Consider the following 65,340-nt stretch of genomic DNA (forward strand, 5'->3'; position numbering starts at 1 on the left):
TGAAACTGTGGAGGAGCTGTAACCGAGGGTCCTGGCCCACAAGCACATGACCCACACCGACCCGTCTCCAGAACGCCGGCCGGTGGGGACACCAAGGCTGGCCCTCCGAGAGCTGTCCGGGCGTGGGACGGCCCCCCAGGACTGTCGGTGGCTTGCGCTGAGTCATACATGTCCCAGCCTTTTCCTCTTGCCACCAGCTCCCTCCGCAGCACCAGCCGCTGGCACGGCCCCTCCTCACCCTCTCAATTCCCTTCACATCAGACTCAGCACGCCCCAGGGGCCGTCATTTTCCCTTGCACACTGCTCAGCCTCCTTCTCGGTCGGACATCCCCTCTGGTCCCTCTCCAGGCCCCCAGTCTGTCCCTGGAGCACACAGCTGCCCCCCTTCCCGGGGCCCACAGAGCGGGACAGAGGCGTGTCCTGCGCACAGCGCCCTCCCTCCTGGCGGGATCTTTGCAGAGTTGAAGAGACCAGGTGGCTCTCGGAGGCTAAAATACTGACTGTCTGGCATTTACAGAAAAGCCCCTGCGGCCACCGGCCTGCAGCACCACGGTGACGCTCAGTGGGCCTCCGTGAGCTCTTCCTCCTCTAATTCTTCCAACACATCCCACACGTGCCACCTGGGTGACTATGCTACCCACTGTCTACAAAATAAAGGTCAAACCTCTCCTCCGGCTCCTCATTAACTTCCAGCCCCTCCCGGGCACGCCGCGGCTTTCTGTTTCTGTCCAGTGGTCCTGCCCCCACCTGAGGCCTTCAGTGTGGGAGCTCCCAGCTGCGTCCGGCAGGGCTCCTCGGGGCGGCGTCAGCTCCCAGCCCAAGGGCCCCCTTCCCTCACTGCCCCAGATCCTCCCCCACAGCCTTGCTCGGATTCCGTCCTGAATCCCATATGTACCTCATAACGTGCACCTCTTATTTCTTTTGCTTCATTCTTTCCTGTCCTGGGAAGTCGGTTGACCATATCTCATCCCGCACAGCCTCCGGGTTTCCAGGTCTTGCATTTAACAAGCCAAGCTGAGGAGCCGCTGCCCCGGGGAACCTGGGCCCTGAGGGTGGGAGTCTGAGAACTCCCTTTTCACAAATGAGTCAACTAAGAAATCAGACGTGTGTCTGTTGGGGTGAGTTGGCTTTTGCTTCGGGAACACACAGCCCCCAAACGCACTGAAAAGAGCAAAGACGTGTTCTCGCTCGTCCATGTGGGCCTTACGTCACGGAGCCGTGGTCCCGCCGCCCCGGCTCAGAGCAGCCCCTGGAATTCACACGGAGAGAAGGAGAAAGCAGCCAGCGGGACACGGCACTCCCAGCTTCTGCTGAGATGGGCACGTCCCTTATATTCATATTTCATTGGCCAAAGCAAGTCACATGGCCAAGTGTGACGCCCAACGGACAGGGCAGCAGGCACATCTCCCCAGGAGGGGCAGACAATACTCCAAACAAGAACAAGGTCAGCCAAGGGCACCAAGTTCTCCGTCCAGAGTCGCTGGCCGGTGAGGGCAGCCCAGGTCCCAAGTGTCCACCTAAGAAACGTCCAAACCTGAGAGAACTTTTATGAGTTTATTTGAGCCAAACTGATGACAATTGCCAGGAAGCAAAAACTCAATAAATCCAGAAAATGGCAGTTTTGCATTTCGCTTTATACATTACAAAGAAAAGGTAGACGTAAGTGGGTTGCATGAAATCCATGGGGGACAGGTTAGGGAGGCGGGAGAAAGCAAAGCAGGGAAACTTCTGGGATTGGATGAAAAGTAAAATGATAGACACACACTCCTTTTACACAGGTGGGTGCAGGACAGACAACAGTCAACAAGTAACCCGGGTAACAGTGACAATGAGAGGATTTGCGGCCTCCGCAGAGCGGTGCTGTGCTTTGAGGGTCTGAGTAAAGGAGAACTGCTTTGTTTTGCAACGGCATGTTATCAAGTGTGTTATCATAGATGCAAAACGACAGCAGACAGGCACGGTTAGGGGGGAGATTGGCCTTGTCAGGGAAGATGCTGCCGTGGGACTGACCACCGGCAGGCAGGACTGCTTTTAGCTAGAAAGTTTTAATTTCGAACATCCTTTGTGGTTACGTTAGGTCTCCTGAGTTTGCAAGGCCGCACACGGCCTCCCTGAGCTCAACAGGTTAGCATGTGGCCCCTTTTGCCGTCCACCAAAGGAAGTCATTTGATCTGTGGTCTCATTTCTCAGGATGAGAAACGAGACCACAGATCTGGCCATCGAGGGATAAAGCAGGTGTGGAGGAGAGAGGGTGCCCTGACTGCTGACCCCGCCAAGAATAGGCGAGATCAGTGGCTTCTTTACATCAGGTCCTTTAGCAAATCCACGTTAGGGAGCCACATACTGTGGCCACAGGTGGAAGGCAGCCTAGTGAGGGCGCGGTGAGTGGGGGCTCTGGCGCACGGCCCCTCTCCAGGCACCACTCAGCGGGGAGGGAGACTTGGCTCATGTGTGTGTCCTTAACTCAATACATCTTCCCATTAATGGCAACATTATTTGAATTTGGTTCATATAAAACCTGTAGAATAAGATAGTTCCTAGTGGCTTTCTTGGATGAATAATCCAATAGTAATGAACTTTCTTTTAAAAGATTTCTATAAGCAAACTCCTCCCTGTTTTCTTCAAAGGGAAAAATAAGATACATTTATCTCCTTTTTTTAATTTTGTTTTATTGCTTAAAGTATTACAAAGAGTATTACATATGTCTCCTTTCCCCCCCGCCTTGACATTCCCCAGGCCTCCCCTACCCCCCAGTGTCTTATGTCCATTGGTTATGCTTATATGCATGCATACAAGTCCTTCGGTTGATCTCTTACCCCCCCTCCCGCCCCCCCAACCCTCCCCGGCCTTCCCACTGTGCATTTATCTCCTTGATCAAAATGAGAACTAACCTTGGAAACACTGCTGGGGTCTAAGTGGTGCCTCACAGCTCGGGGCGGACGAGGAGGCTCTCGGTTAGGGCCTGTCTGGGGTGGAGGCGGGAGACGGGGTCCAGGAGCCGAGAGGAAGGGAGGCCGTGAGGCAAGGGGGAGCAGGGAAATTTCTCCCACCTCCACACTTTCAGATTCCTGGCCATTTCTACAGAAAATTCAACCAACAGTGAATTCCCTTCTACTCTGTTCCAGGCCTGAAGCGAGGCCCAGGGAAGGAGGCAGACGTCCACCCTGGTTTCTCGGAGGCCACAGTCGACAAGGCACCGACACCGTGTCGCTCTCGCTCCAACGGCGTGGGAACAGAAAGCGACGCGTGAAGGTGCAGCAGACACGGCAGAGCTTGACCGGAGTCCGGAGTCCCCTTCCGTTTCTGTGAGCTTCCTGCCGCCTCCCAGCCCCCGCCCCTCACTGCCCGCCCCTTCCTTCAGCGACAGCGGAGGGTCTGCGCCGTCGGGGCCATCATCCACCACGGAGCCCTGGGCAGGCGGCCTCGGAGGAAATCCGCAGCTGGGGCTGTGGCCATCAGACCGCACCGCGCAGACATCGACTGCAGACGGAACAACCGACCGGAGACCTGGGAACCGTGGCCGTGGCTCCCCGACCACGGCTGAGAGTGAGGGTCTCAGGCGGGACACGCCCCTCTGCTGGTGGCAGCGCTCAGGGACCGTGGCCTGGACAGCGGCTGGGCCTCTCCCACTGCCTCCCCTCTGGCTGCATATGGGGTCGGACGTGCCTCTCGCCGGGGACTCCCCTGACCTGATCTGACGCCCCTACCCATCAAACACGACGTTTCCCCAGGGAAACCTCCAACGCTGAGCCCAGCCGGGCCTCTGCCCCTCAGAGGACCCAAGGGGCTCTCAGGGCTCCCGGCTGCCTCCTCCCCAGTCCCCGGCTGTCTCTCCTGGCCGCCGTCATTCATGTGACTCTTTCTGGGGAACCAGAGCAGACGTAGGAGGAGCCGGACTAGAGACAGGCCGCTGGTGTTGAGGTAAAATCAGTCTTTGCCTGTTGGCTTTAAGAGGCGAGAGGGGGCCCTGGCCGGCTTGGCTCAGTGGATGGAGCGTCAGCCTGCGGATTGCAGGGTCCCAGGTTCATTCTGACCAGGGGCACATGCCTGGGTTGTGGGCTTGATCCCCAGTGGGGGGCTTGCAGGAGGCAGCCAATCAATGATTCTCTCTCATCATTGATGTTTCTATCTCTCTCCTTCTCCCTTCCTCTCTGAAATCAATAAAGAAATATATTTTTTTTTAAAAGAGGGGAAGGCCTGCCAGTCATCACGCTTGCACCTGGGTGTGGGGACGTGCAGGCGGCGCCCCGCAGGTGCAGGGCAGGGCTGGGAGCCTGGAACCCGCACCTGGAGACGGTCCCGCTGCTCATGCGCAGGAACCGCCCATGGCTCCACGGTGCGGACACACAGAGCGTGACTGCCACAACCGCCAAGGCACCTTCCGGTCCCATCACAGGGAGTGAGCATGAGGCGGGCACAGAGGTGAGTGCGCAGAGGTGCGGGGCGAGGGTCGGGGGGGGGGGGGGGGGGCGCGGAGAGGCAGGTCGAGTCCGTTAGGAGGGACAGGAGGGTCTCACGGAAGCCGTGCCGTGAGAAGCCCTGAGGGAGAACACGGGTCTCAGGAAATACCACATGCTCCGATTGATCCCAGGGGCCCCTCGGAAAATCAAGTAGCAATGGAAACGCATTCTGATCATAAACACGCCCAACTGGCCACCCACAGCTGTGCCTACTAACCCCTCTTGTGGCTGCCGCGTGGGCTGAGGGCTCCCGGTCCCCACACCCCTCCCCGAATCTCCTGGCCTCTGACCGTGACCTTGGTGTGGAGCACTCAGGGCTGGCAGGGCCTCTGGAAGCCAAGAGCTGCCGCGCCAGGACCGACCTCTTTTCAAGGGGGGAGAGGGGGGGAAGGGGGGGAGGCTGGCGCCCACCTGTTTGAAAGCCTTGCCTGAGGCCCGAGAAACCCAAGGGCAGCCGGGATCGGTGCGGTGTCCCGGGGGAGCCAGCGGCTCCGTGGGGGAGGCCGAGCGGAGGAGCCCCTGGGTCTTGGGACCTGCACAGGCTTCCTCCCACCTGGTCTCAGCAGGTGCGACAGTGGGATTGACTGCAGGTCCCGAATCGGGGCCGGGACACTGGGTTGCTGGAGGCTGCACACCTTAATGCTCTGTCGCACCATTGAAGCCGGATTCAACTTTAGGAGGAAAAGTCAGGTTCCGTGGGGAGCACTTCTGTCAGAGGCTCTTTCTAAGCGCTTCCAGCGCAGGATGTGAAACCCCAGCCCGTCGGCGGGTCCTGCACACCGAGCCCCGCCGCACCCACAAATGGGAATGAACGCCCACCCTGTCCCTGCCCAGCCGCAGCCGCACAGCACCCTCACAGCACCCCGCCCCCCTCCCCGGGCAGAAAAGGGCTAACGCACTTGGAAAGACGGCATCAGGATGTGCGGAGATGGCTCCCTCCCCATTTCGGGTCATCAGGAAATGGGGCGCGATGATGGTGATGATGGTGAACCACGCTTCCCGCCGAGGGAAGGAAAGTGCAGGCAGAGCGTCGGTCAGGTGTGAGGGCAGCGGGACTGGGCTTGTGGCCCCAATGGGCCCAGAGGTAGGTTAGACGGGGGAGGGCGGGCAGGAGGGCGGGCGGGAGCCTTGCCTCAGGCCTGGTGCCACCCTCAGCTTCGGTCAGGCCTGAGGCGTGTCTGCCCAGCCTGGAGGCGGAGCCTGGGTCCAGTTTTATGTGTGTCATTTTTGCGCCTTGTCTTTCTGGCTGTCGCGCTGAGTGAGAGGGGGTTTCAGGAGGAAGTGTGGACGTGGGAGAAATTTCCCTGCTCCCACTTGCCTCATGGCCTCCCTTCCTCTCGGCTCCTGGACCCCGTCTCCCGCCTCCGCCCCAGAAGGCCCTAACCGAGAGCCTCCTCGTCCCCCTGAGCTGTGAGGCACCACTTAGACCCCAGCAGTGTTTCCTCCGTTTCCAAGGTTAGTTCTCGTTTTGGTCACGAGATAAACGTATCTTACTTTTCCCTTTGGAGAAAACAGGGAGGAGTTTGCTTCTAGAAATCTTTGAAAAGGAAGTTCGTTACTGTTGGATTATTCATCCAAGGAAGCAGCTGGGGACCATCTTGTTCTACAGGGAACCCTACTTTCCAGATCGAATTCCCTCTGAAACTAACTGGGAAAGGAAGGCGTGGCTCCTGCAGAGGCTCCTGTGGGACCCCCACGGCGTTGGCACCACGCGGGCCGGGCCTGGGCTGGGTCGGACAGGCCCTGTGTCCGCAGCTGCCAGCACCTGCTCCCACCGCTGCTCCAGGCAGCCTGGAGACCATTGCCAATAAGTAATCACTGGTATCGCCGGGCCCAGGTCTTCTGACTCCAGTCCAGTCCTCCAGGGACCGCAGCTGCTCCGAGACGTGGCCCCTCTGGAGCAGGCGGGAGCCACACAGAACGGCAGGGCCGCCGGTGGCTGTCAGCTTGTTCCACTTCCCAGGAAGCTGGTGGGAAACGCAGGTGGCTGGTGGTGATGGTGCTTCAACCCACTCAGAGATACCCAGCAGCAGCCCACAGCAGGTTTCTATGGCAACGCTCTTCTGGTGGCTTTAAACAAAAATATCTCAAGGGCAGAGTAATTAGGTAAGTAGGGCATCGAGTCTGCGTGGCTCCATATGCAGTCTTTTCCAGTGATTCCTGTTTGGTGTGTCTCAGGCTCACAGGCACAGCCGAATATAGCAATTCTCTCTTGGGGGAAAATGTGCGTGTCGTGTGTGTGTGTGCACGCGTGCGTGTGTGCAAATATGTGTGCATGTGTGTGGGTGCGCCTGTGGACATATATGTAGTGTGTGGTGTGTGCATGTCTGCACGTGTGTGGCATGTGCAGTGTTTGTAGGTGCATGTGTGTGGTATATGCATGTGCATGAGTCTGTGTGTGGTATGTGGTGTGTGGTGTGTGTTTGTGTTTATGTATGTGTGAGTGTGTACATGTGTATGTGGTGTGTGGGTGCAATGGAGGCACACACCTGCCCCCCAAACTCCGTTAGCAGATGCCCCACCTGGGAGGCTCCCCGAGTGCAGATGTGGCAGGTGAGGGGGGCGCTGCACCGTGTGCCGCCTCCCCCAGGCTTGTCAGAGCCCTGGGCACGTGGTGCTCATGCCTCGCCTTTCCCTCTTCAGTGGAATCAAATGCACTGAGTGCTGCTTGCTCATCGCCTCTGACTCAGTGTCGCTTCCCACGGCTTCCTCAAGGTCTTTCCCTCCTGTTTCTAACACCGGGCCCCTCCCGCCCACCCCGAATCTGCCCAGAGACAGCGGCCAGGGAGGACCACGTCCGGGGCCACCTGCTCCTGCCCCTCCCAGCACAGCAGAAAGGGTGACAGGAGCTCGTTTTCACGGAGAAGCCCCACGCCCAGCCTGCGTCAGGCACTGGATGCTTCCTCTGGTCCACCCCCCAGCCACCCAGAGGAGACGGGAGACACACGGAGGTTAACACGGATCCAGGCTCACTCGGCAGCAGCAGAGCCACGCCGGAGCTGGGAGGCCGGAGCCCGGCCCACGCTCTCTCCAAGCGCAAGACTGTGAAGCCAGGAGGGCGCCGGACTCAGGGCGGAGGGCACGCGTGGCCCTGCCCACTTCCGTCTCCTGCTGGCCCGTCACCACTGTCTCTGTCCACGTGGACCAGCGACTCTCCGCCAGGGTGGCTCTGCCCTCCACGGAACGGTGGGCAATGTCTGGAGCCTTTTAAGTGTTACAACGGGTGGAGGGGGGGCCCTACTAGCATCTGGTGGGTCTGCCCTTCACCCTGCCCAGCCTGTACGCTGATGGGAGGATCCAGCTGTCTTCTTTTAAATCAACAGTACAGGGACTGTAACAAATGTAAAAAGAATACCGTTCTTCTCCCTACTTTCTAAAATATTTTTATGGATTTCAGAGAGGAAGGGAGAGGGAGAGATAGACACATCAATGATGAGAGAGAATCTTTGACTGGCTGCCTCCTGGACGCCCCCCACTGGGGGTCGAGCCCACAACCTGGGTATGTGTCCTGACCAGGAATCGAACCATGACCTCCTGGGTTCGTAGGTCGACACTCAACCACCTAGCCACGCCAGCCAGGCCCTAACTTTATGTTTTGAAAAATATAGTATTTTCATTTAAAATGTTATTTATATTAATAGTAATGGGTTTTTCATTGTTATTTTTAAATATTTTTAAAGGTCTTTTTGTGTTAATTTCTAAAGTGATAAATATAAATTATCCCCACAAAACAAAAGCCCTTTGAGGCTTCTGATAATTTTTAAGACAATGAAGGGGTCCTGAGGCCACGCACCTGTGGCCACCCAGGGACACTGGCCTCCACAGGAGCCCCCACAGCAAGGCCCAAGCTCCGAGGGTGACACTCTGAAGAGACCACGGAGGCCCCGGGGCCAGTGGGCCACGCGGGAGGAAGCCAGGGTGCAGTGCTCGTGGTTTGGTCCCGGCAGGAGGCGATGGGGCCGGGTTGCAGGTGAGCGCCCTGCTGCCCTGCCCCCTCAGGAGAGGAGGGCTTGAGGTCAGGCTCCTCTGGCTTCTGCCGGCTCGTCCCCCGCCCTTGCTCAGGACAGCTGGTCCCTGAGCTGAAGGTCCTCATCCGTAAGAGGAAAGGGGACCCCGTTGCTGGGAGAATTAAGGGTGGTTGGTAATGTTAACGCTAAAGTTCTCCCTTAACCTTGTTTAAAACCTGAAGACACAACATTCATGGCGTTGCATGTGCATTAGAATTTATTCCTGCTGCATAGGAAGTAGCAGTGGCTTTGACAAGACGGCGTTCCATTTTTTCTCAAACAGGAGAACTTGGACGCTGGTGGGCCAGAGCCGGACCCCAGCCCCGCGAGCTGGCTCTGGGTGTCCAGCAGGTGCCCTCCTGCTCCAGGCTGCCTCCTGGTCCCTGGCAGTGGCTTCGGCCCAGGCAGGGCCTCTAAACCCCAGGAGCATGAGAGGCGTCAGAGAGAAAGGCAAAAAGGCTGGCCCAGGACATCGCCTGCAGGGTGTTCCTGGAGCTCCAACCACAAAGCAACCTTGGGCGAAGACGAGGTATTGGAGCTTTTGTTGGCACAGCGCTCCCCAAATAAGAAGGGAATCCTGCAGGTGAGGACCAGGAGGGGCCTGGCCCGGGCTAGGCAATCAGCAGTCCACCCAGAACTGTCGCGCCTGCTCCTGGTGACGTGGGAGGCAGCTGGACAGACATGGGCAGAGCAAGCGCCATGGGCCAGGCACATAGGTCACGGGGTGGAAGCCCTGGATGCCTAGCAAAGGGCAGAGGAGGGTGGGACCTCGCCCCAGGGTGACCTTTCCTCCCTAGAGATAACATCCAGGCCTCCCTTGTATGTCAGCTCCAGGCCCAGAAAAGCAGCAAAACCAGGCAAGCAACCCCAAGGCTGCCCCCGGGACCAGCTGCCTTGGACAATGACCCCTAACCTGGCTCTCGCCACAACCTGGAGACCACAGCCTGAAAGGACACCCTGGGCAGCTGCTGGGTATTCCCTCGAGCTCCTCCCCGGGACCTCCCCCACGTCTCCACCCTTAACCCTCAGGGGCCACATCTTTGCCCTCTTCCCTTCTAAGCTCCAGGGCCCTTCCTTTGCCTCTGTCACTTGTTCCCTGGGCCACTTCTATGAGCTACTCCTTCTCTCTCTGTGATTTTCTACGTCAATGTTCTCTAACAGTTTGAGTCCTGGCTCTGAATTCTTTCCCAGCCAGAACCCAAGTACCGAGGTCACGGAACCCACGTCCGCTATGAGCCCCCTAGTCTCACACCTGGTGCCGTCCCGCCACCTACAACAGGGCACTGTGGAGTGTGGCTGTCCAGTGAGCACGGGCCGCCCTGCAGGTAGCAGCTGGAGGCCGTCACCGCCGGCCGCCCTCCAGGTGGCAGGTTCTCTCTCGGAAAGAGACCTGGAGGCGCCCAGGCAGGGGAACCAGAGAGAAGCTCAGCAGCCGCCGCTTTGTCCAGGATGAGCCGTCATGTCCTGTCACAGGCCCCACCGCCAAGGGCAGTGCTGCGGACGGCCAAGGTCTCAGAACACGTTCTGAAAGCTGCCAATTACTAACCTGCTCCTGAGCTAGACATGAATGTACCTGTTGTTTTAAATTATGACGTTCAGCCTCTAAAATAAAACACGGAAGAAAACAAAAACAAAAAGCTAGGACACGAAGAGCTGGCTGCCCGCCGCTCATTTCAGGCAGAGCTTCCCACCCGCAGCCCTGACTCCCACCCACACGGAGAGCCCGTGACTGACTCTCAGGAGTGGGGATTTCTCCCGGGCACTCAATTCCTAAAAATGCAAATGCATGAGTTTCCTTGAAGAGGTTTGAGGTTGAATATTTATGAAAATATATGCATGCAAAGCATGTATCATTAGCAGGAATTAAAGGAGAAGGAATGACTGTCTCCATTGAGTGGATAACATCTCTGAAAGCGAAGGAGCCTGCAGCATGGCCGCTGGCTTTCCACGGAGCACGGGGTGCACCGGCAGGTCCTCAGGAAACAGCGCGGCCTGGCTGGCCTCGTCGACTGCGTCCGTCCCTGTCTCCCTGCCTCCCTGCCGCCTGTGTACTGGCGGCGCTCCACGACACAGCCGCCTTCCAGCCATGTCTGTAGACGTCCCACGTGTCAGGAAACAGCGAGTACAGTTCACCGTAACGACTGAGTGGAAGTCCATTGCCCGGGAGCCTCCCCAGGAATCTGCCAGTCATGCGACCGTCTTCCATAAACAGCCTTTAAATAGGACCATGCGGCTGTTTCAGTTCTATAACTAACACAGACTCTAGCTCATTATCCATATTCAACAAACTACCAAAGAAGTCCAGGCTCATTTATAGTAACTGATCTCAAATTATATATTAAAAGGCAACTTTCTCCAATGAGTTTCATAAAATAATGAGAAAAATGAGCTTCTATTCAAGCAAATGGTGTGCTAGCACCCTTCTTGTTTGCTTAATACTTATAAATAAATGGCATTCTTTAAATCTATATAATCCTCACCCAAGGATATTTTTTCATTGATTTTTAGAGAGAGAGAAGAAGAGGGAGAGAGAGAAAGATCAAGTGGTTGCCTCCTGTATGTGTCCTCACCAAGGATTGAATCCCCAACCTAGGTAAGTGCCCTGACCAGGAATATAACCCACCACCATTTTGGCGCACAGGACGACGCTCCAACCCACTGAGCCACCGGGCCAGGGCGATAAAGGGCATTCTTTTTTCCCTCCCATTGGTATAAAATCACTCTGATTTATTCTAGAGGGAAATGAAAAGTTTTTTACAGTAATGATTTTTTTAATTTAAAAAATTAAAATATTACATATGTCTCCCTTTCCCCCCATTGACCTCTCCCTGGCCACTCCAACCCCCAGCACATGCCTCACCCCCTAGTGTCTGTGTCCACTGGTTATGCTCATATGCATGCATGCGCGTCCTTTGGTCGGTCTCTTAACATCTCCACTTCCTGCCTTCCCTCTGAGGTTTGATGGTCTGTTCGACACTTCTCTGACTCTGGATCTGTTTTTGTTCATCAGTTTATGTTGTTCATTATATTCCACAAATAAGTGAGATCATGTAATATTTATCTTTCTCCAGCTGGCTTATTTCGCTTAGCATAATGCTCTCCAGTTCCATCCATGCTGTTGCAAATGGTAAGAATACCTTCTTTTTTACAGCAGTGTAATATTCCATTGTGTAGATGTACTACTATCTTTTAATCTGCTCATCTGCTGATGGGCACTTAGGCTGTTTCCAAGTCTTAGCTATGGTAAATGGTGCTGCTATGAACATAGGGGTGCATATATCCTTTCTGATTGGTGTTTCTGGTTTCTTGGGATATATTCCTAGAAGTGGAATCACTGGGTCAAATGGGAGTTCCATTTTTAATTTTTTGAGGAAACGCCATATTGTTCTCCACAGTGGCTGCACCAGTCTGCATTCCCACCAGCAGTGCACAAGTGTTCCTTTTTCTCCACATCCTCGCCAGCACTTGTCGTTTGTTGATTGTTGATGATAGCCAGTCTGACAGGTGTGAGATGGTACCTCATTGTTGTTTTAATTTGCATCTCTCGGATGATTAGTAACTTTGAACATTTTTTCATATGTCTTGTGGCCTTCTGTATGTCCACTTTCAAAAAGTATCTATTTAAGTCCTTTGCCCATTTTTTGATTGGATTGTTTATCTTCCTTTTGTTAAGGTATATGAGTTCCCTGTAAATTTTGGAGATTAGGCCCTTATCGGAGATAACATTGCAGTGGGCTCTCTTGTTGTTTTTTTATGGTTTCTTTTGCTGTGCAGAAGCTTTTTATTTTGATGTAGTCCCATTTGTTTATTTTCTCCTCAGTTTCCATTGCCCTAGGAGATGTATCAGTAAAGATATTACTACGATATATGTCTGATATTTTGCTGCCAATGGATTCTTCTAAGATTTTTATGGTTTCCTGTCTCATGTTTAAGTCCTGGTAAAGGGCATTCTTGATTAAAGTGAAAGCTATCCCTCATGTACGTATCATGAAGTAAACAAAAGTGGCGTTTACTGAGCTTTCCCAAACTTGCTTCTCTTCCAGTGTTTCTCACCCAGTAAATGACATCTCTGTGGGGAGTGCCAAGTTCTGCTAATTTTATCTACAGCACATATATTATTACTAGAGGCCCGGTGCACAAAATTTGTGCACCAGGGGGGTTCCCTCAGCCCGGCCTGCACCCTCTCCAATCCGGGACCCCCCAAGGGATGTCCAACTGATGGTTTAGGCCCGATCCCACAGGCTCCTAACTGCTCACCTGCCTGCCTGCCTGATCACCCATAACCTCTCTGCCTGCCAGCCTGATCACCCTTAACTGCCTTCCCCTGCCAGCCTGGTTGCCCCTAACTGCGCTCTCCTGCTGGCCTGGTTGCGCCTAACTGCCCTCTCCTGCTGGCCTGGTCGCCCCAACCACCTCTGCCTGGGCCCCCGCCACAGTGGCTTTGTCCAGAAGGATGTCCGGAAGATGTCTGGCCTAATTAGCATATTACCCTTTTATTAGTATAGATATCCACACTCTTCTTCACTTCCACCAGCTCCCTCTGAGAACAATCAGCCTGCTGTCTGGACTGTGGCCTAGCTTCTTAGATAATGCCATGCTCTCCAGGTGAGAGAGTGAGAATTTAAAACTGCGTGTCTATCCTATCGGTGTTGTGCTTCTCTCACGTGGGAGGAAACCACCACCCTCCACAGAGGCGCGCCCTGCGGCCTCGCCAGCATCACGCACCCACACTGCCCTCCCAGCGGTGTTCTCTGCCAGAATTTCCTCTCGTGGGTGGATCAGTTCCCCAGGGAACCGAACAAAATGTGATGTAGACATAGACATAGGTATAGATATGGAGATAAATACAGGTACAGGTACAGGTACAGGTACAGGTACAGGTACAGGTACAGATACAGTTAGAGGTACAGGTACAGGTACAGGTACAGGTACAATTGGAGACCACAAATCCCCTCATTTTACTGACTTCATTGTTGACTGTTAAAGGCCACATGCTAACCTGACAAGCCCAGGGAAGGCCTGTGTGGCGGTTTTGCAACTCGCAGACCTAAAGTCACCACACAGGATGGTCTGAAATTAAACTTTAACTAGAAGCAGTGATGGTGGGCAGTCACGTCCTAGGCCGGCATCTTCCCTGACAAAGGTCAACCTTTACCTTCACTGAGCCTGTTGTCCTTTGCATCTGCGATAACATATCCTTGGAATGTCAAAGTAATCTTCCTTTTCCTGGACCCGTCAAAGCACAGACACCACCCTGCAGAGGCCACAAATCCCCTCATTGTTACTGAGTTAATTGTTGACTGTTCCCTATCCTGCATGCACCTAAGTAAAGGAGTGTGTGTCTATCACTTTACTTTTTATCCAATCCCAGAGGTTCCCCCCTTTGCTTTCTCCCACCTCCCTAATCCATCACCAGTGGAGTTCATGTGACCCACCTACGTCTCCTCCTTCTATTGTGATGTACAAAACAAGGCGGAAAGCCACCATTCTCTGGAATATTATCCCAATATGTTGAGATCCTGCTCCCCCCCCCCCCTTGTTGACAGTTTGACTCAAATAAATTCACAAAATTTATTTACAGGTTTGAATGTTTTTTATGCTAACAGTACAGATATAAATACAGGTACAGGTGTAGGTAGAGGTATGGGTATAGGTACAAGTATAAATATAGGTATAGGTATAGGTATAGGTATAGGTATAGGTATAGGTATAGGTATAGGTATAGGTAAGGGTATAGGTATAGGTATGGATATGGGTGGGGAACCTTTCCTCTGCCAAGGGCCATTTGAATATTTATAACAACATTCGCGGGCCATACAAAATTATCAACTTAAAAATTAGCCTGCTCTATTTGGTCAAACATTTAATTAACTCACCCCTAATGCCTTGGCAGGGCTAGACCAAATGATTTTGTGGGCCTTATACAGCCCAAGGGCCAGATGTTCTCCACCCCTGGTATAAATGCAGGTACAGGTATAGGTATAGGTGTAGGTATAGATATGGATATAAATACAGGCATAGGTGTAGGTACAAGTGTAGGTACAGGTATAGGTACAAGTACAGGTACAGGTACAGGTTCAGGTATAGGTATAGGTATAGGTATAGGTATAGGTATAGGTGCAGGTACAGATACAGATACAGATACAGATACAGGTACAGGTACAGGTATAGATATAGGTATAGGTACAGGTACAGGTACAGGTACAGGTACAGGTATAGGCATAGGTATAGGTATAGATGTGGTACATTCATTACAATTAAGGAACTGACGTCGGTGCACATATTAAGTGAAACGTGAGTTCTACAGTCTCTGACTCTAATCCCCTCAAGCCTCCGCCCTCCACTGTGCCTCAGACCCAGCAGGGAATGCTGGCTTCCAACTATTCACAGAACGGTTCGTGCCCAGTGTACGTGATGGCAGGGCCTGCACTCTGCCTGCCCCCCCTCTCCCCCCCGGGAGCAGCCTGATGGACTAGAGGAGCGAGCAGCGGCCTGGGCACCTGCCCCTCCCAGGGAGGCTGCTTCAGGCATCTGCTTGCAGCCAGATTGCTTGCCACAGCCTGTCACCGCCTGCCTTCCGCCCTTGGGTCGTCTGGCCCTCCTAAAACAATTTTATTTTGTGCACATTAAGGTTCACTCTTTGTGCTGCACAGTGCTAAGGATTTGGACAAATGCATAATGTGTAGCGCAATGACCGTAGTGGTCTCTGCAGAGTAGTCTGTCACCGTAAAGGCCCCTGTGCCTCATCCCACCGAACCCCTGGCAACCTCTGGGCTTTCTACTATCCCTTTGTTTCTTTTGTCCAGAATAAAACATAAAATACTGGATTTTTCACTTAGCAATATGCATTTATGGTTCCTCCATGTCTCTTTGTGGCTTGCTAACTCATTTCTTTTAATTGTTGAACTAGTGCCCCAGTGCACAGATTTATGAACATTGAAAGGAAATTAATTAGAAGGTGTCCGGTGGGGTGGGACTGGGCAAGATTGGCCAGACAAGCCCTCGAGCCAATCTCCCTCAGTCCCTCCCTGGCTGACCGCACCTGGGGCAGCGCCGTGGCTCGAAGGGCATCTGTGGAGTGAGCAAGGTCCCTTAGCAGGTGGAGTCCCTCGGCCTGGCCTGCAGAGATCAGGCCGAAACCAGCTCTCTGACATCCCCCACCGGGTCCCAGAGTGCGAGAGGGCACTCTGCAAAGTTGCTGTCGTACAGGGTGTGGGACACAAACGCAGGTGTGCAGTGACCAGATTTGGGGCCAACAGTGCCCCAGCAACAACATAACCCATGGCGAAGGTGGAATCACATGGCCCCACGAGGAATCGGGCTCCCTCCTCTCTGGTTTCAGGGTGTGTCACCTGAGAACTGCTATTGCCAAGTCACCACAGCTTGGCAGCTCCTGCATTGAGTGTCTGCCCCCTGGTGGTCAGTGCGCATCATACCTACCGGCCAGTCGGACGGTTGGATGGTCGCTTAGCCTTTTATATAGATAGATAGATAATATTCCGTGGTATGGATGGACCACAGTGTCTCCATTCACCTGTTAAGGGACATATGAGTTGCCCCCAATTCTAAGTGATATGATGGAGCTGCTATCCGCATTTCTGGGCAGGTGCATGTGTGGATGTACGTTTCGACTCACCAGTGAATATTTAGGACCCAGCTGTTCAGGGCTGTGGTAAGACGGTGCTTGTCTCTGTAAGAAACTCCAGACCATCTTCCAAAGTTGCTGCATCATTTTGCATCCTCACCAGCAGTGAGTGAGACTTCCTGTGTTTGGTTTCCTCATCGGTGCCTTGTATTGTCAGGTTTTTAGATTTTAGCCATTTGAAAATGTGTGTAATGGTATCTCATTGTTTAATTTGCAATCTATATAATAAAAGCCTAAGCAACCATTATGGTGGAACGACCAGAACGACCGGGCGCTATGGTGCACTCTGACCACCAGGGGGCAGATGCTCAACACAGAAGCTGCCCCCTGGTGGTCAGTGCGCTCCCACAAGGGGAGCGCTGCTCAGCCAGAAGCCAGGCTCACACTGGCAAGCGCAGCGGCGGTGGCAGGAGCCTCTCCCGCCTCCACAGTAGTGCTAAGGAGCAGTGAGCAGCAGACAGTAAGGAGCGAGGGGTCCCAGACTCTCAGAGGGATATCTGACTGCCGGGACTGCGAGAGGGCGCAGGCCAGGCTGTGGGACCCAGTGCACAAATTTCATGCACTGGGCCTCTAGTTCTCTCATAAAAATGTTGAGCATCTTTTCATGTGATTACCTGTTACCTGTATATCTTCTCAGGGGAGAGGTCTGTCCAGATCTCTTGCCCATTATCTATTAGGGTTGTCTATTTTCTTATTGTTGAATTTTAAAAGTACTTTATATACTGTGGATACAAGTTCCCTGTCAGATACATGTTTTGCAGATATTTTCTCTCAATCTGTTGCTTGTCTTTTCATTCTCTTAATGGTATCTTTCACAAAGCAAAAGATTTTAATGAAGCCCATCTTATCAAATTTTTCTGTCATGGATCATGCTTTTGGTGTTGAATCTAAAATTTTACTACTAAGTTCAAGGTCAGCTAGATCTTCTCCTATCCTATCTTCTAGAAATTGTGTGGTTTTGCCTTTTACAACTAGGCCCATGACTTATTTTTAGTTAATTTTTGTGAATGGTGTGAGGTCTGTGTCTAGATTCTTTTTTTTTTTTTTTTTTTTGGCATGTAATTTTCATTTCTTCCAGCTTCATTTATCAGAAAGATCATCCTTTCTCCACGAATTGCTTTCGCTCACTTGTAGAAGATCAGTCCACTTGAGGAGTGTGGGTCTATTCCCGGCTGTTCTGTTCCTTGGATCAGTATCTATTCTTTTGCTAATACCACGCTGTTTGGGATTAATTTCAACTTCTTATCCTAGCACAGTTGGCATTAAAAGTGGACAATCACCCTGGCTGTGTGGCTCAGTGTGTTGGGCATTGTCTCGTGCACTAAAAGGTTGCTGGTTTGATTCCCAGTCAGGGCACAAGGCCTGGTGGTGGGTTCGATCCCAGGTAGGGAATGTGCAGGAGGCAGCCAGTTGATGTTTTGCTCACATCTCCCTCTCCCTTCCTCTCTCTAAAAAGCAATAAAAAATATATTTTTAAAAAGTTACCAGGGCCCTAGCCGGTTTGGCTCCGTGGATAGAGTGTCAGCTTGTGGACTGAAGGGTCCCGGGTTCTATTCTTTTTTTTTCAGGTTTTAAAACTTTTTATTTGCATATTAAAAAATTGTGCATTCCAATAATTAAAATCATTTGAACAAAAAAAAAATGGCACTCTGATTAAACTGCATTTTACAGCCCGCAGGACCCCTTGGACCAGCTTGGTTTTAACTCTAGATTTCACCCTCGTCCCACCCAGCTCCTTCCTTCACCAACATGCAAGTCGTCCCCCTTCCCCGCCAGCCAGCCAGGCAGATGGAGCGGCAGGTGCGGTCTTCGTTGTCAGTAGTTCTGATGTGAAAAGGGGCAGCACAGTCACTTAAACTGGTCCAACCTCTTTGCATCTTACAAAGTTAAACAGCAAAAAAAAAGTAAAATAAGAAGACAATGCTTGTGGAATGTACAGTGCATATGGCGGTGCGTGCCTCAATTTGGGTTCGATTCCTGTCAAGGGCACATGCCCAGGTTGCAGACTCAATCCCCAGTAGGGGGCCTGCAGGAGGCAACCGATCAATGATTCTCTCTCATCATTGATGCTTCTTTCTCTCCCTCTCCTTCCTCTCTGAAATCAATAAGAATATTTTTTTAAAAAAGTGACCAGGTCATAGGTACACAGCTTGGTGAGTCGTCACCAAATGAACGTAACCGTGCAGTCAGCTCCCAAGTCAAGGCACCGCGCCCCCCACACCCCAGCCGCCCTGGGTGCCTCCTCCGTCTCCCCTCCCCCCGGACAGCCGCCACCGGCTCCAGCAGCGCGGGCCGCCACGCCGGTGGGCCTTTATTTGAGGAGAATCACTCGTGCGCAGATCTTGGCTCAGGGAGCATGAGGCGCCGTCATACCCGTGCCCATCACCGCAGCTCCACGCACTGGGCGCTGGCTGGTTCCCAGTTCAGACCATTCCACTCCCGCACACACCTGGGTGAACACACGTGTGCACCTGCCACGTGCGGACCCAGCCCAGAGGCCTGGACTTTTCCAACGGTGCTGCACCAACGTCCACGTGGCCTCCCGCGTGCAGGGGCTCAGGGCTTCCTGAGCGCATCCCCATGGCGAGGGCGGCCACATCTGAGAACCACTGTTTTAGGCGCTTCCCAGAAGCCTGGGCGGGTTGCTCCAGGCCCTCTATTCTGCGCTGTTTCTCCAGGGATTTCTGAAAACCTTCTCATCGGCTCTGGGAATGGCCACGCCTGGTTCCACAGCCACTCTGTGACATCTGTCACACACACCGCCACTGCCCCCGAGTGATGGCATTTTCCCCCAGGACGGCGCCCAGTGTTTCCGTATCCGAAGGCTCCGCAGGAGAGGACCTGCACCCCCGTCACAGTCGGTCACACCCACCCTGTCTCATGGGCCTCCTGTCAAATCTAATAGAGTTAGGCCGGTGCAGTGTAATTCTCCAGCAAGTTCCAACGACCCCTCGGCCTCATCTACAACGGCCCTCGGCGTCCGATGCAGAGCCCTCGGGGGAGGATGCGGAGGCTTCGGAGGCTGCGCCTGGGCTGCCGTCTGGCAGGGCACAAGCACAGGAGCGACAAAACATGTCTGAAAGCAGCACCAGGCTGTGCGCTCTGTGACTTAGCAACCAGGCCGCGCACCCGTGGCCTGCGAGGCACGTGGGGACTGTCCCTCCGGAGGCGCAGCAGCCCGCAGAAGCGTGGACACCGCCCGCCCTGCCGATGCCCGACTCCATGGAACGCAACGGGGTTAGGGTGGCCCCATTTCTAGAAGCACGTTCTTGCTTTGCAGCAGCTGGGGGCCCATTTGTTTGTCTGAAGGGAATTAGGAGCAGAACGGACGCTCTTCCTGCAGCAAAGGGTAAACAGCAGCCGCTCCTCGCTGCGCCCCTCCAGCTCTTTGAGGACAGAACAGATGGTTTTCATTAAAGAGATAAATGGGATGTTTGAGCTGAAATAAGGCGATGGACTAAATGGAAGTTTACCAAACCAAATAGTGCCATTCTAGAACCCGGCCTCTGGTTTTCTGTGCAAAAGAAATACAAAATGTGTTTTTATTCTCATGAGCGAATCGTAAGAGTCTGGCACAAACCCGCAGCATCCAAGGCCTCCCTCGGCCTGCGTCCCAGCGCCTCCACGCCTGTCTCCCTGTCTCCCACCCACTACGCCATCCCATCACACGACTCACCTTCCTGAATGTGCCACAGGCTTCCATGAGTTGGTGATTTCTTCATGTTTCCTCCGATCGATGTGCTTCCCTCCCCTCTCTCATCTCCATGGCCTGTCCCGGCTCAAGGCCTCCTCCTCCAGGGTCTGCCTGAGTCTCCCAGCCCGTGTGCGCAGTCCCCCCCCCCGCGCGGCCTCTCTGACTGCCATGTTCATCAGTCCCCGCATCACACGGTCATCGTTTAGGGCAAGGTCCCGTCTTGCTTATTTCGACTTCGTTTCTGTGCACATAGGAAGTGCTGTGCTGACTTGAATCAGATTTGTCTGAGAAAGAGAAGATTTATGCTCTGAGGTTGATCATGGCAGAGACTCCTCGGGGAGAAGTGGGGGAAACGTGCCACCTGTTGGGTAGGAACGGCGGCGCTATCTGGCCGTGGATTCCACCCGCCGTGCTCCCTCCACCAGCCTCCCGCCCTCACCGGCATTGCCGGGTGATGCTTGGCACCGCGACTTCACGAGGGTTCGCTCCCCTAATGGAGAGATGAAGGCCTGCGTGGCCGTCCCGGGGAGGTGCCGGGAGACGCTGAGACCAGCCAGGCCCCCGGGTCAGAGCGCGCAGAGCAGGGAGGGATCGGACGTGTTTTAATGAGGTTTCGGTTGCCCTTGTCTTGATTAATCCCTGGAGGAAGCAGGTTTGGTTTCTGTGAAACAGTGATTGTCTTCGCAGCTGCTGCTGAGCAGCCGCGTGCAGGGGCCTCACGTGGAGGGGCCAGGCCTCGTCCCTCCCCAGATAGGCCGGGCACTCCATGGCCTGATGCATTTATTTTATTCCACAGAGGATTGCGGTGACAGCCAGAGCACCTCCACCGTATCCGGTCATCACAGGAGACGATGGGGGTCTGGCTGCCCGGCTCCTCCGCCCCCGAGAGAGAGCCCTGCTCAGGGCAAGGCGCCACAGTACTTGGTTAAAAGTGCTGATTTATTGATTTGTTGAGCATTTGTTTGTCGATTGGCCTGTGGCTTTATCTACTCAATACTCTGCTTCTTTGTCTGGCTAAACTGCACCCATCACTTTTCCTCCAGGAAACCCTCGTGCTGACTTTTAAAGCCCCAGAGGTGGAATTCTGTAGTCCAGTCCCTGGAAGCCGTGGTCCGGGTCCCCTGGAAGGAGCCACCAAGCCGGCTCAGCACGCGGGGTGGGGAGGAACTCGCCCTCCGAGGCCCGGTGCTGCGGGTGCTGGCTGGAAGGAAGCCTGCAGCCTGGTCAGGGGACAGGCCACGGCCGGCCGATGGCTCAGGGTGACTGAGGCTCCACCCACCAGTTCCCACTCGGCCTGCTGCTGGTCCTGAGTCAGATTCTCACATTCACAAGGGCCTCAAGGCCAACGAGTCACCGTCACGTCCGGTAGAGGAGCGGGAACAAGGGCCACTCACCCTCTCTCCTAGCAGATGGAGCACATTGTGACCTAGTTTTCAGGGTCCACTGAACCCTGCAGCTGAGAAAGGAGCCCCCAGGGCTGCAGTGGGGCTGCAACGGGGAAGACCTCTGTGTCCAGCTCCCGTGCTCCTGCGGGTGAGCAGGACAGCACGAAGGGGCCGTGGTCTGTGCCCTGTGCCCAGGAGCCCAACCACCCGGCCGGGCACAGGAGCAGACGTCTTCTCAGCTCCATCTGCCCTGATCCTGGTTAGGAGGCCTCTCACCCCCCCACCCCCCCCCCGTCAGCAGCTCCCCATGGGCCCCACGGAGCGGGGACGGTGCACTTGCTTCGGGGACAATGTGACCGGCTCCCCGTGGACACGTGCTGAGCCATGAATACAACCAAGGGGACGTGAGCCCAGATGGTGAGGTCTCTGCCCACACTCCCCCCATCCGGGTCCCCGAGCCGCAGTCAGGTCTGACAGGTGACCAGCATTGCATACGGGACTCGAGCTCTCACCCGCCCCCACACCCTCTCCCCGCAGCGTGGCGTGGGGTTGCCATGTGTCTGGGAGGAGAGGCAGACAGGTGGTTAACAGGGCAGGTGACGATGCGGGTGGACGGACTCTTCACCGACATGTCCTCCCCACTCTCTCAGCTCCTAGCGGTGCCGTGTCCTAGCCCAGGGACCTTCCTCCTGCGAGAGGCCTGGCGAGGTCTGTCCCAACCTCCCCGTGTGCGGCAGGCGAGGAGGAAGGAGTCACCTCGCGAGTCCCATGCTGGCCCCGGGCCTTCAGACCCGCTGGAGCCTGCAGCCAGGACGCCCTGCGGCTGCGGGGAAATGAAGTGAGCCCTTTGGGCGTCCAGAAGTGACAGGACAGGGGAGACGCGTCTGTCTACAGCCGGGACGGGGAACGTCCGGCCCACGGGCCGTATGAGGCCCCGAAACCACTGGGTCTGGCCCAGCCGAGGCATCAGGGGTGAGTTCATTAAATGTTTGACCAAATACAGCTAATGTGTAGGTGGGGGGCTTTGTGTGGCCCGTGTGATGCTGTAAATACTGACCAGGCTCTCGGCAGAAAGGCTCCCCACCCGCCGGACTGCAGCACGACCCGGGAGCCTTCGGAAACGCTACGGAGACACAGACCCAGCGCCTATGGCGGCAGCTCCAGTCTGCCCTCCACTGCACCGCGTCAGCATGGGGGTGGGGTGCAGGGACCCCCTCAGTGTGGGGTGGGGTGCAGGGACCTCCTCAGTGTGGGCTGTGGGTGTAGGGACCTCAGTGTGGGGGCTGTGGGTGGGGGGACCTCAGTGTGGGGGCTGTGGGTGGGGACCTCAGTGTGGGGGCTGTGGGTGGGGGGACCTCAGTGTGGGGGCTGTGGGTGGGGGGACCTCAGTGTGGGGGCTGTGGGTGCAGGGACCTCAGTGTGGGGGCTGTGGGTGGGGGGACCTCAGTGTGGGGGCTGTGGGTGGGGACCTCAGTGTGGGGGCTGTGGGTGGGGGGACCTCAGTGTGGGGGCTGTGGGTGGGGGGACCTCAGTGTGGGGGCTGTGGGTGCAGGGACCTCAGTGTGGGGGCTGTGGGTGGGGGGACCTCAGTGTGGGGGCTGTGGGTGGGGACCTCAGTGTGGGGGCTGTGGGTGGGGGGACCTCAGTGTGGGGGCTGTGGGTGGGGGGGACCTCAGTGTGGGGGCTGTGGGTGCAGGGACCTCAGTGTGGGGTGTGGGTGCAGGGACCTCCTCAGTGTGGGGTGTGGGTGCAGGGACCTCCTCAGTGTGGGCTGTGGGTGCAGAGACCTCAGTGTGGGTTGTGGGTGCAGGGACCTCCTCAGTGTGGGGTGTGGGTGCAGGGACCTCAGTGTGGGGTGTGGGTGCAGGGACCTCCTCAGTGTGGGCTGTGGGTGCAGGGACCTCAGTGTGGGGTGTGGGTGCAGGGACCTCCTCAGTGTGGGCTGTGGGTGCAGGGACCTCAGTGTGGGGTGTGGGTGGGGACCTCCTCAGTGTGGGGGCTGTGGGTGGGGGTACTTTCACTGCTCATTCTGTTTGGTGGGAACAAGCCCTCCTGGGCCCCCACTGTGAGGTGCACACAGGAAGGTGGGCCCAGCCTCTGAGTCAGGAATTACAGGCTCCTATTCCCTGCCTGTGGTGACCGGTGGGGGTGTTTATAAAACCAGAGCACGTGGCCTGAACTAGAAAAGAGCATGAGCTCCCGGCTCAGTGGTTAGCGCGTGGCCGGCACAGGAGGGCGGCAGGTTTGCTTTCTGGTCAAGGGCACGTACCTGGGCTGCAGGCTCGCTCCCCACCCCCTGGGCAGGCGCATGCGGGAGGCAACCAGTGGGTCTCTCTCTCTACCTCTCTCTCTCTCTCTATCTCTCTCTCTATCTCTCTCTTTCTCTCCCCTACTTCCCTTCCATTCCCTCTGAAAAAGCAAGGGGGAAAAATATCCTCAGGTGAGGGTTTTAAAAAGGCATTTGACCCCCAAATTCTAACAAATTCCACACGAGGTGGCTGTGCGGTGACTCGGTTCTCACTAGCGGACTGTCCCAGGGCTCCCTGCGCAGCGGGGGAGGGAGCGACCCGAGTTGCTATGGGAACGGAGAAAGGCTTTCCTGGAAGTGGAGAAAGCCCCGCTGGCATCCCCAGGGCACCTTCTGCCGGGAACCTCCTGCATCTGCAGGAAGCAGGTCCCCAAGGGGGTGTCGAGGGCCCCTCGCCAGGCCCTTGCTCAGAGGGCGACTGCGAGGTCGGTGTCGCTCTGCTGCCTCGACTGCTGAAGGACAGCTTCCCGCTGCGGTTTGGGACTCGAACCTCCCCCCGCCTGGGTCAGTGCCGTCCTCCCCGCCTGGGTCAGTGCCGTCCTCCCCATCAGTGCTGTCCTCCCCGCCTGGGTCAGTGCCGTCCTCCCCGCCTGGGTCAGTGCCGTCCTCCCCGCCTGGGCCAGTGCCGTCCTCCCGCCTGGGTCAGTGCCGTCTCCCCGCCTGGGTCAGTGCCGTCCTCCCCATCAGTGCTGTCCTCCCCGCCTGGGCCAGTGCCGTCCTCCCCGTCAGTGCTGTCCTCCCCGTCAGTGCCGTCCTCCCCGCCTGGGCCAGTGCCGTCCTCCCCACCTGGGCCAGTGCCGTCCTCCCGCCTGGGTCAGTGCCGTCCTCCCCGCCTGGGCCAGTGCCGTCCTCCCCGCCTGGGTCAGTGCTGTCCTCCCCGTCAGTGCTGTCCTCCCCGCCTGGGTCAGTGCTGTCCTCCCCGTCAGTGCTGTCCTCCCCGCCTGGGTCAGTGCCGTCCTCCCGCCTGGGTCAGTGCTGTCCTCCCGCCTGGGCCAGTGCCGTCCTCCCGCCTGGGTCAGTGCCGTCCTCCCCGCCTGGGTCAGTGACGTCCTCCCGCCTGGGTCAGTGCCGTCCTCCCCGCCTGGGCCAGTGCCGTCCTCCCCGCCTGGGCCATTGCCGTCCTCCCCGCCTGGGCCAGTGCCGTCCTCCCCGCCTGGGCCAGTGCCGTCCTCCCCGCCTGGGTCAGTGCTGTCCTCCCGCATGGGCCAGTGCCGTCCTCCCCGCCTGGGTCAGTGCCGTCCTCCCGCCTGGGCCAGTGCTGTCCTCCCCGCCTGGGTCAGTGCTGTCCTCCCCGTCAGTGCTGTCCTCCCCGCCTGGGTCAGTGCTGTCCTCCCCGTCAGTGCTGTCCTCCCCGCCTGGGTCAGTGCCGTCCTCCCGCCTGGGTCAGTGCTGTCCTCCCGCCTGGGCCAGTGCCGTCCTCCCCGCCTGGGCCAATGCCGTCCTCCCCGCCTGGGCCAGTGCCGTCCTCCCGCCTGGGTCAGTGCCGTCCTCCCCGCCTGGGTCAGTGACGTCCTCCCGCCTGGGTCAGTGCCGTCCTCCCCGCCTGGGCCAGTGCCGTCCTCCCCGCCTGGGTCAGTGCCGTCCTCCCCGCCTGGGCCAGTGCCGTCCTCCCCGCCTGGGCCATTGCTGTCCTCCCTGCCTGGGCCAGTGCCGTCCTCCCCGCCTGGGCCAGTGCCGTCCTCCCCGCCTGGGTCAGTGCTGTCCTCCCGCCTGGGCCAGTGCCGTCCTCCCCGCCTGGGTCAGTGCCGTCCTCCCGCCTGGGTCAGTGCTGTCCTCCCCGCCTGGGCCAGTGCTGTCCGGAGAGGACCCAAGCTGGGCGCCTGGCAGGCACGGGCTCAGGGCCGGCGGGACGGGCGGTGCGCCTGTCTGTGCTGCTGGTTCCTAGATGGACAGACTGCCAACTCTGGGAACCTCCGCCCAATGGAAGGCTTGTTTCCCGGGAGGGAGTGGGGCGGGTGCTCGTGGAGTCGGGGTTCAAGAAACCACGGAATCAGAACCTGAAACCTGAAACGTGGCCCTGGGTTCAGCAGAGCCTGCGCTGTTCGTTCAGAGTGAGCGGGAGGGGTTAGAAATCCACTCTCAGGCCCCTTCTGCTGATCGCGTCAGCACCTGATCCAGGGGACCGGGTGTCTGCGCGTTGATGTCTGCGCGTTGGAGTTTGAGACGCAGGGGCCTGGCCAACTTCTAATTGTACAGACGAGAGGACTCCGCCAGGAGAGGAGCAGGACCCCCGAGGCCGGGCTGCGGGTCAGGAAAGGCGCCTGGAGGGAACCCCAGTGTCTCTGGGTTGAGACTGTGCGTCAACTCCTTGTGGCTGCTCAGGCGTGTGGCTGGGCTGATGGTGGAGGTGGCATCAGAGTGTCTGGCCTGTCCTTCCTTTCCCGCCATCCCAGGCACTGGCCCTTCCAACCGCAGACTCGCACGTGGTGCTGGCCCAGGTTGCGCCAACTGGCCAGTCCGAACAGCAATTTTGCCACACTTCATGGGGCTGTGAGATGTCACCTCCCGCCTGGTGGGAGTGACTGTGGTCAGTCAGCGAGCAGGTGCCGGGAGGGTGTGGAGCGAAGGGCCCCGTGTGTTGCTGGAGGAAGGGGAGACAGGAGGGTTCCCAAACACTAAACATGGAGCTGCCTAACCTGGAGAAATGGCTTTAGTTCATTGGTCTCCTTCTCATAGCTTCAGTGTGTGTGTGTGTGTGTGTGTGTGTGTGTGTGTGTGTGTTTGCAATTATTTTCCTGTGTCACAATGTTTCCTTCCATACCCTGCCGGGCAGGGACCATGCGGCATTATTTTTTTGAAAACTTAACCTAGAATTTTGTTTCAGGTTCCAAGACCTAATAGATAATACTTGAATATTTTCTACTATTAATTGTTACTTTCCTTTTAAGAGATAATAATCTTTTGCAATATTTTAATCATATAGTTTTAATGTTACATTCAACAATGACTCTAGTGATCTCAACATTATTAAGCATAATTCAGGCTGTTACTGAGCGTCTGAGATGTGCCAGGCGTTGCTCTGCTGGGACTGTGTATCAGGTCGTAACCCCCCTGAGAGGTGGGAGCACAGGAGCCTGCGCTTCGGCCGTCACCATCGGGGCTGGAATCGGGGCCGCTGCTCTGAGTCCCCCGTCCTGCCCTGAACCACTGCCCTGTCCTGACCGCCATGGGCGCTGGGAGCCTGAGCGATGGCCTGTTCTGAGCAGGCGCCCTGGTGCCGGACCTGCTGTGGGTCACACTCCCTGGCTCCCTCCGCCTGCAGGGACGTCTGCTGGGAGGGCAGCCCCCAGAGGAGGGGACGCAGCGGTCTAGCTGAAAATTGTGCTGGTGTCTCGGTGGATTTTGTAAACTTTGGAATTAAGAGGGAGCACGTGAACGTGTCGGACTGCCAGGGCCCATGCTCTCACTTGGAAAACATTTTCACTGTAGAGCACAGATGTGTTTTGTGGGAATGGAAACTTACACAGATTTTTAAGATGAAACATGGAGTTTCAGAGAAACGTCTCGGTCCTGCCCCCACCACCACCACCCCCGTCCCTGCACGGGGGAGAGGGCTGCTCTACCTCACCCTCTGCCACCCGCGCCCAGTGATGGTGGCTCCTAGGGACTCCTCAGCTTCTTGGAGAGAAGGGGACACGGGTGAAAGGGAAGCGGGGGTCCGGGGTGCCATCAGCGCCTGCTGAAGCTCTCAGAGCCAGGGCCACACCCAGAGGCCCTGTCACTGCTTATGGAACCTGCCCCTCCTGCCTGGGACGCCTGTGCCCGTGCGGGGGGGGGGGGGGGGGGGGGGGGGCGGGGGGGCCGGGGGGAGGGGGGGGGACGGGCGGCGGGAGATGCGCCTGAGCCCGCGCTCACGTGTGCCGGGCAGGCAGACCAGGCAGACCGGGGAGCAGGCAGGGCTTCCTCCGAGTGCCGGGCTGGTCTGTGCAGGCAGTGGTGCCCACGCGGCCAACGGGGGCCGGGCCCTCCCTGCCCAGCACTGCCAGGGCTGGCGAGTCCCCACCGGGTCTGTGTCCCAGCCCTGCAGGTCACTGTTTCCCCGCCTGTTTCCTGGTTGTAAAGTGGGGATGGTGATGACACTTCATCAAGTTATTGGGAATATTCAATAGGTAAGTATGTGTGATGTCTCTGGGTCAGAACCAGTTCCCATGACCACTGAATAGGCGGGCGTGGGGGCCTCCCAGGCACTCGCCCGTCAGGTCACTCCCCTTCTCTGTCCCTCCCAGACCCTCTCTCTTCCCCTGCCGCAGCCCTGCCCAGCCACCAGCAGCCTCTGAGCTCATGGAGTCTCAAACCCAACTCCTCATTTGACCCATTACTTCCCCTCCCAATGCCTCTACCTCTGCCTTTCCTGCGCCTGTGGACCCCAGGGTCCCCCTAAGCTCCTGCCTGCTCCCACCCCCTAAGCTCCTGGCCCCGGGAGCTCTGCCCACTCTGTGAAAGCCACACCTGTGGGGGCTGGCGAGGTGGAATCCCAGCCCCTCCCAGCCCGGGGACCTTCCTTCTTGAATTTTCCTTTGACCTTTAGTTTCTTTATTGCTAAAATGAGAGTTGGAATATTCAAGTCTGCAAGATTATGAGAACTAACGAGATGACACAGGTAGAGGGGCAGCGGGCCTGTGAGAGGAGCTTGCAACAGGCTGCCGAGCGCACACTCCTCCCACCGCAGCGTCCTGGCTGCGGCCCTCGGCACTGGGCCCACAGTGGCGTCTCTGTGGACAGTCAAGCTGGAGCTCCGGATGCCGGACTCGCTTGCTGTGTGTGACCTTGGACAAGTTCCTGGCTTTCTCTGAGCCTCAGTTTCCAGATCTGCTAAAAGGACGGATCACACGCAGGAGGCAGGGGAAACGGGCTGCGCCTCAGCGGTTAGAAGGCTTCCATCCCATGGGGACCTCGCCCCCCGGAGTGCGGGGCCGGCTGTCCTGCCGCGACCTTCTCAAGGGGACAGGCTGCTGTGTCACCATTTCAGTACAATTTTAAGCTTCTTGCCAGGGAGGACCCCATGCTTTGCGGTGATTCCACATGGATACAGTGGGTGTTCCCACGGGAAAGACGTGCTTCGATGTAGAGCTCAGGCGTGCAAGGGCAGGTTAGGGCGCAGCCAGATGACCTCAGGGGAAAAGCAGGAGATGGGCCAGCTGCCCTCCGTCCTCTGCACAGGGGCGGAGGCCACGTCCCTCCAGGCCGGGCTGCTCCCAGGCTCTTCTGTCCTCCCTTGAAGTAGACTCTGCCCCGTGGGCGCGTCTCAGTTGTCACCTAACCCTGTTCCCCAGAGACCAGGCTGCTGTTCGTGCTGAGGGTGGGTCCCCGGAGCTGGGCTGGGACCCCGGGGAGGCTGGGCCCAGACTCTAGGGAGCGCTGGGTGGCTGGTCCATCGCGCGTCAGGCACAGAGATGACTTTTTCTTTTTAACCAGCATTTCTGCAGGACTTTTTAATGCAAAAATAATAACTTAGTCAATAAAAATCTGATGTAAACTCCTGTGAAAGAGACTTCCACCCTAACAATCAGCCTCAGTTCCTCCCTCTGCACCCTGGCGTCTCCCTCCGCTGCAGGGCCTGTGCTCCCAGGGTGATACAGGGGGGTCCGCGGGGGTGAGGCCGAACGGAGTCCTAACGAAGCATGCCCGACTCCGGGGACGGTTCAGTGACGCAAATCCAACTTTATTGTGTGAGTGCAGCAGTATATATAACATTCCAGACCAATCAGAAGTTTACAACATCCATAGGGCAACCAATAGTAGGAAAGACCAGGGTACTATGTGGGGGCTCCAGGGGGTCTTCTCAGGCGGGCGATGCCACTTCCTGGTGTGCCGAGGAAGCCTGTATAGGCGGAGTGTGCTCACGCCATTGCATCTGCCGCAGCACTGAGATAAATCTCCTGAGCTCTTCCCACATCTCCCCCTTCTTTTCTTATTAGCGCCTGCTGGACGTGTATGATCATGGCTTGCTGAGCACTTAGCTTATTGAACATGTTGTATAAACAGCGAAATAATACTATTCCTATGACAAATCCTATTATCATGACTCCCAAGATGAGGAGGTTGGCTGGGTTTAACCAGGAGATTAGACGGCTGAGGGCATCACTTAAGAAACTAAACTCAATGTGTTTCACTTGGGTATTACTGCATGAGGTGCTAGGTATATCCACCCTTGTCCCAGGGCAGTCCCATTATCTAGAGTCCACTTAAGGAGGTTAGGGCTACTGCTATCAGCCCATACTGTCCAGTTCTATGGCAATGAGACCGGTTCCGCTCCATCACAGGGTAAGCCCACAAAGCAGTCAGACACTTGGACAGCGGGGAATTGTAGGCTGTTGGCGCTGACAGGCATGAGCACCCCTGGATGAGGTATGGCCGCCCATACATGTTGTGCTCGTGCCTGAGAGTTCACTGTTATGAAGGCACACATTAATAGGAATAATGTCCCTTCTGATGCATTGCCTTCTGGTGCCATGCGTGCAGCTTGATCCTGTAGGTTCTTGAGGGCCCGTCAGTGTCTTGGTTGCCTCCGCTGTCAGGGCTGGTTGTCCTCTATGGTCAGGTCCTCCATTTCTTCTACCGGGGGTGATGGTGGTGGTGGTGACGGTCTACGGCTCATCGCTGGTGGTGCAGGGTTTGATGTTACGGGCAGGAATCCATGCGGGGTTTTTCTCACCTTCTGGAAAAATACAAGCAAACCCTCTCCCTTGGGTTAAGAGTGGATCGGGGCCCTTCCAGGCTCCGGTTAGTGGATCTCTCCATCGGACCAAGGGGAGAGGTGTTGGTATGTCCCTGAGACCTCCCCAATGTTTGAAAATGGGAGGAAATGTTAGAACGCACTGTTATAAAGGAGCAGTGGAAGCCGGGGACCTGGATGGTTGGATAAGAAATAAGACACTGTGCTGGCTTAACTTCTTATTTGTATTGAACCTTAATTCTTGCTGTTTTTCTGAATATTCTGGTTTAGCTTAAGAAGTGTCCAGCTACCCTGTCCTGCCAGGCTTGGAGACTGAAACTTCACTTTCTTTCAACATTTCTCTTTTCCTTCTCATCACATACACAACCTTCACAAATTTCACACTTTCAAATTAGCCTTCAAACCTTCTTTCTATGTCCTTCAAAAATGCATAACCATGCCTCAGACCTTCCATTAAGTATTTCTCTTACTTTCAAGAAAGTATATATACTAAGAGCTGGTGAATTAAAACACATCTAGCAATCAATGTTTCAGTATTGTATGCTATTTTAAAATACTTAGATGTTTATCATTTAACCCAGCAATGCTTCATTTTGGAAAATTATGTATAGTTATATGAGGTTGGAGAAAATGCAGGGGAGGGAGGAAGCAGGTCGCACAGCCTGTTCCCAATTTAATTTAACTAGAACTTTAAACTTTTAGCTGGCAAGTTAAACATTCAGCATTTCTTTAGATTAATAAAAGTAGGTTGCTTCTGTTCTTGTGTAATCTTAAGTATATTGTATTAGTCTAATTTAGTATTGGAAGGGTTAAAGAGAAGAAAACTGGACAGAGATAAGTTTGTCTGCCAGCAGCTAGGGTCCTCGCATACCTTAGATAAGCAAAAATCAACAAAGAACTCTCTCTCCCTGCTCTCCATGGCAACCTCCATGGCAACGCCCCCCCCCTTTTTTTTTTTTTTCTTACTTGGGGGCCGATGGGCAGTTAAACTTTTTGTTCGCTCTGCTAGGGGAGCGAGGGAGTGACTCCGGCAGGAAGCCTCCTGGTGAGACTTCCCTGCTTTCACCTCGCTAGAGGTTTTTTCTCTCTCAGTTTCAGCCTTCCTTGAGCTTTGAGAAACTTCTTTTGTCTTATCGAAAACAGCCCAGGAATCTGTGGGGGCAGAGGGCTCTGGAGGGGAATAGGGAGGTAAAGGGTCTTCTGTTCCCCCGCCCGCACCGCCGGTGGCGGAGAGCCAGGGGTTAAATGCTATTAGGATAGCCCAGAGCTTTTGTAGCTCCCTTTCTGTTATCTTTACTCGACTGCTCTGTAACAGCGCATGGAGTGCCCGAGCCTGAGGGGCTCGGACTGAGGGGGGAAGGTTATCCATTGTTACAGAGGTGCACTCACCCGACCTTAGGCTTGCCTGCCGACTTTCTTTTTGATCCGGGAATCCCTGTTCGTGGCGCCAGCTGATACAGGGGGGTCCGCGGGGGTGAGGCCGAACGGAGTCCTAACGAAGCATGCCCGACTCCGGGGACGGTTCAGTGACGCAAATCCAACTTTATTGTGTGAGTGCAGCAGTATATATAACATTCCAGACCAATCAGAAGTTTACAACATCCATAGGGCAACCAATAGTAGGAAAGACCAGGGTACTATGTGGGGGCTCCAGGGGGTCTTCTCAGGCGGGCGATGCCACTTCCTGGTGTGCCGAGGAAGCCTGTATAGGCGGAGTGTGCTCACGCCATTGCATCTGCCGCAGCACTGAGATAAATCTCCTGAGCTCTTCCCACACCAGGGCACAGCAGTGGGCATGCTGCAGGGCTCCGGGTGGTGTCCGGCCCCAGCTCCAGTGCTCACAGCCGAGGGCACCACACACCTGCGCCCTCGCTGACCGACCTGCGGACACCGAGCCCCAGCGCCAGACTGGACCTGCCTGTGAACTCGGCGCCTCAGCCACAGTTTCCATGGTTCTCCTCTCCCCTGGGAGGGCTGAGGCAGTGCCTGCTGTGGGGCCAATGCTGGTGGCAGAGGGGACCTGTATGCTGAGGGACCCAGAGCTCTGCCACCCCCTGAGGAAGCCAGGCATCACTGCCGGCATGGGAGTGGGTCCTGCTAAGTCACTGTCTTGCCGTGCACTGCCGCTGCTGTGGGACGGCACCAGGGCCCGAGACCTTGGGCTCCCAATGCAGCCAGAGGATGCTGGGAACAGCTCCCTTCCCCACCCTTCTCCCCAGGCCACCCTCAGCAACTCCTGTGTCCCATCCCACACTGGGTGGCAGGGGTCAGGGAGGGAGGGAGGGAGGGAGGGAAGAAGAGAGGGAGGGAGGGAAGGAGGCAAGAAAGGAAGAGAGATTGAAGGAGGGAGAGAGGGAAGGAGGCAGGGAAGTGGGGAGGGAGTGAAGGTGGGAGAAGGGAGGACAGAGGGAGGGAGAGGGGGAAGAGAGAGGGAGGGAGGGGAAAAGGGAGGGAGAGAGGGAGAGGGAAGGGAGGGAGGGGAGGGAGAGAAGGAGGGAGGGAGGGGGAAAAGGGAGGGAGAGAGGGAGAAGGGAGAGGGAGGGAGGCGTCTTTCTGCTCTGGCATCTTACTGTATGCCCTCCCCTCCGCTCTCACCCTCTCCTGCTGGGGGATCCAAGGCGGCCTGGGAGTCTGGGACATCATGACTCGCTCCCCTGAGCATTTCTAACCGGGAGCACAGCCGCTGGCTGTTTGTCAATGTCGTAGCTCTGCCAGCCAAGGCCCAAAACCCAATCACTTAGGATTTGCCTTCTCTGGCGAGGCCGGTTCACTGAGCCCCGCACACAGTCCGTCCGACGGCTCCTTCCCAGTGAACTTCTCCAGGAGAAAGTCTGGGGGCCCCACCCCAGGAATCTCGCTAACGCCCCTGGGTCTATAGGTCCCGGTGATTCCTAAGGAGACTCTCCCATTCTGGCTCTTTCTGCTCCATGTTTACCTCTGCAGACGCCCAACATTCCTGGGAAAGCCTGGTGCGTAGTAGATGCTCAAGAAGTATTTGTTGAAGGAATGAATGAATTAATGAATGAATGCACCAATCAACAGTGAAAAAGCAAACGAGGTGGGTGTTGTCGCCTCCGTTTTATGGTCAGGAAACTGAAGCTCACGCAGGTTAAGCGACCCTTTTCCAGGGGAAGGCAGCCGCTGTGGCCAGAGTCAGGCTTGTCTGACTCCGGGTCTGTCCATGGTGTGTCCCAGATGCCACTGGTGTCCCAGCTCGTGGGTGTGTCTGCGGACTCCCGCAGGTGCTGTTTTCGCAGCCCACACGGTGCGGTGTCTGTGTGGCTGCGGGTCCCGGAGCCAGGCCTCTCAGCTCTCCAGCACAGGGTCCGCCCCGTCCCGAGAACTGGGCTATATCCAGGGCACTGTGCAGTGCAAATGTGCTTCACATGCCAGTGACATCTGTGCAGACACCCAGCCGAGCCCTCCCACAGTCCCTCCCGGCGACTCCCCACGCTGACTGGGCCGGAGGGGCAGGCGGGAAGCAGGGCAGCGCTGACCCACAGCGGCAGTGCTCCCAGGGCAGGCATGCACTGTTTGAAACTTAGAATATACACTGAGTGGCCAGATTATTATGACCACCTGACGTTTGTAGGCTAATTAGCCATACACTGCATCGTATGGTATATGGAAGCTGAAGGCCTGTTCGAACCAACACCTTTGCTGTCTGCAGTTATCAAGATAAAACATCTCCAATTCGCACAGGAACACAAGGATTGGACAGTCGAGCGTTGGAAAAGTCATGTGGTCCGATGAATCACGTTTCCAGTTGCATCATGCAGATGGCAAAGTGAGAATTTGGTGGAAACAGCATGAAAGCATGCACCCCACATGCATGAGTACAACCCTTCAAGCTGGTGGGGGCAGTGTTATGGTTTGGGGCATGTTTTCCTGGCATGATTTGGGCCCTTTAATTCGTGTGGAACAACGTCTGAATAGCACAACATACCCAAGTATCGTTGCTGATCAAGTTCATCCTATCATGTTGATGGCGTATCCCAATGGAGATGGCTTTTTCCAACAAGACAATGCGCCATGCCATGGTGCTCGTATTGTGCAGGAGTGGTTTCAAGAACATGAGGGAGACTTTACCTTGCTTAGGTGGCCCCCACAATCACCAGATCTCCATCCAATTGAGCATTTGTGGGACGAAGTTAAAAGAGCCATCAGGCAGCTGGTTCCACAGCCATCAAATCTCACAGAACTGGACAGTGCTATTCATCAGGCATGGTGTCCGATTCCTCGCATCACCTTTCAACATCTCGTGGAGTCAATGCCAAGAAGAATCGCCGCAGTATTGAAGGCAAAAGGTGGCCCAACGAAGTACTGATAGGGTGGTCATAAGAATCTGGCCACTCATATTCAAATATATCCCACGTTCAGAGGCTGTTAAATTGCCTTGTTTACCCATATCTTCAGAAAAAAATCACTTCTACTGCCGTGGTAAACAACCTGCTTCCCTATTTATAATGGTCTGGCCCTCTAGCAACTTCAGTGTGAAATTATAGCTAATTTGCCTACAAATATCAGGTGGTCATAATAATCTGGCCACTCAGTGTATTTCTTTATTTAAAAAAACTGAAGAGCTGGTGGGCTTCCAGCCTAAACTTGGGGAGTCACTGAGCCCAGGTGAACCGGTTTCAGCCCGCAGCCTGGGGGGAGCTCCTGAGGGAGAGGAGAGCCACAGGAAGGTGCTTGTGAACCTCCACCAGGTGGCTCCACGGTGCTCCGTGACCTTTGAGCGGACACCTTCCCCTCTGCGCCTAACAGGCATCGACACACACAGCAGGGCCGACACCAAAGGCCACGCTTCTCCCTCAGGCCCGCCCCACACCGGACAAACTCTTTTTTCAAACATGTGTCCCTTTCCCATGAAATGATACATTATGCACTTCGGTTGCTCAAGCCTAAAACCCAGAATCCAGAATCAGTTCTTTCCCTTCACCGTCCCCGGGCATATCCAGCCTTCACGTCACCTACCCATCCTTCAGCATCGTCCTTCATCCGTCTGCTTCTCCTCGCCTTCCTGCTAACAGCGTCTCATCCAGACGCTGAAAGGCCCTTCCTGGGACCGATCTCCCTCCACAGCCCACCCTCCACGCATCCGCCAGTAGGAACTCAGCTTTGAAGTAGAGAGAACCATCCGGACTCAGCTTCCTCTAATCGCACAGCCTTTGAGACTAATCATAGTTTCCTAAGAATGGAAGATGTCTGCCAATCAGATCCAGCATTACATTAGAAAGATCATACACCATGACCAAGTGGGGATGCAAGGCTGGTACAATATCCACAAATCAACAATCATGATACACCATATAAATAAATTGAGAGACAAAAGTCACATGATCATATCAATTGATGCAGAAAAATCATTTAACAAAGTCCAACACTCTTTTTTTTTAAATAAATCTTTATTGTTCAGATTATTACAGTTGTTCCTCTTGTTTCCCCCCATAGCTCCCCTCCACCCAGTTCCCACCCCACCCTCTGCCCTTACCCCCACCACTGTCCTCATCCATAGGTGCACAATTTTTGTTCAGTCTCTTCCCACACCCCTTTCCCCCCTGAGAATTGTCAGTCCACTCCTTTCTATGCACCTGATTCTATTATATTCACCAGTTTATTCTGTTCATCAGATTATTTATTCACTTGATTTTTATTTTTTTTTTAAATTAAATCTTTATTGTTCAGATTATTACATTTGTTCCTCTTTTTTCCCCCCATAACTCCCCTCCTTCCAGCTCCCACCCCACCCTCCACCCTCACTCCCCACCCACTGTGTTCATCCATAGGTGCATGATTTTTGTCCAGTCACTTCCCGCATCTCCCACACCCCTTTTTCCCCCAAGAATAGTCAGTCTATTCCCTTTCTATGTCCCTGATTCTATTATAATCACCAGTTCATTCTGTACATCAGGTTATTTATTCACTTGATTCTTAGATTCATTTGTTGATAGATGCATGTTTGTTCATAATTTGTATCTTTACCTTTTTCTTCTTCTTCCTCTTCTTAAAGGATACCTTTCAGCATTTCATATAATACTGGTTTGGCGGTGATGAACTCCTTTAGCTTTTCCTTATCTGTGAAGCTCTTTATCTGACCTTCAATTCTGAATGATAGCTTTGCTGGATAAAGTAATCTTGGTTGTAGGTTCTTGGTATACAGCACTTTGAATATTTCTTGCCATTCCCTTCTGGCCTGCAAAGTTTCTGTTGAGAAATCAGCTGACAGTCGTATGGGTATTCCCTTGTAGGTAATTGAGCCTCTTTCTCTTGCTGCTTTTAAGATTTTCTCTTTGTCTTTTGCTCTTGGCATTTTAATGATGATGTGTCTTGGTGTGGTCCTCTTTGGATTCCTTTTGTTTGGGGTTCTCTGCGCTTCTTGGACCTGTAAGTCCATTTCTTTCTCCAGGTGGGGGAAGTTTTCTGCCATTATTTCTTGAAATAGGTTTTCAATATCTTGCTGTCTCTCATCTTCTGGCACTCCAATGACTCTGATATTAGACCGCTTAAAGCTGTCCCAGAGGCTCCTTACACTATCTTCACACTTTCGGATTCTTTTTTCATTTTGCTTTTCCAATTGGGTGTTTTTTGTCGAATCTTTGGTTTGATTATTGTACTCCTCTGGTCTGCTATTGGGTATAATATTCTTTATTTCAGTCCGTGTATGCTTACTTTCTAATTTCTTTATCGTAGCATCGAGGGTCTCATTAGTTTTCGTGAGGCTCTGCACAAATTTATGGCAAGCCCTCAAAATTGCGATTCTTAGCTCCATATCCTCCATTTCTGTCATGTTTTTTTGTCTCCACATCTTTTATGCTTTCTTGGTGCACCCCCTTGTGGTCTCTGTGCGCAGTCTTGTTCTAGCCAAGCCTTAATTGTTGTAGTTAACACTAGAGGGATTTGACCCCCAGGCCGGCTGGCTATAGGAATCAGCTGTATGGAAAACGTCTGCCTTCTGGGGAGGCGCTAATCCAGCCTTTGCCTAAGGCAATCGGCAAATGGCTGTGCGCAGGCTTTGGGCGGGGCGGGATCAACAGGGCGGGCGGAGGGAGCCGTTATGGCCACGCTCAGTCCCATTCCCAGAGGCTCTGCTTCTCAGAACCCCGGCAGCCGCTGCAAACCTCGGAGAGAAAGCTGCCCTCAGGTTCCAACTGATGCCGGATAATCCCACTTCTCCCGTTTGAGTCTGGGTCCCTAGAGACTCGCCCGGATCTGGAGCCCAGAGTCTGAGACTCACTCCCGACAGAAAACGACAACCGCGCCCTCAGCCACCAGCCCGCTTTGCGCGTGCACCTCGGTACCTTTGTATTTTCCACACTGCGCCGCCTCTGAGCCTCGATTTGCTGTTCTCTTTCCTTCTAGTTGTAGAGTCTCTCTTCAGCCAGCCTTCCTGTGGTTCTGGGTGATGTCCGTTCAGTCTTTTAGTTGTATTTTTAAAATGGTTGTTTGCGGCAGCGGTCTCCGGTGTTTACCTACGCCGCCATCTTGGTCTCCTCCTATTCACTTGATTTTTAGATTCACTTGTTGATAGATGTGTATTTGTTGTTCATAATTTGTATCTTTACCTTTTTCTTTTTCTTCCTCTTCTTAAAGGATACCTTTCAGCATTTCATATAATACTGGTTTGGTGGTGATGAACTCCTTTAGCTTTTTCTTATCTGTGAAGCTCTTTATCTGACCTTCAATTCTGAATGATAGCTTTGCTGGATAAAGTAATCTTAGTTGTAGGTTCTTGGCATTCATCACTTTGAATATTTCTTGCCACTCCCTCTGGCCTGCAAAGTTTCTGTTGAGAAATCAGCTGACAGCCGTATGGGTACTCCCTTGTAGGTAACTAACTGTTTTTCTCTTGCTGCTTTTAGGATTCTCTCTTTGTCTTTTGCTCTTGGCATTTTAATTATGATGTGTCTTGGTGTGGTCCTCTTTGGATTCCTTTTGTTTGGGGTTCTCTCTGCTTCCTGGACTTGTAAGTCTATTTCTTTCACCAGGTAGGGGAAGTTTTCTGTCATTACTTCTTCAAATAGGTTTTCAATATCTTGCTCTGTCTCTTCTTCTGGTACCCCTATAATTCAGATGTTGGTACGCTTGAAGCTGTCCCAGAGGCTCCTTACACTACCTTCATATTTTTGGATTCTTTTTTCACTTTGCTTTTCCGGTGGGGTGTTTTTTGCTTCTTCGTATTTCAAATCTTTGACTTGATTCTTGCAATCCTCTAGTCTGCTGTTGGGAGTCTGTATAATATTCATTATTTCAGTCAGTGTATGCTTAATTTCTAGTTGGTCCTTTATCACAACCTGGAGGGTCTCATTAGATTTCTTGAGGGTCTCATTAAGTTTATCGGCAGTTTCTAGAAAATTCTTGAAAAACCTTAAAAGTGTGGTTTTGAACTCTATATCCAGTCGTTTGCTTTCCTCCATTTCTGTCATTTGTGACCTGTTTCTTTGTCTCTGCATTTTTTATGCTTCCCTGTGTTGACAGAGTGGCTTTCTGTGCTAGGTGTCCTATTAGGGCACAGTGGCTCAGCCTCCCCAATTACCTGAGGTAGACACTCTTGGTGCACCCCCTTGTGGGCTTTGTGCACAGTCTTGTTGTAGTTAAGCCTTGATTGTTGTTGGTATCACTGGGAGGAATTGAGCTCCAGGCCAATTGGCTGTGAGAATCAGCTGTGTCTACAGTGGGAGAACTTCTGTGCTGGAGACACCCTTCTTGCTTCAGTGGGGCTTTGGTGCTCACTGAGTCTGCCCCCTGAGTGTGTCCCTTATGGATCTGAGGAGTTTAATCTGGATGGTCCCACTCTGACCACTAGGTACATGGGCTCTTGGATCTCTAAGGAGGTGCTAATTTAGCCTCTGCCTGAGGCTACCCAACAGGAGCTATGGAGAGATCTGCAGATTCCTCTTCTTTGTTTGGGGTTTGGAGGTGCCCAGATGAGGCCCAGCTGTGAAGCAATGCAAGCTGCTGTGGTGCCTGGGGTCTTCTTTTGGATGTTCTGGTTCTCTCTGACCCAGCTGCAGTTTGTTAGGTAATTTTCAGATTGCAAAGGGCCAGGCCTTTAATATGCAAAAGCCTCTGTGCACAGTTTGGGTGGGGCGGGGTCTCAGGGAATCAACAGGGCAGAGCAAACAGCTATGGCTGCTCCTCAGTCCTGCCCTAAGAGGCCCGGCGTCTCAGTGTCCCAGTAATCGCTGCAAGCACCTCTGAGAGAAAGCCACCCTTGAGTTCCGCCCGGTGCCAGACAGTCCAGTTTCTCCCCGTATGAGTCTGGGTCCCCAGAGACGACTCACCCAGAACTGGAGTTCAGAGCAGTAGGGAGCTTGAGACCCTCAAATTCTGGGTGAATTCACATAGGAATTTTCCTGTATTTATACTATCTTCCGCTTTGGTCTCCCCAATATGGGGTTTTTCCGGTTCCTTTTGCAAGTTCTTAAAGGGCTCTATGTGCTAGCGCTTTGAGACCTCAAACAAAGGCTTGGCCTGATGCCAGCACTAATAACTTCATCTAGGGAAGGTTTAATGGCCCCTCTGAAATGGGAGTAGTCTTATTTTCCTTATTATTTAAGCCAGCTAGCATTTACAGAAGCCAGAAATAACAGGGTTAAAATTTCAAACAGCAGTTTTTATATCCAATGGATGCTTCATTCCTTACTGGTTTTATGTACATGAGTCAAATCATTGACTCTTTTGGGTCTTTGTTGGGGAGGGAATTATATTGACCCCTGAGGACTATAATTAATTCTCTACCAAATAAAGTCAGTGGGCCTGTTTATAAGATAAGGGCCAGGAATGAGGGCCAGGAATAATCTCTAGAGGGTCAGAAGAGTCCTGGACTCTCTAGTTTGCCTGGCTGTCTTAAGTCAGGTGTGATGAAGCCACATCAGGATCCTGTCAACCTTGACTGCCGTGGGGGTGGTCCTTTCCAGGCAGGAGTCAATCCTTGGGTGGCAAATTTTTTTACCCAAACAGAGTCACCAGGTTGGAAGGGACAGACCAGATCAGAAGTGGGTTCATGCAGAGCGTCTCAGACATGCTGCTGGACTGCTTTCTGGGTGGACTGCAAAACCTGTAGGAACTCAAGTAAAGATTGGTTATGGGTTTCAGCTTTTCTAGATTGGGTTTCCACGTAAGCTGGTGAGGTGGGTAGGTCAGGGTATGGAAAAATCACTAGAATCTGTAGAGGCCCCACTGGTTTTAGGGCAGCCTCCCTGGCCTCTTTGTCTGTGGCCCGGTTCCCTCTTGCTTCTGTGGAGTCCCCTGACCTTGTAAATAGCACTATATACGTGAGCCATTGCAAATGCGTACCTGCTATCAGTATAAATTGTTAAGCATAGCTGTGGCTGCTGCCGCCCGGAGGCAAGTAGGTCACCCAAATGCAAAGGGGTCAAGTCTTTTGGACAAATAGTCTACCAACCTTTTCTAGGGGCTGAGACTTTGGGTGAGTACCTCTTTGACTATGCCCCTTGTCTTACATACCTAGAGGTGGAAATACTTAGTTACATCTGGTAGCGCTAGTTGGCCCATCGTCCTTGCTCTGCTCATGTCTGTCTAACTGCCTAGTATATTACCTCAAGGATCCTGGCTCTGAATTCATTTAGGGAAAAATGGACGTTGAATTTCTTCTGTAGCTGCATCATGCTGAGGAGGGATGGAATTTTCTCTCAGAGCCAAGAGATCCTTGCTGTCTGTCAGAGGGACAATGAGGCCTGGGCACAGAAGAAGGGGGGCTTGTGACCTGGTGGAGACAAACTGTAACAAATGGTCCGGTGGAAGGGAAAGAAAATATTTCAGTTTTAATAACCTCTATTGAAATAGAATTTTTCTCCTCAAAATTACCTCTATGTTTATCAAAAAAGCCAAATCAAGATCAATTTTTCTATTGTATTCAATTTGGCCTGATCGTTTGCATAAACACAACAAGAATGGTAACTGACTACCTTTGCCAGAATTTCATGATTGTATCTTAGTGTGCCCCGTAGGGCCAGGAAGCCAAGCCATCCAGCTGCCATCGGGCCTGCCTGCAGTATCTGCTGAGTTAGGTGAATCCCTCACCTGTAGCGACTCCACCTGGGCCCACGCCTTAGGCTTTAAGGCCCTTTGTCATGTGTGTTTCCTTCCATGTCCTGCTTGGATTAGGGTTTGGGATCTGAAAAGAGGAACCGCACACAAATGAGAGAAAAATGACACGAGATAATTTTGAAATATTGGGGGACCAGGTGAGCAAGTCCAGAAGGACTTCCACCGATGCTCAGGCTGCTCCAATCTTTTATTGATCTGGAGTAGCCCTTAGGGTAAGGAGGTTTCAATGACACACAGACTAGGTCATAGCATGACCCTTAGGCAGGCAAGTTCCAGTAACAGGCAGAATATCTAATCATCAATAATCAACAATCCTATCTAATAAAAGAGAAACATGGTAATTAGCCGTACGGCCGCTACCCTTCCCATTGGCTAATCACTGAAATATGCAAATTAACTGCCAACCAAGATGGCAGCCGGCAGCCAGGCAGCTGACGTGAACAGGAAGGCTTGCTTGCTCCAGTGACAGAGGAAGCCAGGTTCCCTGCCTGCCTTGCCAGCCTCTCAGCTGCTCTCTAAGAAACACTGTAACAAATATAGAGGCTAAACAAAACCCCAGAAACCTGCTTTAGTCAGCCATGCTTCAGCCAACAGGACTGCAACATTGTATCAAATACAGAAGGTAAACAAAGGCCAGAAACCTGCTTTCAGCAGCAGAGGCCTCATAGCTGGAGCCGAGCCTCAGAGCTAAAGCTGGCCCAGAATAAAAAAAAGAAAGAAAAAAAGGACAGGTTGGGAGCTTCAGTCACCCGCCAGCCTGAAAACGGCCCTCAGCCCCTCACTCGGACTGGCCAGGCACCCCAGTGGGGACCCCCACCCTGAAGGGGGTGTGACCAGCTGCAAACAGCCATCATCCCCTCATCCAGGCTGGCCGGGCACCCCAGTGGGGACCCCCACCCTGATCCAGGACACCCTTCAGGGCAAACCAGCCAGCCTCCACCCGTGCACCAGGCCTCTATCCTATATAGTAAAAGGGTAATATGCCTCCCAGCACCGGGATCAGCATGACAGGGGGCAGCGACCAAACACCCTGATCGCCCTGGGGCTCTGTGTGTGACAGGGGGCAGGGCCACAACCTCCCTATCCACCCTGCTCTGTCTGTGTGTGACAGGGGAAGGCGCCCCAACCCCTCCCCCCCCCCCCCCCCACGGGCCCTGCTCTGTGTGTGACGGGGTAGAGCCATAACCTCCCCATTGGCCCTGCCCTGAGTGTGACAGTGGTGGCGCCCCAACCCCCTGATCGGCCCTACCCTGAGCGTGACTAGGGGTGGCATCGCAACCTCCCAATCTGCCCTGCTCTGTGCATGACAGGGGGCGGCGCCCCAACTCCCCAATCGGCCCTGCTCTGAGCCCAACCAGGGGCTGCACCTAGGGATTGGGCCTGCCCTCTGCCACCCGGGAGCAGGCCTAAGCCAGCAGGTAATTATCTCCCTAGGGGTCCCAGACTGCAAGAGGGCACAGGCCGGGCTGAGAGACCCCCTCTCCCCTCCCCCCACCCCAGTGCACAAATTTTTGTGCACCAGGCCTCTAGTTATTTACATAAGTATCTAAGGAATTAAGTGAACTAAGGTGTGGATGATGTTTCAGCTACCGTTACCTAAATTAACTGGGTGATTTCTAGATTAACTGGGTGGTTCACAGCCCTGACCTTTGTTAGGACTTCAAAGGTTACTAGCTTTTGGGGGTCTCTGTCTATACGCAGCTAGTGAAGACAATAAATGGACTCTGGCACCCTTCTCAGCAGCCCTCATACTCATCGCGGCCCAGAGTGCATGGGGGTTCCGCAGGGATGCAGAGGTGCCCTTATTGCTCCCCTTCTACTCACCAACTGCCAGTGATGGTAGGGCATGGACCTGACGCTCCAGCACCAGCCATCTTCAGGGCTCCCAAGCAGGATACCAGGCTTTTCCCGTGGCACTCTTATTGGCTTCAAGTCTTCAGAGTCCAGGCAGGTCTCTTTAAAACATGATACTCCAGTCAAAGTTTTCGGTTAATAAAACCACTATTAGGAACCAGTCTTATTGAATCTATGCAAAGAAATGTATTGCCATGATTTATTAAGTATTGCCAAATTTCGGAGGAATTATATAAGGAGAAAAATATACTGACCTGTTTTAAGATTTTCTGATTTTCCTTGTCAGTCCTTTTCATGGACTCTTCAGAGTAATATATCTTCAAATGGCAAAAATAAATTTACAATGTGTCTATATTCAAAATAGATAGTTACAGCTGTTCCTGTAGAAGGTCCCCCCTTACTTGACTTGTTCTCTTGGAATGGACTAAGGGAGCTTTATTTTTTATAGGGTCTCATATGTCACAGGACCTCACAGGGTCTGTAATTCCTGTAACAGAGGGCTAGTATTCACCACCTCACTACTTCCCTCTGTTCCAAACAGGCCTTCCCCAGCTTCCTACAGTTGAGGTTTGTGCCACCCCTGACATGGGCATGGTCATACAGGCCTGCAAGACAGTATACAGGCTGCCAACTGTCTCTCAATAGAGACCAAAACCTGATGGGTATTCTTCTTTGCCCAGTTGGGCACCTGCCCTTTTGACAACTGCATTCAAATCTGTAAGAGAATTAAGGTTAATGCAACATATCAACATAATGAGGTACAAAATGGGCACTGTGGCTACTTCTGGCAGCCAAATTTTCTGCTACCATACATGACACATGGTAGGGCTATACAAACATCTTAGGGAGGTGACTAAAGTCTATTCTTGACCTTCCCACACAAGGCAAAACTGTCCTTGTCTTTCTGGAGCCATGTCCATGAAGATGCAGTCACCATCTCAGTCTATTATACAGTTTTCTGCAGGCCACTGTCAGGGCTGTGCGTTGCAGCCAGTTCTTCTTTCTAGCCACAAACACAGCCTGCCCAATTTCCCTAAAATATATTCTGGCACAGGAGAAAGTTGTTTTGCTGTACACAGACAGCTTAACCCTTATACAACTGGGTTTGGACCTCTGCCTAGCAAACTGCAGTCTATAAGTTCAATAGGCAGCCTCCAGCCCTCCTAACCCAACAGGGTCTCAGCCAGTCTCTGAGTCAGGCTCCTCCTCTCTTGGAGAATTTCAAAGTCCTGATGGCTCCCGGGTCCAGGGAGAGTGCCCTTTTCTTTGCCTTTTTGTTAACCCTGTTTATTAGTTACAGGGCCCTGCTATCCTGTCTTCCCACCAGTCCCCTTTGTGGCAGAGCAGCAACCAGGCCTCTCCCAAGGGAGTGCACTGGAAGGGGATATCAGCCCCTCCTCTTCCAGCAGCAATAGGTATTGAACCCTTTCAGTACATTTGCAAATAGGGAGCTTTTACTAGCTCTGTCTGCAGCTTTCATAGATCCCGGGCTCGCTGCTCTATTCCTGGGGCTGCGGGAAGGCTAGTAGCAGTCACTGGATTCTGTTTTAACTGCTGTAGCCAGCAAGCCAAAAGCCCAAGTCTTGTATTGCTTGTTGTAAAACACTCATTACTCATTGGGCGGCAGCGGGGCAGCTCTAGTGTCAGGTAAATTTCTGCTGTCCCCCACTTTTCTCGATGCGGCAGCTTCTTCCAGGGCCATTGCAGGCAGCTTGGGCATCCAGTGCCCCCCTCTTCGACCTGGCTCTCAGGGACTGAGTCTGCCTAGCAACCAGTTCTAAATCACCAGGGCAGCTGTGGACTTCAGCTCCGTTTCTCCTCCACTTGGCTCCTGGGAGTTTAGTTGTTGTTTTTTTTAATGTATTAGAATTCTTTATTCTTAGAAACCTCAATTCTTTAATGATTACCAAAAGTGAACAGTCAGAATTTTAGATTAATATTTATGAACACATTTTAAATGTACTTTTACTTTCAAGAAAATATACCTAGACCTTCTGTGATAAAACTAAGGTGCCCTTATTGGAAGGGATGGACCAGATCAGAAGTGGTCTTTAACTAAGAACAGGTAAATTGAAACTTGTCTAGTACAAACTGCTATATTTTTCTGATACAATAATTTAAGTATATTGTATCGGTCTAATTTAGTATTGGAAGGGTTAAAAAGAGTAAACCAGGGCAGAAAAAATTAATTGTGCTCACAGAAAACTTGTGACCTTGAATCTAGCAAAGTTCTGATAAGGAACCTGGTGGTAGGCTACGGACCAGACCCCTACGCCTGCAGAGTGGTCTGCAGCCAGTAAAATCAACAAAAACTATCTCTCCCTGCTTCATAATTAACTGCTGACACCCCCATACCCCCTCTCTGTATTAACCATTTACTCTGTCCTGAAATAAGGCAAATGGCCTGAGGTCCTGTATATTTAGCCTTTTACATTTAAGGATACTTTCTCTCTGTAACAGTTGCTTTCCCTTATAGATTTTTCCTCTTTAAGCCCTAGAGGATCTTAAATCCTCATCCTCTACAACTCTTGATCTCTCGACCAATCCCCCTGTCCCCCAGTCCAGTTGTTTGTCTCCCTTTCCTATTGTGAGTCAGAGGAAGACAATTCCTACAGAGGGGAGTTTCAGAGAAAACCACAGACTGCCGCTGGGGTCCGACCTGTGGAGAAAAATGACTCTTAGTCGGCCTGGAAAGATAGCAGATGAGGATAAGGGTGTGTAGGGAGATTTCTTGCAGACTGAAAGCTCTGGATGGCCTCCTGAAAGAAAATATCTTTAATCCAATTACAGATGCTGTCAGAATCAGGATGAGGGAGGAAGGGAAAGACCAGGTTATGTCCTCTATGAGGATCCTAGTAAATAACTGAAAACAACAAGTCAAACAAAACACACAACCATGAAGACAACAGATCGCACAAGACACACAACCAGGGTTAACGGGGTCCATAGACAGTTAATAATAACTTCAGCCTTAGTTCTGCCTCAGGTGACTCATGTTGGACTATGATGTCACAGGCAGGGACAGGGCCTGCAAATTTCTCCGCCCTGCAGAGCTGTAAGCCCTGCCCCTGGAAGTCTCCGTCCTCCAAAAGAGATAAGAAAACCATAAATAACAAGTTCTTTGTTCTTTGAAATTTACTACTTGTTAATTTGCTAAGCAAATAGTTAACTTGAAAAGACTTCTCTCTTGCATTTCTTTACAAGCAATCTCAGAACCAAGCAATCTTAGAACCTAGCCAGCCTTTGTATTAGCCTTTAAGTCTACCCCAGACCTTCAAAATTTCAATTTAATACAGCAAATTTACAAATCAGAGCAAACTGAAACCCTTACTTATACAAACATAGACAGAAATTTTTATTAGCTAAGTGGGCTAATTCCCTCTCTGACGGAGAGAAAAAGACTCTGAGAAAAATAAATCTTGCAGCTGCTAGAGACTTTTGCAGGCCATCACAGGTACAGCCCAAATGCTTAGCCAGATGAATCAACAGAAATGCAGAATAAATCAAAGTAGCTTTCGCTTCACACAGACCAGTTAATGAGCAGCCCAGACAGACAAACACCCGTACTCACACTCTCTCAGTAGACTAGCCCAACTGGAGCTGAGCAGATAAACGAAACAATGTCCAACTCCCCAGATGGATGTGGGGGCACTCCTGGCACCCATGCCCCAGAACAGAATTCTTGACCAACGTTTTGGTGAGAACCTACTGGAGGAGTTAAGACTGCATCTAGTCCCCCTTCTTGGTAGCAATTGGCTAGTCCCACACAAACAAACAGCAAAGTGAACTCGTAATTCCTTAATCGAATCTGAATCCATTCACCTCCGGAGTCCCACATTTATATACCAGACAGCCCAAGTTTTTACTTCTAACAGATATTTCACCAGAGTTTAAACAATCCACCTAATTCCTGATTAATTTGCCTGAGGAAGTCCTTGACTTTCAGGGAGGTGATCAAGCTCCCCCTTCCACTCAGTTGGAGTGGGCCTGACTGACTGGGGCCCCTACCTTACCAATTCTGTCCACAGGTCCAGAGGTGTCCATCCACTCTCTCCAGATGCCGGCTGGGTCCTGGGCTGAGGTCCAGGGGCGCCTGGAGTACCCCAGTTCAATTCTGCTAAATCAGCAGAGCGACGCCTCCCGGAGGCCTGTCCGGCTCCCCCAGTCCTCAAACTCCATCCACACCAGAGGCCAAAAGGTCACATATGGGTTGGTTTTCCCGGAATGTCAGGGAACCAATAATGTTACAGAAATACCGGAGAAGAACCAAGCAATGCTTAGAGAGATGGAGTTAAATTTATTACGCGCGGGCCCAGAGGAAAATGTCTCTCAAATTCTGGGTGAAATCACACAGGAAGTTTCCTGTATTTATACTATCTTACCCTCTTGGTCTCCCCAATATGGGGTTTTTCCAGTCCCCTTTGCAAGTTCTTAAAGGGCCCTATGTGCTGGCACTTTGAGACCTCAAACAAAGGCTTGGTCTGACGTTAGCACTGATAACTTCGTCTGGGGAAGGTTTAATGGCCTCTCTGAAATGGGAGTAGTCTTATTTTCCTTATTATTTAAGCCAGCAAGTGAAAGGGCGAGGGCTACGCCCTCCATCTTGCCCCGAATCCTCCATTTTTGGGCAGCAGCCATGTGCTCAGCAAGGAGCTTCTTCCTGGAAGCCCAAGCCTCTGCTAGCCACACCTAGGATTTCTTTAAACTAACCAATGACAATCAAGGGAAGTGCGCGCCATAGATATGACCACATCCTGTGTAACAAGACCCAGACTTGCGCTTGGCCAATCAGCAGGGCCTACGGTCCTCTCTCCTCCCCTTACTCCAACCCCCCTATAAAACCCCTCTCCCTACAAAGCTCGCTCACTCTCTGCCTCTTGCCGCTGCGTCGGTGAGTGTGGTAGACGGGGAGCCCTAGCTAGCTCGAATAAAGACTCTTATGCTTTTGCATCGAACTTGGCTGGCTCCCTGGTGGACTCTTGGGGATCCTGAAATCTGGGCATAACACAAGCATACAAAAGCCAGAAATAGCAAGGTTAAAATTTCAAACAGCAGTTTTTATATAAGATGGATGCTTCATTTTAATGGCTGTTAAAAATCATTTTCAAAACTAAATATAGTCCATCAACAAACTCCCAGACTAGGAACTATTATGTAGACTCATATGGTGTCATCCATTGCACTGATTCCCAAAACAGACACTGGGTCCTAACACAGGGGAGGCCAGCAGTGGCCGCTGGATTATACAGAAAAGTTCTCCAGCTCCTGGTGTTGAGTCAAGCAGCCTGTTGAGCTCTGGGTTGTACCTTTCCAACCTGCAGAAGAAACAAAGTTCAGACACTCCCACTAGGAGATCCCCATAACAACTCTGTGGGGTATGAATTGTTAATCCCATTTTACAGATTAAGAAAATGAAGCTCCAAATGACTGACTGAAGTACAGGAGGGGCTTGAATCCAATTCTTTTGGCGCCAAGTCTAGTGTTTTTAAGCACACCATGCTTCCTCCTGACTCCCCCTAGATTGCCTGGGGCCACACAGTGTCCTCTGCAACTCTGGACTGTCCAGGTGGCTTTAATGTGGAGCTGCTGTCAAAATGCCAGGAAGCACAGCAGGCACCCAGCCTCCCCTCCCTTGGGACCAATGGCAACATTATTATTCGGCCACAGGTGGACGCTTGGGTGCAGGGGAGGCTAAGGGGGAAAGAGTGGGGTGCTCTCCGGACCTTGCTTTCTATGGGTACAAATGGGAAGTAGGATACCTACTTCACACATTCCGTGGGATTAAATGAGCTCATTCGTATGAAGCCACTGGCAGGCCACCTGCAGCGTCCCACCCTTAATCAATGTTGAGACCCTGCTTTCCATTCCCTAAGTGGTCCATGCTCAGGGGCACCTCTGTTCAGTCTTCACCCTAGAAGCAGCGAAGATCACCTGTATTCTGGAATGACTCTCAATTACTTGTTAACTTTAGAAAATCATTCAGACTTGCTAATCCTCCCTTCTGTGATCTCCCCACCCCCACAAACACACGGAAGGGAGAGGTGTCCATTGTAGGGTTCACAGCTGGGGAACTAGCCTGGAGATGGCCCTAATTTGAAACTCAATCTCCCCAGTAAGAGTCAAATCCCAACCCATGATATGACCTTGTGTTAGACCCTCACTCTGCTTGGGCCTCAGTTTCTTCACCTCTAACTGAGGATTGAATTAGAATCTGCCTGAAATCCCTACAGATCTGAGACTCTGTGGATGACATTTTCACAAGTGCACCACTTCCCAGATACGCTACAGGCACTAAGCCCATTCAGAATCTTACCCCTTCATAGATGGAAGCGCCCCCAGGAAGGCCCAGCGGGGCCCCGTGGAGGTGGAGGTTGAGGCCTTTACCGAACCTTGGAGACAGCGGGGATGAGGCCACGAAGGACAAACCCCTGGCTCAGAAGCACAGGAAAGGCCCTGAATCCCTAATAGACTTTTTACTCCTAAATCCTCATCTTCCCCAATATTCTCCTCCATTTTCCTAATCTAAAGTGACCTTCACTGAGTAGGGCCTCCGTGGCTGTGGGCATTTGCATTTGCTGTGACTGCACTAGGGTTCAGCTCTGAAGGGAGAGGCACAGACACCCCGTATTCTGCTGCAGGGCCCCGACAAGGCCCCACAGCGCCTGAGGGAGGCTCTCTGTTCTGGTGGTTGCAGGAGGCCCCACACATGACTTCCTGCTTCGCTGCCCCAAGCCAAACCCCAGGAACGGTGGTGGGAGGAGGGTCCTTCCTGTCCCTCCTTTCCCACCGGATAGTTCAGCGAGCACTGCGTCCCGGCCTGTCCCCACAGCTTGTCCTGTAGCCCCTCCGAGCGCCGCCCGGATCACCGCTCGGGGCTGCCCTCTCCCAGCACCTCGGCCAGGCGCAGCCTCTTCTTCCCAAGCGTCTGAGCCAGGACAAGACTGACCCGCCAGCATCCTCCCCGCCGGGCAACGACCAAGGGCCCCCAAAAGGAAACGTGGACTTACAGGGGCAGGAGAATTTGTGTCCGACGCAACAGACAAGGTTGCACCCGCCCTGAGCCTGAGCCCAGCCTCAGGAAAGAGGGCACCAAGGGGCCACCAGGGAGCAGAGGCAGCCTCCGCCCGGGTCCCCATCCCGGCTCAGCAGGTTCAGTTCTGCACCCAAATGCCCTTCGGCCTCATTTCATCGTCTCACCCAGTTTTCTCTCCACCCAGGGCCAGAGCTAGGACGCTGAGGGGGGCAGAGATGGGGCCTGAGGCCACTCTGAGGCGGCAGCGGGCTCTCTGGCCCCTGCTCAGCAGGGCCATCCTCCCAGGGCACTTCCAGAGGGAAGGAGGGAACCCCAGCCCTCGGGGCCACACCTGGCCGCTCCTGCCTGGCAGGCGGTTGACATCTTCATAAACTGTCAGCGATTCCTCTGGGCCAGGCTCTGTGTGGAGGGAAGCAAAGAGCAGAGCTGCAGAGTCCTCCTGGTGGAACCGGGCCAGGCCCCTGCTCCTGCATCCCACCCTCGTCCCAGGTGGTGAGACCTTGAGGAAGCTTCTAGAGGGGAGGATGGCTCGAGCTCGTCCCAGGAGACTCAGGGAGCTCAGGGCAGCACCCGCCTGACAGTTTCCCCAAACCAGCCCCAGCCAGTGAAGCTGCCGTTAGGGATCAGACGGGGCACATCGGGGCCCAGAAGCGAGACCTGGGAGCAGCCCAGTGCGGGGAGGTGGGCCAGGCAGCGTGTCCTAGGACCCTCCACTTACCTGCCGGCTTCCTCCCCCTTCTCCACACGCAGACGCCGGTGAGGGTGCCAAGCAGTGTGAGTTTGAGAACCACGATGATCATCAAGAGGGGCAGGAGGCCGAGCTCTGAGGGAGACGAGACATGGGCGTGAGGACTCACCTTCTCCCTCCCTGCTCGCCTGCTGCAGTGGCTGCTCCACCCCCACTCGCTGGGGTGGCTGCTCTCACACCCTGTGCATTCAGGTCACAGGTGTCTCCCTGCTCAACTGGAAGGCCGCCCAGTGACACTAAGAGCAGGGGACGCAGGACCAGATGCGAACGCTATGCTCTGTGCCCTTGGCAAGCTCCTTAGCCTCTCTGGGCCTGTTTTCTCACTTTCAGGAAGGAGTCAGTGTATCCACACAGCAAGTTAATAGCATCTGACAGATGCCAAGTTCAGTAACTGTTACACAGCTCCATTCCTTTGTTTTAACTCAACAAACATGTCTGCTCTGGGCCAGGCCACCTCCGTCCCGCTTCTGCCACCTCTGCCCTTCCTGCGTAGACTTCTGCGTCAGGGCCTGTCACACACGCAGCCGCAGCCGCAGACGAGGTGAGTGCCGGGAGCGAGCAGCGCAGAGAAAGGAGGAAAGTGCCCCAGATGCTGCTGGCGAGGCTCCTCGCAGACATCACCCCACTTCCCTGAGCAGCAGCTCTGCCAGGTGTTTAGTAGGAGCTTCCCATTGTGCCCGGGAGACTGCCTGCGACTCAGAGAGGTGATGACCTGCCTGAGGTCACAGAGCTTGTGAGTGACCCGGCCTGGCTGAGCCACACGCTGCCTGCTGAAGCCAATTCCAGCATGACAGCAGGGCTGAATCACCTGGAGTGGCGAAGGCATTTCCCCAAACCTGAAAAGGAAGCATTAAATTGAGTGTTTGCTGCCAGACAGCTCAGGGCATCTTAATCTACATGTTATTGCCTCCGACTGGCCAAACACCTGAACAGCCGAAGGCGATTCTTCCAATCTGACAATGGACTCTGTATATGAAACCCTGACCCTTTGAAGTGTATATCTCTGCCTCGCCTCAGGACAATTTGTGTTAGTAAAAAGCACGGGGTCCTGAGACGAGGAGATCTTAGTTTCTTTAGCTGGGCTCTTCTGACCCCCAAATGCCTTTCAAAATTATGCTTCGTCTCTGGACTCTTGATTAAGTTACACACAGCCCTTCTCCAGATTGCTGAACCTTCTAGATGCCGGAACAAGAGCCCCGGCCCCGCGCTTCAGTTGCTTGTTTCCCTTTGCTGTGAGAGCTTATTTTGTTGTCCCTATTTGGCTATAAGGTTTTTAAAGACAGGGGCTGCAGGCGGTTGCTGCTCATCCTGACACACACTAGGTCTTCTTTATCTAAGAAAAAGTGGTGCAAAGTGGGCTCCGGGTAACTCTCGGAGAAGCACAGCAATGAGAGGTGCCTCCGCCAGGTGCGCGTCTGATGCTGCCACGACCCAAGGCTGCTCTGGGACCACAGGGCTTGGGGAGGTGCCCCCTGAGAGGAGGAAGCAGGTTCCCGACAGCCTCAGAAGAAAACAACTCACAGCCAGGCTGGGCTGTCACTCACCAGACAACGAGGCATTTCCTATGGAAGGAAGATGCTGTCTTCCAGGAGGTTCTTGATGGGGACAAAATTCCTCCCAGCCTCAGACCGGCCTGGACCTGTGTGCCTAGAGGCCAGAACCTGGGGAAGGGCTCCAGGCCCAGGGGTGTCCTCCCGTCTCCTGCTCCTGAGCCTGGCGATGGCCCAGCACCCTCCGCCCTGTCCCAGCCCCAAGCGCTGCACTCACTCTGGGGGGCGCTCCCACAGCCCTGGCCGAGCTGGAGGCTCTGGTGCGCCCAGCTGACGGGGTTGCTGACGTTGCAGGTGTATATGTGCCAGCCGTTGGCATCGATCTGCTCCTCCAGTCGGAAGGGGCTCCTGGGCGTCGGGATCCACTCGCCCCCCCGGTACCAGGTGTAGGTCACATCACCACCTCCGGAGGCCGAGCAGTTCAGGGTCACTCGGCACTTCCCACTGCCCAGGGCCGCCGTCTGCTCCAGCAGCTGCAGCTCGGGCTTCCCCACAGGGTCTGGAAGCAGAGGTTCTGATCAGGAAGGCGCTTCAAGCACCAGCCTGCGCGCCGGGAGGGGCACTCACCCAACACGGACACGTGGAAGCAGTGGGTCCTGACGGTGCCGTTCTCAAGGGTGACCTCCAAGGAGTAGGTGCCGCTGTCGTCGGGCTGAGCGGCCTTGAGGAGAAGCCTTAACTCCTTGATGCTAAAATTGAGCCTATTGTAGTCACTGGCATTCCGATGCGCATGATGCAGCCTAGAATCATTCTTCCAAGCGAACAGCATACGAGGGCTTGGGTTTGAGCGCAGCTGTACCTTCCAGTCAAAAGACCTCACCGCTGTCGGGGTGTGGCCGGGCCCTAAGCAGAAAGCCGTGCCTGAAGGTCTCACCACAGGTCCATCCGGAGACAGGGGTGCTGGGCAAGAGGAAGCGGCTGCGGGCAGGAGGGGCGCCAGGCTCAGCATGGGGGCAGCTGGACGTGACTTCCCTTGAGCTACGAGGGGCCCCGAGCCTGAACCTGAGAGCACACATCCTCATTGGCGCCCCTCCCCCCGAGCTCGGAAGGCGCCAACAGCGCCTCATGAGAGTGAACATTTCGAGTTCTCACCATGGTGCAGGCAGGTGGTAAACTCTACATGTGCTAACCATTGCACTTCACAGTGGCCCTACAGGGTTCTCGTCCCCATCTTACTAGCGAGGAAACAGATTCAGAAAGAACCTAAAAGTCACAACCCCTAATTATTCAGTGAGAAAAATGAGCTTGCAACCCAGTCAATTTCGCTTTAAACAGTGGTTCTCAACCTGTGGGTCACGACCTCTTTGGGAGTCAAACGACCCTTTCACAGGCGTCGCCTAAGACCATCGGAAAACACATATATAATTACATATTGTTTTTGTGATTAATCACTATGCTTTAATTATGTTCAATTTGTAACAATGAAATTGGGGGCCACCACAACATGAGGAACTGTATTAAAGGGTTGCGGCATTAGGAAGGTTGAGAACCACTGCATTAGAAGGTGAATTGTAATATATTTTTATTGATTTCAGAGAGGAAGGGAGAGAGAGATAGAAACATCCATGATGAGCAAGAATCATTGGTCGTCTGCCTTCTGCCCACCCCCTACTGGATATGGAGCCTGCAACCCAGGCATGTGCCCTTGTTCTGCAAGCCAACACTCTATCCACTGAGCCAAACCAGCTAGGGCTGGAGGGTGAATTCTTAACTACAATGCTCTAAATAAACATCCTATCTGATGTGATGTCCCCCTGCAGCACTGAGGTGGCCAGCGGTGACCACTACACGTTCTGATGGTCAGACCAAGCAAGACGAACACTCCACACTGAATTCCCAGCACCCTCCTCTGCCCTCCCATAGATCTGGGCTCCTACCCACCCTGGAGAACTTGGCGCAACAAACTGGTCATTCTTTATTCATGTTTCCCAGGTTTTCAGTCACCAGAAGGTCTCCACAGTATTGCTCCGTAGAAACAAAATTGAAAGGCAAGAAGAAAAATACATTGCCTGGTCCCTCCCTCCCAGGCCTCCTGCCCAGTCCCTCCCTCCCAGCACCTCCTGCCCGGTCCCTCCCTCCCAGGCCTCCTGCCTGGTTTGGGGTGGGAGCTGTTGCACAGGACGGTGCCCCTGCCCTCTCAGAGCAGCCAGCGTGGCAGGGAAGAGAAGGGGCTGACCCTGTGGTCATTTGGGGCAGGAGAGTTGCACGGCATCGCCAATGGGGCAGGAAAACCAGCCTGTCTGGGTGGGCTGGGGAAGGTCAAAGAGAATTTGGAGGAGATTAGGAGATGGGATATTGATACAAACAGATCTGTTAAAATGAGGCCATTGAGACAGAGCGATGGGGGAGGGGTTTGGATGTCCACATGTGTTATAAGCACACTCACTGAGCCATACCTTCACCCCAGCATTCCCGCCAGACACTGACCAAATAATTAAAGGGCTTGGCTGGACCACATGGCTGTCTCCGTGGTCCTCAGACTCTTACACCTGAGAGCAGGCCAGCACGCCAAGGCCCAGGGAATGGAAAGTCATGAGCAAGCCTACAGAAAGGGCCTCGGGCGCTCCGTCCGCACTGTCCCCACTGGAGCCAGAGCCCCGAGGAGCCCGGACCTCCTCCTGTGTAAGCACGTTCCTGACCCCAGAATCCGGGATCTGGGACCAGATCCTACTTTTAATTCCACAGCAACTGCTTAGTGCCTGAGGAAGTCATCACCTAAGGAACTTTAATTCTGATCGTGGAAGACCAGGTAGACACATGCTAACCAATGCTCCCACTAAGAATAACTAAAAAAAAATGGGCGAAATGTAAGAGCATGTTGTTAAAGGCATCGGAGAGCTAATAAAATGGTGAAAAAAATTTTTTATAAGAAAGCGTTTTTGGGTTTTAGATGGTAAGACATGCTCTGGCATAGCTTTCTTTGTTTAAAAAAATATATTTCATTTATTGATTTCAGGGAGGAAGGGAGAGGGAGAGAGAGCTAGAAACATCTATGATGAGAGAGAACATTGATTGGCTGCATCCTGCACGCCCCCCCCCCCCCGGACCAAGCTTGAAACTGGGCATGTGCCCTTGGCTGGAATTGAACCCAGGACCCTTCAGTCCGCAGGCCGACGCTCTATCCACTGAGCCACACCAGCCAGGGCAAAAAAACAAAACAAAACAAAAACAAAAATGGTGAAATACTAAGGGCCAGAATGGGAAAGAAGGAAATTTAGAGGGTTAGCGGTTTTCCGTTGCTCCCTCTGATTCCATAAAAGCAGCGGACAGGCTGAGCAGCTCAACAGAGTTTACAATCAACTCAAGGAACCAAGAGCGCACGGAGCTCAGGGGCCGCCCTCAGAAAGGAGGTGCAGGTGCCTCACCCCCAGGCTTGGGGTTGGTGCCAGGAATGCCTACACACTGAGAATTAAGAGTGAACAAGAACCCCCGCCGGATAGCGGCACCCCTCACCCCAAGGTTGTGGGTTCGATCCCCAGCCAACCAATGAATGCATCACTAAGTGGAGCAGCAGATTGGTCTCTCTCTCTCTTTCCCTGCCTCTCTCTCTCCCTAAAAATGAGTAAGTAAAAACATTTTTAAAGAGGGAACAAGAAAACCCGGACGTGACCCAGCCTCCGCAATGCAGAATGGATGAATAAACTATCATATAGTCAGACAATGAAATCTCAGCCGGCCATGAAAATGACCAGCTACAAACAATACCATCTCATCAGATGTGGAGCAAAAGAGGCCAAACACAAGAGTACCTGCTGTCCCCATTCACAGGGAACTGGCCAAGGATGCCCGGGTGTGTGGGGGGGCGCTGCGGGATTGGCTCTGGAAAGCTGGGAGGAAACGCGTCCGCCAGGGCTCTGTTCCCCTAACGGTGTCCTCTGTGCCTGTCACACTGCGGTGGGCAAGGTGAGGTGCTGAAACTGGCTCAGCCGGCCCTACAGTGAGTTCTGCAGGCCGGGCTCCTTCCAGCGTGACCAGCGCCCCTGCCCCAGGCTCTCTCCTGAGCCCCGCAGGCCACCACTCACTGTGAGGAAGAGAAGAGCTTGCCCGGCCGCCGTGCAGCCAGTCGATTCCTCCTGGGAAGTGGCGTGTGGCCGCAGCCCTTCAGCTGACCCACAGGGGCTGCCCCCCCCCCCCGCCACCCCCCCCCCCCCCCCCCCCGCTTTGTTCGCAGCCTCCAGTGTGTCCTGTGGAGTATCCTCGGAATCACAGCCAAAACCGGAATTTAGGGTCCAAAGTGAACTTGAGGACCAAGGCCTGCCGTAGACCAGTTCCAGCATGTCATAATTTTAAGGGTTTCATCAAAAGGTTGATGAGACTTGGGGACTCCACAGGGTTGAGTCACACATGTAGTCACCTGTTGGGAATGGCTAAAGGCACTTCCCCAAACCTGAATAGGAAACTGATTGTGGCTGCCAGACAGTGAAAGGGCATCTTAATCTACATGTTATTGCCTCCTACTGGCCAAACACCTGAACAGCCGTAGGCTATTCCCCAAACTGACAATGCTTCTGTACCCTTTGAAACCTTACCCGTATTATCTCCACCTTGCCTTAGGACAAATTGTGTTAATAAAAGCAAGGGTCCAAGACAAGGAGGCAGTCTTCAGTTCCTTTAGCTAAAGGTCCTCTGACCCCCCAATGCCTTTCAAAATTATAACTCGTCTCCGGACTCTTTAATCTATGCATCAGCCTTTTCCAGATTCCTGAACCCTTCTTGATGCTGGGACAAGAACCCCCGCAAAGGCCCCTCCTGTGGACAGGGATCTGAAGGCCCCTCCCCAACTCATCTGACTCACACTCATCCTGCTCTGCCTCTGAGCTGCTTGAAAAGAATTCACTTCTCCAGTCGCCAACGTGCCTTAGCCCCTGCGTGTTGCGCACTAACCACCCTGTAACCGTGTGAGAGGAAGGCCGTGGAACCCAGGGTCTCATACAGCTGCTCAAAACACGTCCAGGGAAGGAGTGGGAATGGAGAGGGAGATGTTGCCGTGAAAACAATTAAAATATTTCACAATGTGATGTAATAATACAACTAAATGTCTCCTAAGGGAAATACATGCTTCCTTAAGGGAAAAGTGTTGAGGTCTCCCTCCATTCCTGGTTACGATTATGAGAGACTCAGCCAAGAGCCACACAGTCGAGGTTTGTCATCTCATCGCAAGACTTTCTCACTTTCTATTCAGTTAAGTGGTCAAGGAAGGGCTGCTGCGCAGTCTCTCTGGACTCTGATTAGGGACCTCAGTGCGCCCGCCCGCCCGGCCTCCACGTGGGCGCTGGGCTGGGGGCCTGGCTTCCCAGCACTTGGGTCTGGGCCTCTCTCCTCTGGGCCTCGCCGCCCCAGGAAGCGGGCACCACTGCTGTCCCCACTTGACACACGAGAAACGAGGAAACAGGAGGCGAGTCCCATCCTCACGGCCACAGAAGCCGTGTAACTCGCACTTGGCTCGTTCACTCTGGTTCCGAGAGTCTGCGCAGGACAGACAGAGGCCTGGCCTCAGACCTGCATCTGGGAGCACAGAGCAGCCTGGGAGACAAAATAAGTAAGTAATCGGGGTAGGTGTGCAATGGAGGCTGCGCTGCACAGAGCAGGGAGCCCAGAGCCGGGTAGGGCCTCGCCGCAGCAGGGAGGGCGTTCCAGGGGAAGGAAGACCTCACTGGGAGGCGGGGTTCGAGCGGAACCCTGAGGGGTGGCGGGGAGGAGCCTGCAGGCCAGCCTGGCTGCAAGGCCGTGAGCAGCAGAGGAGGGCAGAGCCCGCAGACCACGGGGCGCAGCCTGCGGAGACGGCAGCGCTGGAGAGTGAGTTTCTGGCACGTGTCATTAAATACTCCAGGAACCCAAGTTGTTAAGAAAACGTTTCACTGTCATCGTGTCTCCTGAGGAGATGAAATGAAACAAACCAACCCACCCAGGCCCTGGCCAGTGGCTCAGTGGTTACAGCGTTGGCCCGAGCACCAAAGGGTCGCCAGTTCGGTTCTGGGTCCAGGGCATGTTCCTGGGTTGCAGTTTCAGTCACTAGTCCTGGGGCGTGTGTGGGAGGCACCAATCAATGTGTCCCTCTCACATCAGTGTCTCTCTCTCAAATCTCCCCCCCTCCCTCCCTCCCTCCTTCCCCCTCTAAAGGAAGTCAGTGGAAAACATCCTCAGGTGAGGATGAAACACAAAAACAAAAAGCCAGCATCGCATTGACAGCATTCTTGCCAAAGGCGGTTGACCCGAACCACACGAGGAAACAGCCAACCAAGCAGATGAGGAGCCTCAAGCATCTGATTGTCCCTTCATGTCCTGTGAGGAGGAGCAGGAGCATGGAGGCCTCGCTGCAGAGGACGAGCCGGTGGATGGAGCGCCCAGTCAGCCTGGTGGCTGCGGGGAACTGCCATGGCCACGGGCGCTGCTGGCATAACGGGCAGCATTTGTGAGTGGACTATGTATTCGATGGGATCAGTATCAGGTTTTCTAAATGTGATCGTTGTGATGAAGTCATATAATCAGGAAATATTCCTGTTCTTAAAAGATATGGACCAAAACATTTAAGAGTGAAGGGGCATCACTCTCAAATGGTTCAACAAAAATCATTACCAGCAAACATTTCTATGCACCTACGTCATGTGGAGAGAAAAGGAAGCGAAGCGAAGGTGAGTAAATGTAACTGGTGAATCTAGGTGAAGAAACATATACAAGCATTTTCTTACAATTGCTCTGGAACTCCAAAATTTTTTCAAACTAAACATTTAAAAATTAAAAACAAGAGTGGTTTCCGTCAGCCTACCCAGGCCAGCCCCGCAGGACATTGCGAGGTTTCCTCAGACTGAGCCCATGCCCCCACCCTGCACCCAGCGCCACCCGCCAGGGCTGCAGAGCTGCCTGCAGGGCCGGCCACTGAGGGAGAGCTCGCCCCATCGCAGCCTTATTGTCTCATCTCGGCCTCGACCTTCTATCCCCAAAGCCAGGCTCCTGACCCCTCAGCCTGACCTCAGCCTTCTCACAGGCCCCGGACACACACTCCTGGGCCTCAGTTTCCTCCCTTCACGCCCAGTGTGCCCCTCCCGCACCCGCCCACAATGCCCTGGAGGATTAGTCAACCTGGAATGCCTCCAAGTCTCCAAAGGGGGCTGCCTGCAGCTGAGACCACAGTGAATGCGGCAGCCTGGTCCCCCTCAGGCTTCCAGCTGCTTCTCTGTGCAGCTTCTCAGTAGCTGCACATTCTCCCCCTTTGGGCGCCTGTGGCCTAGGTGCTGCCAGAGGGGCCAGGCCACCAGGCAGAGGACAACCGTCCTCCTGGGCACCAGCTTTCCTGCCTCAGGGACAATCTGTGGTCTCTGACCCTCAGAACCACTCGCTTCCTGGTGGAAACCCAAGCCCAGGGCCCCTCTCCTTTCTGCTGCTAATAGCACCCAATTAGAGGCTATTTCCTTGGCCCTCCTCACAGCCAGGAAGGACACCCTCCCACCACACAGAGGTCAATTAAGCCTGAGGCTCTGCTCAAGGCCCCGCCACCCTCCGCCAGCCTGTCCCCCGTCAGGTGCTCAGCCCAGTTCCAAATGATCCTGGCGAGCCACACCACCCAGAGGGGGCAGGATCTGACGCCCATGGGCCTGGCCGCTAGTCCATGCAGCACCGCCCCCCCACCCCACCCCCCCGCATGCAGATGGGGCCTCACCTGGGCTGTGCCGTCCCTGAAGGAACAGGACAAGGAAGGTGAGAGCTGGCTCCAGCATCTCCTCGAGGCAGGTGGCCGGGTGGCTCCGTCCGCAGGCACTCTATGCACAGGCCCCACAGCCTCCAGTCAGGGGGGCCAGGAGAGCACGGCCTGCTGCTGGTCTGGCCACAATTTCCTCACCCAGAGGCTTTCTCATTGACTGAGAGCTAACGAGGCTGCTGAAAAAGCCACAGTCCCTCGCCCGGTTGACAGTTCCCACCAATTAAACTGGCCAAGTTTGCCTTAAGTGGGTGGGGCTCACAGTGACTCACACCAGCTTCACAATCTTGTCCTTCGCTCTCCCCAGCCCAGCAGCTTTGTGCACAGGCAGAGCCAAGAACTTGTCCAGCTCTCATCTCACTGCCATGGAGACCTACATGGGCCCACACGCCTTCATCCTAGACGTCCCTTCCAACACTGTGGGGGTGGAGGGGAGAGTGTGGCTGAGAGAGGAGCCTTTGGTAGGTGGGGGGATGGGGAGGAGTTGGTGCTAGAAAACCCTATAGGCCTGGGCGTTCTCTGCAAGGTCACGTCCGCCTTTAACGCTGCAACTGAAGCGCTTTCTTAAGAAGTTGCTGTGGCTCCAGGTCCCTGCCTGTCTGCCCACATTCCCTCCCTCCCTTTCCCACTTTCCCCTGGCCGTTCTCTTCCTTCCCTACCTTCTCACACACAGGGCCTGACCCCTTTCCCGTCACCAGGGAGGGTGAAGGCAGGGACTTTCCCTTTCTTCTGCTTTCCCTTCATAGCAAACACTTTCAGTTCCCCTCAGGCCAGCCCCTCTCATTTTCCATCCTGTGACCCACTTCCAGCCCTGAGTCTGAAGCTGGGCTGAGAGCACACGGAGACGGGGCCATGAAGGCGGTGGTGCTCTGAACGGAGGACTGCATGTGGGGTCAAGGTGCAGACTTGGCTTAGGGAAGCTTCCCAAAGCTCGTGTCCGTAGCCCGGTTTCTAAGCTGAGTCGTTCCCTCACCTGAAGAGGACAACTCTATCAGGCAGACCTTTGCTATCCAGGTGGTTTTTGCCTTGGAGTAAGACAGTTGCCCCACCCTATTGGAAAACCTCACGTTCAACCTGTGGACAATTGCCTTCGACTACTCAAGACTGAATACACTCAGTGTGCAGGCAGAGGCGATCTGGAGGCTTTGAGTCATTGCCTGATCTTTGCCTGAGTCAGAAACAGTGTAGCAGATCTACCTAATACATAACCACAAACCCAAACAGGCAGCCAAAATGGGGAGATGAAAAACCAACCCCCAAGGTGAAACCAAGATGGCGGCATAGGTAAACACCTGAAATTGCTGCCTCACACAACCACTTCAAAAATACAACTAAGACAAAACAGACATCACCCAGAACCACAGGAAGGCTGGCTGAGTGGAAATTCTACAACTAGAAGGAAAGAGAAAAGCACACTGAGACTCAGAGGAGGTTCGGAAGTAAAGTGCAGAGGTACAGAGGCACGCGCGCAGAAAGGGCTGGCAACTGAGGACGTGGTTGTCTTTTTCAATCGGGAGGGAGTCTGAAGCTCCTGATGGCCCTGACTCCAGTTCTGGGCGAGTCTCTGGGGACCCACACTAATACGGGAGAAACTGGACTGTCTGGCAGTGGGCGGAACTCGAGGGCGGCTTTCTCTCAGAGGTGCTTGCAGAGATTACCACAGGACACTGAGACCCGGGGGCCTCTTTGGGCAGGACTGAGGATCAGCCATAGCTGTTTGCTCCGCCCTGTTGATTCCCTGAGACCACGCCCCACCCAAGTTGGGAGCGGAGGCTTTTGCATATGAATGGGCTGGCCCTTTGAGATCTAAAATTACCTAACAAACTGCAGCTGGGTCAGAGAGAACCAGAACATCCAAAAGAAGGCTCAAGGCCCCACAGCAGCTTGCATTGCTTCACAGCTGGGCCTCATCTGAGCACCTCCAAACCCCAAACAAGGAAGAGGAAACTTCATATCTCTCCATAGCTCCTGTTGGATAGCCTCAAGCAGAGGCTAAATTAGCACCTCCTTAGAGATCCAAGAGCCCATGTACCTAGTGGTCAGAGTGGGACCATCAGATTACAACTCCTCAGATCCATAAGGGACACACTCAGGGGGCAGACTCAGTGAGCACCAAAGCCCCACTGAAGCAAGTCTTGCCCCAGAAGGGTGTCTTCAGCACAGAAGTTCTCCCACTGTAGACACAGCTGATTCTCACAGCCAATTGGCCTGGAGGTCAATTCCTCCCAGTGATACCAACAACAATCAAGGCTTAACTACACCAAGACTGTGCACAAAGCCCACAAGGGGGTGCACCAAGAGTGTCCACCTCAAGTAATTGAGGAGGCTGAGCCACTGGGCCCCATAGGACACCTAGCACACAAAGCCACTCCATCAACACAGGGAAGCAGCCAAAATGGGGAGACAAAGAAACAGATCACAAATGACAGAAATGGAGGAAAGCAAACTACTGGATATAGAGTTCAAAACCACGGTTATAAGGTTTTTCAAGAATTTTCTGGAAACCGCTGATAAATTTAGTGAGACCCTCAAGGATGTGAAAAAGGACCAACTAGAAATTAAACATACACTGACTGAAATAAAGAATAATATACAGAGATCCAACAGCAGACAAGAGGATCCCAAGAATCAAGTCAAAGATTTGAAACATGAAGAAGCAAAAAATACCCAACCGGAAAAGCAAAAAGAAAAAGGAATCCAAAAATATCAAGATATTGTAAGGAGCCTCTGGGACAACTTCAAGCGTACCAACATCTGAATTATAGGGGTGCCAGAAGAAGAGAGAGAGCAAGATATTGAAAACCTATTTGAAGAAATAATGACAGAAAACTTCCCCTACCTGGTGAAAGAAATAGACTTACAAGTCCAGGAAGCAGAGAGAACCCCAAACAAAAGGAATCCAAAGAGGACCACACCAAGACACATCATAATTAAAATGCCAAGGACAAAAGACAAAGAGAAAATCTTAAAAGCAGCAAGAGAAAAAAAGTCAGTTACCTACAAGGGAGTACCCATACGATTGTCAGCTGATTTCTCAACAGAAAATATGCAGGCCAGAAGGGAGTGGCAAGGAATATTCAAAGTCATGAATAGCAAGAACCTACAACCAAGATTACTTTATCCAGCAAAGCTATCATTCAGAATTGAAGGTCAGATAAAGAGCTTCACAGATAAGAAAAAGCTAAAGGAGTTCATCACCACCAAACCAGTATTATATGAAATGCTGAAAGGTATTCTTTAAGAAGAGGAAGAAGAAGAAAAAAGGTAAAGTGAATCTAAAAATCAACAAGTGAATCTAAGAATCAAGTGAATAAAAAATCTGATGAACAGAATAAACTGGTGAATATAATAAAATTAGGGGCAGAGAAAGGGAGGGACTGACAATTCTTGGGGGGTGGGAAAGAGGTGTGGGGGGTGGGGGAAGAGACTGGACAAAAATCGTACACCTATGGATGAGGACAGCGGGGGTGGGTAAGGGCAGAGGGTGGGGTGGGAACTGGGTGGAGGGGAGTTATGGGGGGAAAAAGAGGAACAACTGTAATAATCTGAACAATAAAGATTTATTTTTTTTAAAAACCAACCCCCAAATGAAAGAACTAGAGAAGTCTCCAGAAGAAAAGCTAAAAGAAATGGCGATAATAAATTTATCAGACAGATGAGCCACTTCATCAGTGCTGTTGACATGCCCCTGGTTCCCCCGTGTCTCTCTGCTTGTCTTGTGATGCCAATGAGCCTGCAGGGACCTTGAGCCTGCAGGAAGTGGACAAGAGGCTGAAGTACCCGCTGCAGGTCAAATACTACGGGTGGAGGTCGATAAGCTGAGCAAAGTGCTGACGCTCACCCAGGATCAGAACTGGCCCACTGGTATTTCATGGGATGGCCTTGATCCAAGTAAACGCTACACCTTGGTCTTTATATATATATATACTAGAGCAGAGGTCCTCAAACTACTGCCCGAGGGCCACATGTGGCCCGCCGAAAACATTTACCCAGCCCGCCGGGTGTTTTTGCTGCCACTGCCTGTCCTGCTTAGCAGCCGACTCGTCCCGGGCCCGCAGTGTGCATGTGTGGAATGTCTGAGGGACAGTGAACTGGCCCCCTGATTAAAAAGTTTGAGGACCCCTGTACTAGAGGCCCAGTGCACAAAAATTTGTGCACTGGGGGGGGGGGGTTCCTCAGCCTGGCCTATGCCCTCTTGCAGTCTGGGACCCCTCGGAGGATGTCCACCTGCTGGCTTAGGCCCGCTCCCTGGGGGATCGAGCCCAAGCTGGCAGTCAGACATCCCTCTGGCAGCCCGGCAGCCCTCGGGGGATGTCCACTTGCCAGCGGGGAGCAGGCCTAAGCTGCAGTCGGAATTCCTTAGCGCTGCTGAGGAGGCGGGAGAGACTCCCACCACCATTGCTGTACTGACAGCCGTCAGCCTGGCTTGTGGCTGAGCAGAGCTCCCCCTGTGGGAGTGCACTGACCACCAGGAAGCAGCTCCTGCATTGAGCATTTGCCCCCTGGTGGTCAGTGTGTGTCATAGTGACCAGTCATTCCCAGTCTCTCTGCTGTTAGGGTCAGTTTTCATATTACCCTTTTATTATATAGGATAGAGGCCTGGTGCATGGGTGGGGGCTGGCTGGTTTGCCCTGAAGGGTGTCCTGGATCAGGGTGGCAGTCCTGCTGGGGTGCCTGCCAGCCTGGGTGAGGGGATGATGGGTGTTTGCAGGCTGGTCACACCCCCTTCAGGGTGGGGGTCCCCACTGGGGTGCCTGGCCAGCCTGGGTGAGGGGCTGATGGCTGTTTTCAGGCTGGCCACACCCCCTTTAGGGTGGGGGGGTCCACTGGGGTGCCTGGCCAGTCTGGGTGAGGGGCTGAGGGCCGTTTTCAGGCTGGCCAAGCCCCCTGGTGACAGAAGCTCCCAGCCTCTCCTTTTTTTCTTTTTTTTTTATTCTGGGATTTATTTACCTTCTATAATTGAAACTTTGTAGCCTTTAGAGGAGCTCAGAGCCGGCCACGGCGGGTGGGAGGGAAGCCTCCTGCTTGCTTCAGCTCCATGGCCATGGCCAGAAGAAAGCAGTTATCTGGAGTTTATTTATCTTCTATAATTAAAACTTTGTTGGTTTGAGTGGAGCTCAGAGCCCACCACGGCAAGTGGGAAGCTTGGCTTCCTCCATCATTGGGGCAACCAAGCCTCCTGCTTGCTCCAGCTCTGTGGCTGTTGGCCGC

At 53.5% G+C, this 65,340-nt stretch overlaps 1 protein-coding gene and 1 pseudogene across 1 annotated transcript; one reads left to right on the forward strand and one right to left on the reverse strand.

The window, feature by feature from the left end:
* Positions 1-48,078: 48,078 nt before the first annotated feature.
* Positions 48,079-60,149, reverse strand: LOC138995833 (natural killer cell receptor 2B4-like). The gene is made up of 6 exons (XM_070396571.1): positions 60,091-60,149; positions 53,001-53,351; positions 52,651-52,932; positions 50,854-50,958; positions 50,467-50,534; positions 48,079-48,417 (listed from the first exon to the last, which is right to left on the reverse strand). Exons 1-6 carry the CDS (start codon positions 60,146-60,148, stop codon positions 48,379-48,381), a joined length of 903 nt encoding a protein of 300 aa, XP_070252672.1. The 5' UTR covers position 60,149; the 3' UTR covers positions 48,079-48,378.
* Positions 60,150-63,846: 3,697 nt separating this feature from the next.
* The window catches only part of LOC138996034 (phosphatidylethanolamine-binding protein 1 pseudogene), a 2,524-nt pseudogene continuing 1,030 nt past the window's right edge, over positions 63,847-65,340 (forward strand).

Source organism: Myotis yumanensis, unplaced genomic scaffold (genome assembly GCF_028538775.1).
Source record: "Myotis yumanensis isolate MYYU_CA2020_CCGP unplaced genomic scaffold, mMyoYum1.0.hap1 SCAF_17, whole genome shotgun sequence".
Taxonomy (NCBI): domain Eukaryota; kingdom Metazoa; phylum Chordata; class Mammalia; order Chiroptera; family Vespertilionidae; genus Myotis; species Myotis yumanensis.

What these genes read in the sequence shown, in the direction of transcription:
- LOC138995833 (XM_070396571.1), bottom strand. Translation starts at nt 60,148, where the DNA reads ATGCTGGAGCCAGCTCTCACCTTCCTTGTCCTGTTCCTTCAGGGACGG. An exon ending in CTGTGGGAGCGCCCCCCAGA is followed by an intron (nt 50,959 to 52,650) that starts GTGAGTGCAGCG and finishes CGTCTCCCTCAG; the next exon opens with AGCTCGGCCTCCTGCCCCTC. An exon ending in TGCCAGGCAGGAGCGGCCAG is followed by an intron (nt 48,418 to 50,466) that starts GTGTGGCCCCGA and finishes TTTCTTCTGCAG; the next exon opens with GTTGGAAAGGTACAACCCAG.